We start from the raw sequence: 72,089 nt of genomic DNA, 5'->3' as shown, positions 1-72,089 counted from the left end.
AAGATTTAAAGGCGCTGGCAGAAAATCAGGTCTGTGAATACTCGCTGGCAACTCAATGCCGCTTGTATGAAGTTGGCAAGAAAGCCAGCAAACTGTAATGCTCGTGGGTCCTGGGGATACATGACGGATCGGGAACACTGCAAACCGCCAATACAGCCATCGCAGAGGCCTTCGCCTCTTATTACGAACGCCTATATGCCCTCATGACTGATCTACTGAAAGATATCTCACGGCAGGGGCTCACCAGGAGAGGAGAGGGAGACCCTGGAAGCAGATTTGATGGTGGAGGAGCTGGAGCATGCGATACAGGGACTCCAATCCGGGAAGTTGGCGGGCCCTAATGGCTTGCCAGTTGAGCTATATAAAGGAATGGGGGATGTTCTGGCCAGTCCCATGCTCGCACTGTTCCAAAAGGCATGCAGGGTAGGCTGCTTGCCTGAAGACCAAAGGATAGCAACCACTGTGGTGCTCCATAAGAAGGGCAGGCCGCCGGTGAAGTGTGTCTCCTATAGGCATATATCCTTATTGAATGTTGAGGCGAAAGTGGTGGTTAAAGTCCTGGTGACTCAGTTGCAGAGGGTCATCACCTTAGTTGTACACCCAGACCAATCGGGTTTTATGCCCAACTGTAGCACTTACCTCAGTCTCAGACGCCTCTATGAAGTCCTTCATCTGAAGGCATAGGGGATGGCATAGCTGGCAGCCCCAATGGCTTTCTATGCCAAGATGGCATTTAATTCCATTGAATGGACTTACTTATTTGTGGCCTTGGGGCACCTGGGTTTTGGGCTGCCATTCCGTGCTTGGATAAGTCTGCTTTATCAGTCCCCCAGGGCCAAAGTGAGGGTAAATGGAGTACTGTCCTGTAGCTTTGCTCTACAAAGAGGCACCCCTTTAGGACTGTCCTCTCTCCCCCATGATCTTTGCCCTGGCACTGGAGCTGCTGGTGGCGTGGATCCACCAAGACCCCTTGATATGAGGTGTTCATGCACCTAGAGGGTGGGAAGAGAAAACTTCGCTCAATAGGGACGATGCTCTCCTCTACATGACGCAACCCTCCTGTTCCATCAGTAGGATCTTCCAGGTATTTGGCATATTTCAAGACTTCTCTGGGTCTACAATAAATTGGGCCAAACCAGTAATGTATCCCCTTTCGGGCGGGACCCTCAGTCTTCCCCATCACCCTATTTCCTGGACTGCTTTGGGGCTGTGCAGTGCCTGTGGTCCTCGAGGGCATTCAGGCCCGTATTTATACTTTTTGACGCTAAACTGCGCTAACGCAGTTTAGCGTCAAAGATTTTTGCGCCGGCTAACGCCATTCTGAAGCGCCATGCGGGCGCCGTATTTATTGAATGGCGTTAGCCGGCGCAAGCAGACCGGCGCTGCCTGGTGTGCGTGGAAAAAAACCACGTACACCAGGCAGCGCCGGCGTTGGGAAAAATGGCGCTAGGGCGTCTTAAAAATGGTGCAAGTCAGGTTGACGCAAAAAATCGCCTCCACCCGATTAGCGCCATTTTTAACGACGCCCAGACGCCATTTACATGACTCCTGTCTTAGTAAAGACAGGAGTCATGCCCCCTTGCCCAATGGCCATGCCCAGGGGACTTATGTCCCCTGGGCATGGTCATTGGGCATTGAGGCATGTAGGGGGGCACAAATCAGGCCCCCCTATGCCAAAAAAAAATATTTAAAAAAAAAAAATTATACTTACCTGAACTTACCTGAATGTCCCTGGGGTGGGTCCCTCCAGCCTTGGGTGTCCTCCTGGGGTGGGCAAGGGTGGCAGGGGGGGTCCCTGGGGGCATGGGAGGGCAGCTGTGGGCTCATTTTGAGCCCACAGGTCCCTTAACGCCTGCCCTGACCCAGGCGCTAAAATCCGGCGCAAATGCGGGGTTTTTTGCCCCGCCCACTCCCGGGCGTCATTTTTGCCCGGGAGTATAAATACAACGCATTTGCGGCGCAGTCATTTTTTTAGACGGGAACGCCTACCTTGCATCTCATTAACGCAAGGAAGGCGTTCACGCAAAAAAATGACGCTCTTTCCTCATACTTTGGCGCTAGACGCGTCTAACGCCAAAGTATAAATATGGCGTTAGTTTTGCGCCAAATTTGCGTCGAAAAAAACGACGCAAATTCGGCGCAAACGGAGTATAAATATGCCCCTCAGTACTTGAGGATATAAGTCACAAAGGATCCCTGGGCATGTATGCAGAGACAAATACTCCCCTAGGTGGAGAGGCTGCAGGGGGAGGTGGCCACTCTACCATTAACCCTGGCAGGTAGAACGGCCCTCAATAAAATGATGAGCTTACCACAATTTTTATACATTATGCAAAATACACCCTTTGATTTCTACAGAAATATTCAAGAGGATAGAAGGGGAGGTCCGCAGGTTGTTGTGGCAGGATGTGGCCCGAGGAGTGCGCTGTCTAAATTGCACAGATGGGTATACGATGGGGGGCTCGCGATCCCAGATATTAGGTTATACTACTGGGCCTCGCAGCCCCTTGTGAATGAGTGGGTCTTCGCTGACAGGCAGAACCCAGCTTTCCAGGTCGACAGGGCGGCTATGTGGAGCGGTGAATATGAAGAGATATTATATGGGGCGAAGAAAGAGAAGCTACCAGACCACACATGGCTGGTAGTTCAGGTCTTGAGAGAGGCCATAAAGTATTTAGGATGGCAGGGAAGGCTTACTGCGAGACCCCACTCTGGCACAGTGCTTTGCTCATGGAGGTACGAAGATATGCTGGGTTTTCTAGGTGGGCATGAATAGGCATAGAATACTTGGGTTATGTCTGGAGGACCCAAGCTATTATCCGATTCAAACATCTTCACCAAGAATATGCAATGGCGGAGTTGGAGCACTTCCGCTATTTACAACTAGGGCATGCCCTGAGAGAGCTTATACGAGAGGGACACCAATTGCCTGAGTCCTCCCCCTTGGAAGACCGTGTTCTGAAAGAACAGTTAACTAAAAAAGGCATATCTACGATCTACAAAAATTTGTTAACAATTCTCCCAACCTCTTAGGGCCTTTGCGCTCAGCTTGTGAGGGAGACCTTGGCGACTTCGAGGATGGAGACTGGGAAGAGTCCGTACAGAGCCCACGCGAAATTGCTATATGAGTGCGATTTAGACTATATACTACTTAGGCAGGGTGGGCAAACCACTATGTAGACGGGGATGTATGATAGACTGCACATTCTGTGGGACTGTCCGCGAATACAAAGATATTGGCCCAAAAGAACAGAAGTTATGTCCCGAGTCACATCCCTGGAGGAACCCTTGGACGCCAATGGTTGATCCTGGGGATTTACAAAGGTCAAACATGGCCCAGATACCAGGAGATCTGGCTGAAATTAGCAGCAGGGGTCACAAAGTGTAATATAGCACGGAAGTGGGGGTAGCACAGGAACCGGAGGTGAAAGACTAGGAGTCAGACATGGACTGGTGTCAAAGGGCGGAGCGCTTGGTATAGCTGAGTAGAGGCTGTCCCAAGAAATGGGACAAAGTATGGGGAAACTGGTGGAAATATCAAGGATTTGATTAAAGGAGAAGGGGAGGGTGTATAGGATGGGTAGCGGGTTTGAGGAAGGACTCTATTTGAAAGCTATGCTGATGGGCCATGAAAGCACTAATTTAGTTACAAGGATGCACACCAGTTCTGTAGTGTAATGTATCACTGTACCATGGAAAAGTAGTGAATGTATGCATCTGTCCTTTTCAATAATACGGAATGGAGATTGTTGGTTTAATAAAAAGAATATAAAAAAAATAGAATGAGAAATGAGATTTTGCAGATGCAAAGTTGTGGTAAAGGAGCTGTGAATAATTCTGAAATAATGCAACTATTAATTTGCTGAAGATGAGCACTGTTTTTCTATTTCTGTGCCAAAAATGGGACCTGGAAGCACAAGTATAGGCAGAACCCAGATCCAATCCAAAATGACACTGTTCTCCAGATACAGCCAGACACAAATCAGATGCATACACAGTTGGCTGCCCCAGCTCAACCAGCTTCTGTGCAGAATGTACAAAATCAAGAACGGTTCCATACAAATATGTCTATATCTTGAGGGATGCAGCAAAACATGAGCAATGAGATGCCTTATAGTTTAGGATACCAGCAGAATCCATTGATTCTGAATAATGGTTTTCCTCAATTTTCATCAGAGACTAATTCACAATGACGGTACCTGTAGGTGAAAGTGAATTGTGTGCATGGTGCAGTTGTAGAGGTAGACCTGAGTGGCCCATATGTAGATAGTGACATGAAAGGCCACACTGGTGCTATCCGCTTTATGGTTCATTCTGTGGAGGTTCCCAACCTGCTCCTTTTGACAAAAGAAGTCCACGTTGTAGGCATTATCAATAAACAGATTGTTAATCCGGTTACGGCAAATGTTCCAGTTAAAATAGGTTGAATAGAGAACAATTATGAGTTCATTCCTGGTGATTCAAGTCCTGCCACGCCTTGTGGTGTCATACTTGCAATTGAAGATGAAGACTCAGAGTTTAAAGTTAAATCACAAGATTAAAAAGTTCAGCTGTTCCCAGTTTTTTCTAAACAGGGCCTACCTCTCGATTTAAGACAAGATTTCACAGGCAAAGAGAAGGGGCTGATAAAAGTGCAAAACCTGTCAAAGTTAATGTCAAACCCAATGCAGGTTTTCCTCGGATTAAGCAACACAGACTTTGAAAAGAAGCACAAGAAGGAATGAAGGCTATCACAGGAAAAAATATAGATCAAGGTATCCTTCAAGACGTGCTTGGTACTACTTGCAGCTCTCCAGTGGTGGGCACTAAAAAGAAAATGAGCAGTGAGTGAAGGCTAGTTCAAGATCTGAGATGAAAATAAATAAAATTGTGATTCCATTTGTCCGGTGGTGCCAAATACTGCAGTGAAATTGTTCAAGATTCCTGCAAAAGCAGAATGGTATTCAGTCACTGATTTAAACCAAGCATTCCTCTCCATTCATCAGCAGAAAAATAAATATCTTTTCTTATTTCAGTTCCAAAATAAAGTCCTCGTTTGGTGTTGAATTCCACACAGGTGTATTGAAGGATGATTTATCCTGGTCACAATATAAAAAAGGGAGCAAGGAAAGTCTCACAAAAACGCATTTCTGTAGTTCTGACAACGAATCCTGCAATAACCAAGAGGGAGCAAGGGATGTTCCTGGAAAAGGCTGGGTACTGTCACCAGTAGATTTCTGACTGCGAAGCCCTTTAATAAGGCTAACTTGCAGTGATATGAAGGATCTGGTGCCAACAGTCTCCCGGAAAATAAGTGAATTTATGTAATGCACCTGCCCTCGGAATTCCTATCATGACAATAAATTCTACCTTTTTTTGCAATTAGAAGAGGACTGCTTAATGTGCGACAACTGCCTCAATATATCTTGGCTCTCATATGTCAAAAAAGCTTTTGAGGATTTGCGACTGCCTCATCTTTTCCATAATCCATTTGGTATCAGTAGAACAGATTTAAGATTAAATGTATGTTCATGTATAAAAGGCGAATTCATACGGAACAGGGGACAGTAAAGAAACACTCGATTAGGGAATATGCTGACTGCAACCATCTCGTGGTCCAGAGATTTACTTGCTAAAACTATCTGGGCATTAGGAAGGGGCCCCGTTGACACACTTCAGACTAGGGATCATATGTTTCCAAATCTGTTTCCCATTGGGGGAATACGACTGGGCCAGCCTCTGTATTTGCTATGCGATGGTCTTTCCATACAATCACTATTGCACTTTTTTCTGTACATTTTATAGTATTTCTTCAAAGCACTTTTAATACGTTTGCTGAAACTGCTTAATCTAAGTCAGTGTGCACTGGCCGTATGCGTTTTTTTTAACAGATATGAAACATGGATGAAGTTTGCTTTGCTGTTGCATTTTTAAAAAATCTGTTATGTAATGTTTGTTATAAATGTTTTTAATATGATAAATCTGCTGTGTTATGATATACACTGCATGTATGTGTACATTTATGATTATATTCATAATCAAAAAGAATATTTTGAATTACATTTTTATTTTTGATCTCAATAGAAATGGCATACCGGACATGCGCTAAACCTGTTATCATTACCTTTAAGATAACTGTCTTAATATTATTAGTTGGCCTACTGTTGTGCCTTATTTCTCTGGTAAGATATACCTCCCCATAAGTTGAACTAACTACAGCACATAATATGGTTGAGCCTAATACACGAAGGCAAGCTCTAGCTAGTGGATATACTGATCATATGCATACATAAATGTAGGGTTACCATTCTGCAAATTATGAGGGTTAAGAACTGTACAGTGTGTGCATTTCTCCCCTCTTCTGCAGGTGACTTTGCAACATATTTATACCTATCTATCTTGTACGACTTGTCATGTCGTGTTTTAGAAGTATAATTAATAAGCTGGAATTCTTATTGTCATATCAGTTGGTCTTCTAGGTTTTGCTGGAGAATCTTGCTGGTTCTGGAGATGGTGGAAATAGGGTAAATTATGGTAAATATTTTAACACAGTCCCACAAACTAACTAACTATGACACAACACAGACTAAACAAAAGTATATGTGTAGTTTGAGTAAAGAATTGTGAAGGATTATAATGAGAGGAGAGTGAAAATTCAGAGATTAGAGGGATGATAAGAAAGAAAGGAAGAATTTAGATTTTCTAATTTGCATATAAGATTTAGAATGGAGCATGAGAGAACAAGTGAATTATGTATAGTTCATCATGAACCTATAGGAGTTAGGTTAACAGAATTTGTAGGTGAGCCTGAGAGACGTTATGCTAGTAGTAGTGATTTTCTGGTTACTGAAGAACCAATTTTGAGAGGAATTTACCATGTGTGGTACAACTGCTTATTTCAACCTGCCGCGAAGTTAGGTGGGTTCTTGCTATGTTTCTTTAGTATTTCCTAGAGTCTATGATATCAATGGGAAATATGCTCTTGGCTTGAGGATAGTGAAGAACAAGTTACCTTTGGTAACGTATTCTCTGGTGAGCAGTACCCCTGTGCACCGTCAGATGACTTTGTTTGGTTCTGTGGCCAGTATCATTAGTGTCGAAAGTGATGTTGCGGTCACCTATATAGGCGCCAGCCAGGCACGCGGATGTCAGGTTTGTTTTCATGACTATCCATGCCAGAAGTGCAGAGCCAGAGCCATGAAGTGAACTGATGAGTGGGTGTCCAAATTAGGGTTTGAAAGGGGAATAACCCTAACCCTAGAAATCTGTCCGCAAAGTGGGTAGGCTTGGGCGGGTCTGTAAGGAATCTGCAGCTAGATAATGTCTCTACCAGATAATGCGTTACCAAAGTAAATAACTTGTTCATCTGATAGACGTCTAGCTGCAGATTCCTTACCTTTGAATAGATGCCTAAGCCATACCAACCTAGAAGTGGGCTGTGCACAAATAGACTATAATAAGAAGCCATGCAGGACCAAACGGGTGAAATGCCCATGCCAGCGGACCGGACTGTCCAGGCAGCAGGGCTTGGCGAACGTGTGTAGGGATGCCCACATTGCTGCCTAGCAGAGGTCCAGGATTGGAATTCCACGAGCTAACACGGTGGTCACAGATTTACCTGTAGTGGAATGGGCCCTTAAGCCCTCAGGAGGCTGCTTTTTAACCTTGCTGCAGCAGATCTTGATACAGAGAACGACCTAGTGTGCAATGGATTTGTTTCCGTACTGCCTGACCTCTTTTAGCTCCTATATAGCCCACAAAGAGTTGGTCATCCACCTAGACCTCTTTTGTACAGTCAAGGTAGAATGGCAATGCTCTTTTTGGATCCAGATGCTGGAGTCACTCCACTTCTTTAGAGGGATGTGGAGGAGCATAAAAGGTGGGCAGGGAGGGACAAATGGTGTCCCTTCTTTCAGGAGGAGAGGCCCAGGTACAAAGTAACACCTCGTCAGGCAACACAGTAAGATAGGGAAGCTTGGATGATAAAGCCTGCAACTCACTCATTCTCCGGGCAGATATTACTGCCACCAAGAAGGCTGTCTTGATGGTAAGCAGTCAGAGGGTACAATTCTGTAGTGGCTCAAAGCGAGCAAACAAGAGGTAGGTGAGAACCAGGTTCAGGTCCCACTGAGGCATGATGAAGGGTGAAGGGGGAAACATATGTACAAGCCCTTTCATTAACCTATTTACAATAGCAGACTTAAAAAAAAGAGGGTTGGTCAGGCAGCCGCAGAAAGGCGGACAGAGCAGAGAGATGACCCTTAAGAATGTCCTGAGCAGAGCTCTGCTGGGCAAGGTTAAGAACGAGGAGATGAATATCAGAAAGAGAGGCAGAAAGAGCGTCGACAGACTTTTCTGTTCAATATTTTACACATTTTGCCAACTACATGTTGTAGGAGGCTAGCCTGATTTATAGTGGGTACCAATGGTACTTACACCTTGTGCCAGGTCCAGTTATCTCTTATTAGTAGATTAGTAGTGTTCTAGCAGCTTAGGGTGATAGAGGTAGATATAGCAGAGCAGCCAAGGCTGAACTAGGAGACATGCAAAGCTCCTACCATACCAGTTATATCATATAGGCACTATGGGGGTTATTACAACATTGGCGGTAAAAGCCGCTTACCGCCGTGCAGAAGACCGCCAATACACCGCCGCGGCATTCCGCCACAGCTATTATGACCCACAGTTCGGAATCCGCCGAAATTCAGACACCCACACAAGTCCGCCACACCAAAGGTCAGTGATAAACTGGCGAAAACAATTCCTCCACCGTCACGCCAACAGAAACACGCCCATGCTATCACGACCCACGAATCCACGCGGCGGTCTTTCAACCGCGGTATTCCATTGGCGGTACACACCGCCGCGCTCAAAATACACACACATCTCCAAAACACCGCCACATTGGACAATTCAAAATACACACACCTGATACACATACACACACCACTCCCACACAATCAATACTATATAAAACACACACCCACATCACCCACAAACCCCTACGACCAAAAACTATAGACGAAGGCGACAGACACAGAGCACAGCAATAGACAACCCAACCACACAGAGGCACACAACACCATCACCCATACAACATCCACGCACAAAACACCCCACACCACCACACATCACCACACTCATCAACACATACACCACTCCACACATCACCTACACCACCCCATGTCACGCCAAAGACACCCCAGGTTTTCCGAGGAGGAGCTCAGGGTCATGGTGGAGGAAATCGTACGGGTAGAGCCACAGCTATTTGGATCACAGGTGCAGCACACCTCCATAGCCAGGAAGATGGAGCTATGGCAAAGAATCATGGACAGGGTCAACGCTGTGGGACAGCATCCAAGAAATCGGGAGGACATCAGGAAGAGGCGGAACGACTTACGGGGGAAGGTGCGTTCAGTCTCCAGACACAACATCGCGATTCAGCGGACTGGCGGCGGACCCCCACCTCCTCCCCCACAACTAACAACATGGGAGGAGCAGGTTTTGACCATCATACATCCAGAGGGCCTCGGAAGAGTCGGTGGAGGAATGGACACTGGTAAGTCAAATCTTAACTATCATATCCCCCACCCTACCTGCATGCTATCACACACACCCCCACCCTCACCCCCTCCCCTATCACTCCAATTCCTCACTAATGTACTAATAACACAAACCACCCATCCCAACACTAAGCCCTGCATGACACAACTAAGCATGGTCACCCCTCACTAAAGCATGCTCACTGCACATACCCATAACAACCCCCCAACCATCATCACACAAGCCCCCACACAGGAATGCTTGCACTGGGGTACACGCACACCCACCCATTGCACACCATGACACACACACATGCAATAATCATGCTCTTATACCCCTGCAGGACCACTACCTAACGTCACCAGACAGGAGGGTCCAGACATCTCCACTCCACCCACAGAAAAGGCACACAGTGACGACAGCAGCTCTGGCCAACTGGATCCAGATGACCAGCCCGGACAATAGTGGGCCTCGGGACAGTCGGTTCCCCTTGCACAGGCACAGCCCAACACTGACCTTCCACCCTCTGGTAACACCAGCACATCACCCACCCAGTGGGCCCATACCTCCGTACCCAGGACACGTCAATCAGCTGTGTGTCCACCACTACAGGGAACCCAGGATAACCCACCACCCCAACAACAACAGGGACCTGGGGGCAGTGGTAGTGGGCACACGGTCCAGGGGACGAAGGCCCAAGAACACAGGGGAACTGGGAAGGCTGCTGTGCGACAGGGGGCGGACAGGCCAAGGGAACCCACTCTCCACGAGGCCCTCTCCTCCATCACGGGGGCATATCACCACTCCCAGGAGAAGATGGCTACGGTCCTAGCCAAGTTTCAGGAGACCCAGCGCCTGCAGGACGAACAGTATTTGGGGTTCAAGGAGGAGCTCAGAACCATCAGCTCCGCCCTGGGCACCATCGTAGGGGTGCTGAAGGACATACAAAAGACCAGGAGGGACACCGTGGCACTCCAAGGGGCCCCTGACACTAGCCTGGACAATGAACTGCCCACCACCTCCGCCGGCGCTAGTGGACAGGACGCCCCGCCACAGGACCTCCACACCAGCACCCCACCCCCTACAGACGGAGAACCACCCCGCAAGTGGTCCCTGAGATCCAGGAACAGGACAGAGCAAGATGGCAAGACACCCGCCAGAAAATGAGACCACCCTGATTGTCCTCCCACTGTCCCACTTTGTTACCCTGTCCAGATTGGTACTGCCCCAGCTCCACTTCCTATGCCCATATGGGCAAAGCACCTGTGAGACGAATAGACTGGACTCTGCCATGGACATTCCTCCACCATCACCCATGACCATTTTACAACCCCCCTCCATTATTGAGCACTTAAATAAACACCCTTGAACCACAAAACAGTCTGGAGTCAGTCTGTGATTTAGAAAATGTGTATTAACTATGACAATGACAAAATCCGTTCGAATTTTAATGTCAACATACCTATGTCACACATCACAAGTCCATGAAGGATGCAAGCAGATGACACACGTTGGTAATCACACCTGTGAAACCGTAATGGAAATGTACAACTCAGTTACCATACTGCTTCAAATTGACAGACAGGATAGAGGTAGAAGTGTGAAAGTGAATGTAATAGTAAAAAAATTGTTCTCACCTGTGTCTCACTGGAAATATTGCTGTATGACTGACTCCCTGTTGTCAATGTCTTCTTCCTCAGCTTCCTCCTCATCACTGTCCACAGGCTCCACAGCTGCCACAACACCGTCATCTGGACCATTCTCCTGCAGAAAAGGCACCTGGCGTCGCAAAGCAAGGTTGTGAAGCATCGAGCAGGCGATGATGATCTGGCACACCTTCCTTGGTGAGTAGAATAAGGAACCACCTGTCATATGGAGGCACCTGAATCTGGCCTTCAGGAGGCCGAAGGTGCGTTCGATCACCCTCCTAGTCCGCCCATGGGCCTCATTGTAGCGTTCCTCTGCCCTGGTCCTGGGATTCCTCACTGGGGTCAGTAGCCATGACAGGTTGGGGTAACCAGAGTCCCCTAATAGCCACACACAGTGCCTCTGGAGTTGACCCATCACATACGGGATGCTGCTATTCCGCAGGATGTAGGCGTCATGCACTGAGCCAGGGAACATAGCATTTACCTGGGAGATGTACTGGTCTGCCAAACATACCATCTGTACATTCATCGAATGATAACTCTTCTGGTTCCTGTATACCTGTTCACTCCTGCGGGGGGGACCAGAGCTACATGGGTGCCATCAATAGCACCCATGATGTTGGGGATATGTCCCAGGGCATAGAAGTCACCTTTAACTGTAGCCAAATCCTCCACCTGATGGAAAACGATGTAGCTCCTCACGTGTTTCAGCAGGGCAGACAACACTCTGGGCAACACGTTGGAAAACATAGGCTGGGACATCCCTGATGCCATGGCCACTGTTGTTTGAAATGACCCACTTGCAAGGAAATGGAGCATTGATAGCACCTGCACTTCAGGGGGTATTCCTGTGGGATGGCGGATTGGTGAGATCAGGTCTGGCTCCAACTGGGTACACAGTTCCTGGATTGTGGCACAGTCAAACCTGTAGGTGATGATCAAATGTCGCTCCTCCATTGTTAACAGGTCCACCAGCGGTCGGTACACCGGAGGATTCCGCCATCTCCTCCAATGTCCCAGCTGACGGTGCCTAAGAAGGACAACAGCAACCAGAGTCAACAAATTCTCAGGTATGTACCCACAGCTACACAGAACACGACACCAAATACAAACTCTTCCTGTATGTGTGTTGAGTGTAGGCCTAGGTATGTGTGACGCATTAGTAAATGAAGCCATGTGGGCCCCTGAAATGGCGGCTGCCTGACCTCTAAACTGGGACAATGGGATGTGAGGTAACTGCGCTGGCGTTGTACACCGTCGCGGTAGGCGGTCGTAGACCGCAGCGCAATGCTGCATTGGTTACCATTGGACCCTATGGGTCCCAGGAGCCAATGATGAAGTGCGGCGGTGGTGATGATACGCACCGCCGCGGACGTGACCGCCATTTTCTATCTGTTCAATCACTCGATACCTGATCTTCGACAGGAGAGGACCTACACTGCAAGTGCTACTGTGACCTCGGTCTGGAAGAGACAATGGCTGCTGCGTTTGGGGAAAGGGCCCCTGCCTTCACTGCTCAGGAGTTGGAGAAGCTCGTGGACGGGGTCCTCCCCCAGTACACGCTACTCTACGGTCCTCCAGACCAACAGGTAAGTACACAGGGAGCACATTGTACGGGCTATGCCTGGGTGGAGAGGGCTGGATGTCAGTAGGAAGGGGGCAGAGTTCTGCGAGCATGAAGGACTGTGAATGCATGTGCCACATGGCAAGGGTAGGGATGGGGGCCACTCACTTCGACGGTGCAGTTGGTAATGACTTCTCTTCTTCCCCTGTACATGTCATGTAGGTCAGCGCCCACCAGAAGAAGGACATTTGGCGTGCCATCGCCAAGGACGTCCGGACCCTGGGGGTCCACCAGAGACGGAGCACCCACTGCCGGAAAAGATGGGAGGACATTCGCCGCTGGAGCAAACAGACGGCGGAGGCTCAGCTGGGGATGGCCTCCCAACGTGGGAGGGGTGCCGTCGCACCATGACCCCCCTGATGTTCCGGATCCTGGCGGTGGCCTACCATGTGTTGGATGGGCGCTTGAGGGCATCACAGCAGACACAAGGGGGTGAGTACACTCTCATTCTGCGGACTTTGCGCGCAGTGGAGGGGTCTGGGTGGGGGAGGAGGGCTGTGGGTTTCCCTAGGCCAGGGCGAGTTACGTAGGCTGGCCCCTCCAGAATGCAGGCCATGTGCCACTCCACTCCACCGCTGTAGAGTGCCAAGTACAGGTAGACATGCCCCTGTGTCATCTATGTGGACAGATGACACTCATAGCCATGTAGGCCATATCCTAGGAATTGCATCTGTAGAGGCCAAGAGCACGGCGTAGTGCAGGGGGCTGCTGTGTCTGTATTGTCCGCCAACGGTAGAGGTAAGCCATGCACTCAACCTGTCTTTCTTCTGTCACCCCCCCACCTTTTTGTGCTCTCCCTGTTATTTTGTGCATCAGCATCATCAGGCGGAGGTACAGTGGCACCGGAGTACGAGGGAGCTGCATCCCACATGGCTATGGAGGGCCACACCTCGGACTCTGAATACACCAGTGGGACGGAGGGCGAGGGGAGCTTCACGTCGGTCACCGGATCAGCAAACAGCGACACGGACTCGTCCGCCGATGGGAGCTCCCTTGTGGTGGTGGCACCATCTGTGCCCCCCACTTCTACAGGTACAGCCGCCACCCCCCCAACCAGCACCGCCCTCCCAGCAGCCCCTCAGCCTTCGCTCCATGCCCGCTCACCCAGGAGGGTGGGCATCACCTTCGCCCCAGGCACCTCAGCCCCTGCCCCTGTCACCCCTGCTGCCCTCAGTGAGGAGGCCATTGACCTCCTCAGGTCACTCACTGTTGGGCAGTCTACCAATGTGAATGCCATCCAGGGTGTAGAAAGGGAGTTGCAACACACTAATGCATTCCTGGAGGGCATTCATTCTGGTCAGGCTGCCCATCATCGAACCCTGCAATCTCTGGCCTCAGCACTGATGGCAGCCATTGTCCCTGTGTCTAGCCTCCCCCTCCAACTTCCTCCACCCAGACCCAATCCCCTGTACCCCAGCCTATCCCAACCACACCATCAGACAAGCATGCACACACCTCAACACACAAAAGTAGCTCAGGCAAACATAGGCACCACACATCCCACCGGCACTCACACAAGCATCACCCACATACAGACACAGCAACATCCACTGCCTCCACTGTGTCCCCCTCCTCGTCGTCTCCCTCATCCCTCCCAGTGTCGTCTACACTCTCACCTGCATGCACTACATCTACAGCCACTAGGACTTGCACCAGAACACCCAGCACCACACCCCGCTCACCTGCACTCACCACCCCCACTACCATTTACACGTCCCCTGTGTCCACTCCCAGTGTGTCTGTGACGCCCCCTCCCAAAGTAAACAAACGCGGGCACCCACACACCCAACATCCATCCACCTCACAACAGCCTCCAGCCTCCTGCACCCAAATCACCTAAAGTTATACATCCTACAACCACCTCCTCTTCCTCCACTCCCAGACCCCCTCCAACTACCCATCCCAGTGTTCGTCAGAAACTTTTCCTGAGCAACGTTGACCTCTGGGTCACCACCCCCACCCTTCCAATTCATAGGTCCCGTAGTAGCACCTCAGCCAAAAAAAAGTCCAGTACCAGTGGTGCGTGTTAGAGATCTGTGGAGTGCACCGGCCACCAGGGCAGCCAGTGTGACATGGAGCCAAAGCACTGCCAGTCCACCCCCTGTAAAGCACCTTAAGTTGGAAAGTGCCCGACGGGAGAGGGTGAAGACTCCTGTCGGCAAAACAGCTCACAAGGGTCCCGGGGGAGTGCTGAGTCAGCTGTGACTCCTCCCAAGGTGGTGAAGGGGCAGAAGAAGTCTCCAAAGTCTGGTAAGAGCAGCACAGCGGAGAAGGCCGCCATCCTCCCCGCCGGCCGGGACGCTAACGCCAGCACTATCGTCACTGGTCCGGAGACCACCGCCAGAGTCAGTGCCCTGGAGGGCAGCACTATCGTCACTTGTCCGGAGACCACCGCCAGAGTCATTGCCCTGGAGGGCAGCACTATCGTCACTGATCTGGAGACCACTGCCAGAGTCAGTGCCCTGGAGGGCACCACTATCGTCACTGGTCCGGAGACCACCGCCAGCGTCAGTGCCCTGGAGGGCCCCGGCAGCCACAGCCCCGCTGGGCACTGAGGGACCGCCATGCCACACACCGCTGCACAGGTCAGAGACAGCAAAGTCAAGCACCGCTGAACAGGGCAAAGACCGCCATGGCAAAGACCGCTGAACAGGGCAAAGACCGCCATGGCAAAGCACCGCTGAACAGGTCAGAGACAGCAAAGTCAAGCACCGCTGAACAATGCAAAGACCGCCATGGCAAAGCACCGCTGAACAGGTCAGAGACAGCAAAGTCAAGCACCTCTGAACAGGGCAAAGACCGCCATGGCAAAGACCGCTGAACAGGGCAAAGACCGCCATGGCAAAGCACCGCTGAACAGGTCAGAGACAGCAAAGTCAAGCACCGCTGAACAGGGCAAAGACCATATAACTCAAGCATCGTTAGCCCATGTGCACCTGGGACAGTGACGGAACTGGGACCGTCACAGGGAGCGTGATGCACTCTGGGCACCATTCCCCCTCCAGAACCAGTGGAGAACAGCATCCACTCAGTCTGTCCTTCACAGGATGAAGCACTCTGGGCACCAGTCCCCCTCCAGAACCAGTGGAGAACAGCATCCACTACCTCTGTCCTTCACAGGATGAAGCACTCTGGGCACCAGTCCCCCTCCAGAACCAGTGGAGAACAGCATCCACTACCTCTGTCCTTCACAGGATGAAGCACTCTGGGCACCAGTCCCCCTCCAGAACCAGTGGAGACTTATCCACTTGAGAGACTGTGGCTTTGCACTCCCCAGGATGGTACAGTGGGCAAACCACCCACTTGTGAGACTTGAGACTGTGGCTTTGCACTCCCCAGGATAAAGCAGTGGGCAAACCACCCACTGGAGTGACTTGAGAGACTGTGGCTTTGCACTCCCCAGGATTGAACAGTGGGCAACCCACCCACTGTAGAGACTGGAGACTGTGGCTTTGCACTCCCCAGGATACATCAATGGGCATGGAGCCCCGTCGGGGATCTGGCGTGGTGCTGTAATCCGGCTGAGGTGCCCCTCTTTCCCTTCCCCCTGAGGTGCCTGTTGTATTTCTATCTGATGCCCCTGCAGTGTTCTCTCCGTTTGTGGACAGGTATCTAGTGTGGGCCTAGCCCATGCTTTGTGGGCCCAGTGGTCCACGGACATTGATATGTGCATACCTGCAGTACTAATCGTGATGTATAAATTTTAGAATGTTTATATATATCTGTATATATTTGGTTACTGTATTTTGATACATTACAATGGTTGAACTTATTTCCTTTTGTCTTTGCATTCTTCCGGGGGGGTTGTGGGTTGTTACTGTGATGTTTGGAAATGCATTGGTGTGTGTGTTGTAGTGTGCGAGGTTCGGGTTGGGGGTGTTGCGTGTGTGTCCTCCTGACTTTTGCCTCCCCTATGTCGTAGATGCAGTACTCACCGTTGTCTTCGGCGCCGCCGTTGCTGGTGTTCGTAGAGGAGCAGGAAGACAAGCGCAGGGAGTATTTGTAGTTCTGGCTCCATGGTGGCCTCCTTCCTCGTGGAGTGTGTTGAGGTGAGCGTTTTCCCATTGCAAGAGCTGTTTCTGCCGTGTTTTTATCCACGGTGAATCCGCCCCGGAAAAGGTGGCGGATTGGCGGGTTGTAATCGTGTGGTCGGTACATTGTCTTCCACCTGTCTGTTGGTGGTGACCGCCGCGCTGCTTGTCTGTACCACTGTGGCGGTCGAAGTGTTAAAGTGGCTGTCTATGTTGGCGGTTTCCGCCACGGTCATAATTCCCTTTTTTTTCCCGCCGGCCTGTTTGCGGTATTACCGCAGCTTTAACACCGTCCACCAGGGTTGTAATGACCCCCTACATCATAATAAAGACAATACTCAGAGGTAATAAAAATAAAGGTACTTTATTTTAGTGACAATGTGCCAAAAAATATCTCAGAGGATATACTCCCTTAGGAGGTAAGTAAAATACACAAAATATACACACAAACCAAAATCAGGTAACAGTCAGAAAAAAGTGTAAACACGGTATAATACAATAGGATGCAATAGGCCTAGGGGCAACACAAACCATATACTAAGAAAGTGGAATGGGAACCACGAATGGACCCCTAGGCTAGTGTAGTGTGTAGAGGGTCGCTGGGAGTGTAAGAAAACACTAAGGGTGTCTAAGATACCCCTCCCCAAGACCCTGGAAAGTAGGAGTAAAGTACTACTATTTTCCCACAAAACACACTAAAGTTGTGATAGAAGATTTAGCAAAGACCACAACAGACTGCAAAGCACTGAAAACGGATTCCTGGACCTGCAAAGGAAGGGGACCAAGTCCAAGAGTTGCGAACGTGTCCAGGGGGGCAGGAGCCCACTAAACCCCGGATTAAGGTGCAAAATGGCTGCGTCTGGATGGAAGAAGCTGAAGATTCTGCAACAACGAAAGGTGCTAGGAACTTCTCCTTCATGCAGAAGATGTCCCATAGAGTGCTGAAGGATGCAGAGTTGTTTCCTTGGCAAAATACCACAAACAAGCCTTGCTAGCTGCAGGAGTCGCATTTGAATAAAAAGGGTGCTGCCCGGTCCCAGGAAGGACTAGGATGTCGCCACTTGGGAGAGGAGTCAGAGGGGGCTCTCAGCAACCTAGAGAGCCCACGCACAAGAAGGTAGCACCCACAGAAGTCCTTGAACACAGGTTCAAGAAGTTTGAACATGGCGGTTGTCTCAACACTGCAAAAGAGGGTCCCACGACACCGGAGATCAACTCAGGGAGCTGAGCATCACAGGACAGAGTGCTGGGGACCTAGGCTTGGCTGTGCATGCAGGATTTCGTGGAAATGTGCAAAGAAGCCCTTGTAGCTGCAGTTCACAGGCTTAATGTCTGGAGAGGGGAGGCAAGGATGTACCTCCTCCAAATTTAGACAGTTGGACCACTGGACGGTCTGGGTCACTTGGGTCCACCATCTGTGTTCCAGGGGCCAGGCTCGTCAGGATGAGTCGGGTCCCAGAGTACCAGTGACACTGAAGTTTGGTGCCTGCTGAAGCAGGGGGAAGATTCCGTCGACCCACAGGAGATTTCTTCATGGCTTCCAGTGCAGGATGAAGGCAGGCAGCCCGCCCCCAAAGCATGCACCACCAGGAAACAGTCAAGAAAGCCGGCAGGATTAGGTGCTACAACGTCACTGGTAGTCTTCTTGCTACTTTGTTGCAGTTTTGCAGGCGTCCTGGAGCAGTCAGCGGTCGATCCTTGGCAGAAGTTGAAGAGAGAGGTGCAGAGGAACTCTGGTGAATTCTTGCAAGTCGTTATCTGAGGAAAAGCCCACTGGAGAGACTCTAAATAGCCCTCAGAGGAGGACTGGCCACCTAGTCAGGTAAGCACCTCTCAGGAGGGGTCTCTGACATCACCTGCTGGCACTGGCCACTCAGAGGCCTCCAGAGTGCCCTCACACCTCTGGATCCAAGATGGAAGCGGTCTGGGACACAATGGAGGAGCTCTGGGCATCACCCCTGTGGTGTTGATGGACAGGGGAGTGGGCACTCCCCTTTCCTTTGTCCAGTTTCGTGCCAGAGCAGGGACTGGGGGTTCCCTGAACCGGCATAGACTGGCTTATGCAAGGAGGACACCATCTGTGCCCTTCAAAGCATTTCCAGAGGCTGGTCGAGGCTACCCCTCCCCAGCCTTTAACACCTATTTCCAATGGGAGAGGGTGTAACACCCTCTCTCTGAGGAAATTCTTTGTTCTGCCTTCCTGGGACTGGGCTGTCCAGACCCCAGGAGGGCAGAACCCTGTCTGTGGGGTGGCAGAAGCGGTAGCTGCAGAGAAAACCCCAGAGAGCTGGTTTGGCAGTACCCGGGGTGCATAGTGGAGCCCCGGGGATGCATGGAATTGGCTCCCCAATACCAGATTTGGAATGGGGGGACAATTCCATGATTTAGACATGTTGCATGGCCATATTCTGAGTTACCATTGTGAAGCTACATATAGGTATTGACCTATATGTAGTGCATCAGTGTAATGGTGTCCCCGCACTCACAAAGTCTGGTGAAATGGCCCTGAACTATGTGGGGGCACCACTGCTAGTGCAAGGGTGCCCTCACAGTTAGAAACTTTGCACCTAACCTTCAGCAAGTGAAAGTTAGACATATAGGTGACTTATAAGTTACCTGGTGCAGTGAAAATGGCTTTGAAATAACGTGTGTGTTATTTCACTCAGGCTGCAGTGGCAGTCCTGTGTAAAGGTTTGTCTGAGCTCCCTATGAGTGGCAAAAGAAATGCTGCAGCCCATAGGGATCCCCTTGAACCCCAATACCCTGGGTACCATATACTAGGGAATTATAAGGGTGTTCCAGTGTGCCAATTGAAATTGATAAAAGTGGTCACACGCCTATAGTGACAAATTTAAAGGCAGTGGGAGCATAAGCACTGAGGTTCTGGTTAGCAGAGCCTCAGTGACACAGTTAGTCACCACACAGTTATGCACATTCAGGCCGCAAACTATGAGCACTGGGGTCCTGGCTAGCAGGATCCCAGTGAGACAGGCAAAAACAAACTTACATACATGTACAAATGGGGGTAACATGCCAGGCAAGATGGTACTTTCCTACACATGTATATACCCTTTTGGTAGAGGAACACTTGGAAGGTCAAAAGCTATCAACTGCTGGCGCTCAATCTCCATGCAAGGAGGCAGAGAGTTGATAGGTTTGGGGAGAACTATCTCCTGCTGCTGTGACAGAAGATCCTCCTGATGGGGCAGCCTGATCAGAGGATTGATGCTCATTCTCAGAAGCTCAGGATAGCAGACTCTCCGTGCCCAGTCTGTAGCCACATGAATGACTTGTCGTTCTTGATCTTCTTGAGAAGTCTGGGCAGAAGTGATATGGGCGGAAACAGCTGAGTTTGTATTGCCTGGGGTTCAGAGAACCCACCAAGTGTTGAACCACCAGGGTTATGCCCTGCTGTTCCAGCCATGTCTAGAGACACAGGTCCTCTTGACAAGAGTCCACGACCCCACCCTGCCCTGCTTGTTGCAGTACTACATGGAGGTGGTGTTGTCTGTGAACACCTGCACTATCTTCCCCTTGACAGAGGGAAGAAATGCCTTCAATGCTAACCGCATCACATGGAGCTCCAACAAGTTGGTTTGGGGTCTAGATTCCAACGAAGACCAGAGTCTCTCTACTACTTCCAGATGGCTGCCCCATCCCAGGAGTGACCCATCTTTCACTACTCTCAGATCTGGTTGGGGAAGTGAGAGGAGTCTGCCTTTGATCCAATTGTGATTTGTAAGCCACCACTGCAGGTCCGTTGTAGTTCCCTCTGATATCTGAACCATGTCTGTGAGATTCCCCTGATGCTGCGCCCAATGGTACTTCAGGTCCCACTGCAGAGCCTGCATATGCCATCTGGCATGATTCACCAACAGGATGCAGGAAGCCATGAGGCCCAGCAGCCTCAAAGTCATTCTCACAGAAGTCAAGGGATAGAGGCTAAAACATCGCTATCTTAATCTGAATATCATGGACTCGCTGCTCGGAAGGATAAGCCTGAAATTACAGTGTCCAGAGCAGCACCAATGAAAGGAAGCATCTGAGAGGGAGTCAGGTGTGACTTTGGCACATTTACAGTGAACACCAGTGAATACAGGGGGTCTGCTGTAGTCTGAAGGTGGGAGACAACAGTCTGGGGCGAAGCCGCCTTCAACAGCCAGTCATCCAGGTAGGGGAAGACTTAAAACCCTAACCTGTGCAGATAAGCTGCGAGCATCCATCATCACCTTGGTGAACACCCAAGGGACAATGGTTAGGCCAAAGGATAGCACTGTGAATTTAAGTTGTTCGTCCCTGCTGTGCCTACCGTGCACCGCAGGTAATGACTGTGGGCAGGCAGGATGGGGGATGTGAAAATACACATCCTGCAGGACCAATGCAACTAGCCAGTCTCCTTGGTCTAGGGCAGACAAGACCTGAGCCAAAGTGAGCATCTTAAATTTCTCATTTCTGAGGAAGAGATTGACTATTTGGAGATCTATAATAAGGCAAAGACCCTGGTTCCTTTTGGGTATCAGAAAGTAGCGGAAATAACAACCACTGCCTACTTCTGATATCGGAACCCTTTCTATAGCCCCCGTGGCCAGGAGAGTTGTAACTTCCTCTCTGAGTAAGGCCAGATGATCCTCTGGCAGCCGTTCTTGAGATGGCAGGAATAGGGGAAGAAAAGATTGGAAAGGGAGGGAGTCGCCCATCTGAATGATCTGCACGACCCATTTGTCCGACGCTATGGACTGCTAGTGGAGGAGATGATGTTTGATTCTCCCTCCAACTGAGCACCCAAGGCATATCACAACCAAACTAGGAGAGCTTAGATGCTGCAGCTAGCAGGAGGTTGGTGGCAGGTGACTTCTGGCTACCAGAACCACGGGATCAAAATGCACTGCATCCACGTCCTCAAACAGCTTGGGAAGCTTGTGCAGGACAGTGGGTGGCATAGGGTTTGCGCGGTGGCACACCTCTGACGTTGCCACAAAAGTTTAGTTTAGAAGATTTATAGAGCGCATGGCTACCCGGAGGCCTCCCAGCGCTAAAAGTAAGTGACCACCCGTAGCAGAAGACATAAGAAAGGACCTATGATGAAAATAGAAAGGTCTTTAATTTTTTCTGAAATGTTAAGGTGAGCAGCCTTGACTGAGAAGGAGTTGCCTCCCCATGAACATCTCTTAAATCGTGAGGGGTAGACTAGCTGGGCAGTGGAAGATTTCAGTGGAAGGAACATAGGGTGAGAAACAGCGTCTGAGAAATTTTGGGCATTTATTATGAAGGGCTTTGTGTGTCATACACAGAGCCTTAAAACAGATCCGATATTTTATGGGTAGCCAGTGCAAGGAGACAAAGGCTGATTTGGCTGATTGATGTCTGGGAATGTTCACAAGTAGTCTTGCAGCCACATTTGTACAATCTGCAGTTTCTGAATTACATAACCAGGAGAGCCCAGAAAGAGAGAATTACGTTAATCCAGTCGTGAGAGTATCAGAGCCTGAACGAGAATTCTTCTGGCTAAAGGAGGTAGGAGGTTAAAAGTTTTCCTTAAAACTCTTAATAGACGAAAACAGGATGAAGAGATTTTTTTAGATTGTTGCTCCATCGTGAGGCGACGGTCTAACCAAAAACCCAAGCTCTTTATGTGATCTTTGGGTGGGCGGGAGGCTATTAAGAACTTCTTGACATGCTGCAGGAAGGTTCATAGGAGCACTATTTCCTACAATCATTATTTCTGACTTTCCGTCATTGAATTTAAGTTTGGACTAGGTCATCCATTTGGCTACATCAGACAAGCAGAGGGAAAGATTCGTAAGGGAGGGGTCATTGGCATTAGAAAGAGAGACCACTAGTTGCTTATCGTTGGCATAAGTAACCACAGATAGGCCATGGGGCTTTACAACTTTGGCGAGGCCAGAAAGATAGATATTAAAAAGAGTGGGACTCAATGAAGAGCCCTGAGGAGCACCACAAGTAAGGGGAAATACTTTGGGAAAAAAAAGGGCGGGCGAGAACCTGAAAGGGTCTGCCTTTCAGAAATGAAGAAAACCAGACAAGTGCTGTACCTTCTATTCCTATGATAGATAGTCTTTGCAAAAGAATATTATGATCTGTAGTTTCGAAAGCGGCACGGAGATCAAGCAGGATGATAGCTGCATGCCCACCGCAATCTAGGAGTTGGGGAGTGCTTTCTGTGACTGCGAGTAAAGCGGATTCTGTACTATGTTGGGGTCTGAACCCCATTTGAGTGGGGTCTTGAAGTTCATAATCTTATCCAGAATAGGAAGGAGAGCGATGGGCCTGTAATTACTAAGCAAAGTAGGGTCAAGTTTGGGTTTTTTCAAAAGAAGTTTGACCACAGCATCTTTAAGAGATTGAGAAAGAGATCCTGAGGCTAAAAGAAGGTTAAGAGTGTTGGTCAAAGAGGGGGAAATTATATTAGCAGCCTGCGCAAGGATGGCGAGATCAAGGGGGGATCCCGATTTTATGTTGTGAAGGTAATTCGTGACCAGCGCCTCTGTCAAGGGTTGAAAGATTGCAAGTGAAGTTGGGGGGGCTGAGTTTTCACATACTCGTCAAAAGATGCAAATGGCAGACTCAGGGTGAGGTGTCACTGAGAGGTCCAAGGACTGGACTGTAGCCTGCAAGTCCTTGAAGGCACTCCAGCGCAGTCTGCCTTCTCTCCGACAAGATGAGTCTCGTTGAAGGGCACGTCTATGAGGTGTGCCTGGACATCCCCGAAAAGCCAGATGTTCTCTGCCAGGCGTGGTGCCGTAAGACCACGACTGACTAAACCACTCTGCCCAGTCAGTCTGTCGTATCCAGACCACACATAATGGTAAACTTTGCTGTGTCCCTCCCGTCTTTCACTGCTGGGGAGAAGATGGTCTGGGCCTCCTCCGGGACAAATTGTGTAGCTGTATTCCAAAGGGTACGGAAGTTACGGCCTAAAATGCATGCAGTGTTCACTGCCCACAATGACAGGCTGGTAGAAGAAAACATCTTCCCAAATGTGTCCATTCTCTTGGATTCCATGTCCGGGGGAGCAGCAGGGAACATGCCATGGAAAGTTGAGGCTTGGACAACCAAGCTCTTAGGGGTGAGGAAACTAGGATCACCCGGGGCAGGGCGATAACGTTGGGCAGCTGTCCTGTTCACAGGAGCTCCTGTGCTGGGTTTGGACCAGGTCCCAGAAGGACAATCTGTCAATGCTTCATTAAAGGGCTATAGGGTTTCAGATGCGAAAGCCCCATGCTGAAGCACTTTGGTCAAGAGGTTAGTCTTGTCCGCCACCGAGAGAAGTTCAAGGTCAAGGACCTCCACTGCCCTCTTCACCACCACTGCATAAGATACTCCGTCCTCCGTAGCCACGGTGGGTGGAGAGAGCAAGCCAGTATCTGGAGGTACCCAGTTCATTGGCATTCCCTAGCTCCTCATACCAGTCCAATGATGTTGGGGAGGTCTCTAAATAGTATTCAAAAGGGTCCAGTGACCCCTCCCACTCTTCCTCCATGCCTGCTTGCTCCACAAAATGCACAGGCATCTATTTAGGACCAATGGGCCTTACCGGCGCCGGAATTGGCATCGATTGACATCGTTCTGACTCTAAAGCGTCTGGGAGGAGAATGAGGCTGGCGCCTTGAGCATCAATATCGGCACGAGAGAAGGTCATGGTGCATGATTGGTGGCAATCCAATATTGGATCTGTGAGACCCCATTGAGCAGAGGCCTGAGCAGTTGCCGTGGAACCTGATGGAGCCTCCTCCTACACAGTGGGGCCCGAATGCACTAGGGAGGGGTCGGCCTGCTCCAATACTCGGTGCATGGCCTCGTAATACTCCTTTAATTGAGTGGGGTCACTCCGGGTTCTGGATACAGGGAGAAGCATGGAGGTGGACCTGGCAACGGCTCTGCTGAACCATGCCTGGAATGCCTATGTTCCTCACTCGTCTCATCAACTGATGGACAAGGTGAAGTTGAAGTCTTTTTAGACTTCTTCTTCTTCTTCTTCTTGTGTCTCTTCCCTGAGGTCCCAGAGTGAAACGAAGAGGAGTTGGGACTCCTGGAGTGATCCTGCAGCCTTAAACTCGATCGGGACCGAGAACTCCTAGGATTTGGGCTAGATGGCATCAGCAGTCTGAGCATGACTGAGTCGTGGGCATGCTTGAGACACCACAAGCACACAAAATGCAGACCGGTAACCGACATGCGCAGTGACAGGCGCCACCAAGGCTTGACCCTACCTTTCTGGAGGACATTCCTTGACACACAATACAAAATGCTGAAAACAGTCTGTCAAAAAAGAGACAGAGGGGTAGCTCTTCTCTGGATCAGCCCTAACTGGCATGGAAGGAAAAGAATTGACACCTGCGTGGCACCTACATAGGTGACCGCGGCAACGCTTCTGGCGCCAACAATGCATAGAACTGAATGAAGCCAACCAACAGCGCGCAGGGATACTGCTCACGCAAAAGTTTGCGGATCCAGTCAGACACATGGGAAATTCAAAGATAAGGAATCTGCAGTTAGAAGTCTCTATCAGATGAGTGGTTTTGAGCACACAGTATTAGATATATTAGGAGCCATGATTACCTTATAGGAGTGGCTATCAATGAAGTAAAAATTACAAGATCATCTATGCTTGTTGATCGGCTTGCTTCCAATACTGCCGGAGCAAAAACACATTAATATGGCATTAGTAGCTGTGTGCGCAATAGTTATGCAAAACGACCTAGTGCTAAAGATCCTTCTTAAGAAGAAAGGCTGTTTGCAGGGTTTTGAAGTTTAGTGAGTGCTGTACCTGCATCCCCGATATTAGTGGGGTTATTCATGTAAATGTGTTAAATATTAGTAACTTTTCTTATGAAGTCTATATGTTTCAGAAGAGTATGGCTTGTGGGAAGCAGCAGGTTTCTGGGTTGGTGAGATAAGAAAGGATACTAGTAAGGTTGGTGAATGGATCAATAGCTTGGGAGGGCATATGTTTAGGACAATACTAACCCCTGCAATTATTGTGCTAATTTGTGCACTTGTTTTGTTCCTCTTATTCAAACTTTCCGAGATGAGCTTTCTAAATTGCAGGTGGGAAAAGTATCATGTAGGTGAAAGTGGGATGAGGCTGAAATGGAGGATGTAAGAATTCAAGTGTATCAACTGAAGTTGTTGGAGGAATTGAATCACAAAAAGCAGAAAGGGATGCCGAATGTGTTTTAACTGTTAGACTAATTGTAGGCTTTAGTGATTACAGATTAATTGGAGGGCACGTTTACAAACTTGTTTTTGTGCATTTGTGCATGATTACCAATGTACAGAACATGGATTTACTTTTAACTGTACATGTATAGACGGACATGGTGCTATTGCATGTGAGCAAAATTTGCTATGACTTGTTATAGTGCCTTTTTCTGGCTTAAGCTAAATAGGCCTCAAAGTCATCTTGTTCAAAATGGATGTCTTCTTCTGTATATTCACTGTTCATTATTTCTGCAGCACACAGTTAAGCAGATTCATGTATATTTCTATTGAAGTTGTTCTTGCTGTTTTCAAAGAAAACTGTCCAACGTGGCCACAGTAATGTTGCAGGTTCCCTTTGCTAGCTCACTGTAGTGCATTCATTCACCGTAGCTTTCGGTTGTTTTTGTAACTGTTTTTTTCCTGCGATCTTCATATGGCATTAGCAGAGTGAGCAAAATCATTATTCTTGTAGTGAGATAGTGCTAAGATGGTAAGGCAATACTTTGTTTAATAGAATCGCGCTCTGACTTGTTAAAGGTCTATTTCTTCTGCTCACACCATGATGATGTAGCACTTTCAATGTTAGGTCATGATAAGATTTCCTATATAAAAACTCTCAAATATGGGATTGAGCCAGAAGACTTTTTTGGATTCTCTTGGGTGCAACTAGGGATGCTGCCTGGTTACTTATTGATTTTGCTCCTCATTTAGGGCTTGTATTGTTTCTGATTTTGCACCTTATCCCGTATTTCTCTATTTGCGGATAGCCTTTATTACAATGACTTTAGGCATTTGCACTTACAATTTCTGTACAGCACCCTTTTTTTTATGTTTGTAATAAATCTTTCTACACTTACATTTCTGATGTAGTACAGTTCTTGAGTTGGGGTGATGCTGCTGGTGTGGTGCTGCTTTTGGAGCTGCTGTTGATGCATTTGGCTATAACCTTCCTTCTGGTTTCCTAGGTTTGACAGTGGTAGCATCTCTGGGCACATTTGAATACTTCCTTCTGATCCTCCTTAGCTTGCTTTTACTCTGTTCCAGTTGCTTGCAGTGCTGTTTAATCATTCTGAGTTCATCCAAGTCACAACTGGACTCCGTTTGCGGTATTACTACTCACCTTTTCTTCCAGAAACTCCGGCCAGGCAGTGATTCAGTTGTTAAGTTGTTGATGGATAGGTGGCCTGTGTGCTCCTGATTGTTTTTGAAGAGGGCAGAAGCCTTATCCACCTGAGATACAATGTCCCAGTGTCGACCGTCAGGGCCTGTAGTGGTGGTCCTTCGGTGGTGGGGAATGATGATTGTGAAACTGACAATGCTGTGGTCAGTCCAGGTGATGGAAGTGGATGTATTCACAGTGATAGCCATTTAATGTGGTAGAAACTGGGTCCAGGATGTGCCCAGCAGAGTGGGTACAGCAATGAGATGTGCTAGGTGAGTCCGAGTTTTCTGAAGCTCTCTAGGACGGTGACTGAGTTGGGGGGGTAGTTTCGGACAAGTCTTCTAAGTGAAAGTTGAGGTCCCCTAGAAAAATGTAGGCACCTGAGTCGATGATTAGGAGGGTGACAAATTCCAGGAAGCTGATGGTGAAGTTGGCCTGGTGTCCTGTACAGTCGATAAAATAGGGGTGCACCCAGGTGGACGATGGCTGTGATTTGTAGTTTGACGTGGAGGTGTTCCATAAAGTCTGTTCCAGTTTCTGTGTTAGTGGTGCCGTTGGAAGAGTCCTTGAATACTACGGCAATTCCTCCTCCAGGTCAGTGTTTTCAGTTTTGCTTGATAATCCTGGGGATGGCAGTGGCAATGTCTGGAGATGATGCTGTGGTGAGCCACAATTCAGTGGAGAAAAGGATTTCCGGGGCGGCATCATTCAGCAGGTCACAGATCTCCAACACAAATTGACAAGTTATGACATTATATTTATATAAGCATGGGTTAATGATGACAGGCTGTCAATTCCCTTCAGCAAGTTGCTTCAGGCTGTAATACTAAATCAAGAAGCCAACATCAGAAATGTATATCAGCAGAGGAAAAGGACCTCAGACTATGATATACCTTGAACAAATTGAAAATCAAACTATGATATCACTCCAGGATACTGAGATCTCACACACACACACAAATTCTTGTGATTTAGGTGTTAGACATGATTTTTTGTTAACCACAAATGCTGTCATTTTAGGCTTCCCGTTAATGTGCAAATAAAATTATCCCAATTTCTGGACCTCCCTCTTAGTGTGTCTAAATGTTCCCATGTATGGGACATTAATTATCCTAGAATGAAGGCCAGAGCTTTGATGTAGTATATCAAAGCTGCACAAATTGAAATGTCTTTGGTGCATTTGAAAAACTATTATTAGAGTTTACATACCTCATTATAATGTTTTATAAAACGGAGACATAAGCTAGAATTTGAGTCGCTGGCATTCAGAGTGCACACAGATCCATAGAGTGAGCCAACTGAGCTATTAAGTGCTGAAACATGCATGAGTGTTGCTGCTACCGATACTACCTCAAGAAAGGTGGTTGTTGCTCGTCAGATCTGCCACTTGCTTACTGGCTGAAAGTATGACAATTATACAAATCTCATGATAATGCAGTAAAGATTGTTGGGTCGCATTGAGTGCTAAACATTATTATCTCTCTGGAAACCTCAGAGATTGAGTTTTCTTTGACATCATCGAACTATGCTAGAAGAGTCTCTTCCCCAAACAAAGTGCATAACTGAGAGATTCTTCCAAAGCTGAGGGAGGGATTTTGCAGTTGCTATTATATTTAATTCTGATTGTGGATCACACCCAAAACTATGGGTACTTGGTTCAGTGCACTTTTCATATTCAAATTAGTTCCTCAAATATTGCAGTCCAAGAGCTTCAGTGGAATTGGAAATGTACACCTACACAATCAACAGCATTAGGTGACAGAAAATGCTCCTCTGGGGTGAGTCGCGATCTGGTTGACAAAGTCTCAAGCCAATGGGTGAAAGAGGCTAGTCCAAAAAAGCCAATGGCTGAAATGGATGGACTCTGTCCACTGTGTGCATATTGTACTAAAGAGGTCTGTTAGACATCTTAATTGTCACCTGAACCCTAAAAAGCATTGGCAAAGACAATCAGTCTCGGCAATGCTTGAGCTATTGTCGTTGTCAATGTGGATGTGTTTTACCATTGAGAAACTAAAAAATTATTAACAAGGAATGTAGTGAATCCGATCTTGTTTTAATGGGAAACAGGAGTTAGCTTAGCCTTCTGGCTTGCGAACCTGTGCCCCAGTCACCTAGTGACTTTTACCCTTCCTAGCTTGCTTTGTTTTAGTGCAATTATTTAATTATATGTTTCCAAGATGGCTGCATTGTTTCTAGTTAGGCCAATGTTTTAGTTTCACGTTATCAGTGCCACTGCGCTAAGGCATCAATATCAAGCAACAAAAATAAATAACTGCAGGTATTCACATAAGGTACTTTCCCTCTTCACGCCTTTGAGGGAATTGTTTACATAAATTGCCATCCTAAGCCTGTCTCGTTATCTATTGTTTGGGAAGAGACCTACATCAGGGGTCCAAGCAGATCTGTATAAATGCACCTCACTTAGACAGTCAGAGGGATTTCCGACCATATGCAATCGCTATCTATGCTGCACTTCACCTTGACGCTGACCCAGTCTTTGTGTCCCTACGGAGTCTGAGCTAGAGATCTCATTCCAAGGTAACAAGGGTTGGGGAGCTCTCTCATGGACATTGCATTAGCAGTTTAGGTTTAACACAGCTAGCTCTCTTTTAGGTTAGAGATTAGGTACATCATATTAGGGTATTAGGACATATTTCACATCTTATGTTATTGCAAGATGACAGGGGTCTTCGTATTAATGACTCATGTTCACAATTCTGTTTCTTGCATTATTCATTATCCTAATCATTGCAGACCATGCAATTTATGGTAGATTGCAGTTTTGTTAAATAAAACCCATTGACAACTTTACTGCATCTCCTTTATTGCCTGTGTTTGATTGAGACATGTTAATGTGAGAAAGGGGTTATCTCCGTTTAACCATGACACTCCCTGAGATGTCACACTCGTGAGTCCATGCGTAAAGGCTGCCACAAATCACCTTTTACTGTTTGGACTTTTGGTGAGGTGCTGCTTGTGAGCCGGGAGGATTGGGACGACAGCTGCGACTTGTTGTAGGACTGGCATAGTCACCTACAAACACAAGTACTGTCATCCTTAAACCAGCAGTCTTGCCTGCAGCAAGAATCAAACTATGACAGGAACAACCTAAACATTTCAGGCAGAGCGAAAATAAGGAAACACACATATATATATATATATAGATGCAAAAGAAACAAATGCATGCACAGTTTTACCTGAAAACATTTAGGTGGATTTACCAAAGTCCGTGTGAAATAGGGTATTAAAACAATATGCATAAATTCATTGTGCTTTCAGTAGCAGACTGCAACCTCGCAGCACTATAGTACAGAAGTCTCTATTCTCCAGTATGTAAAACACTTTCCCAGGGTGTAGGCTACGCTGTATAATTCTTTATGTAAATCAAAAAACTGATGCTGTGCTTCATTGAGCACGGTCTTTTTATTTGAAACTGAAACCCAGAAGATTTGACTTTGTAAATATTTATATCTGCTGCACTAATGATGACTAGTGTGAAGGAAGCCAAGATAAGAGACTGATGTGCCGAGCGCTCAGGCCGAACAATGATTTCAAGCAGTTAATCACCTTTTTGCCCCTTGGGAGTAAACATTTTATCTAGGTGGGAGACAGCTCTGCAGCAGCCAGGTGCGTCCAAATTCTTGTCCACATGCTCATTAAATGATTGTAAAATTGTCAAGCCTCGAATATCAGCTGGCTGCTGGACACGCCGCAACGCAGCACTAGAAAAATCGAACGTGACAAGAATTAGATTTTTTTTTTTTTAAACTACGCAAATTACGTTAAAATGTAAATATTAGATTTTAAAGCTAAAAATATTACGTTAAATATAAGGTAAAAGGCAAAACTGGCATTCCCAAGCTCCACAGCCAGAGCTTAAAAAATAAACACAAACAAATTAGGGAAGGCTTATAACACATTTTTTGCCTTTGAAATGTAGAGTGTATGCTTAAAGTTGCGTGCGAGAAGGGGTTATCTCGGACCTTTTATTTCTCTTGTGAGCACGACTTCCTCCGATCATCGGTCAGCAGCAAATTAAAAACAGAACTACCTCCCACTTTAACAGTGTCTGGCAGATGCCGGTGCCAACCCGACATTGTAATTACAGTGGGCCCGGACCCTTGCCGTAAAATAACAGGCAAGGTGCCGACCCCAGATTGTATTCATGACCACGGGCTACGCTGATAGAAAGAGACCATGTGGTCCACATACTCAGAGCTGAATGGGGCAGCGAAGCTTAACAGAACAGCCTAGTGAAAATTAATTTCCCGGCTCGTGGCGCATCCCCCAACTGAGAGCTGATGGCCAGCTAGTCAATAGCAGTTCATTGTAGTAGTTATGTTTACATTTATTTTTTTCTGTAATTTAATAAAAAGTTTTTTTTTTTTTTTTTAGTTTCTGCTTTCACTCACTGACTCGTTAAAGACAGCACCCTCACAAGGGAGAGAAGTAGCTACCCAACAAGCAACTAGTCCGCTCTCTGTGTAGACATTAGGGCTCTACTCAAGAGAGTTGTCAGTTGGGGGTGTGCCTGAGCACTGAGACATGTCTGTGGATGCTGCAAACTAGGCATTGGGTGGGGCACTAACGAGAGAGAGAGCAGGAGCGGACACCGGAAGGTGCGGTCACTTTGCACTTCCAAGTGTCGGTTCAGGAGGTTCAAGCGGGGCACGAACCAGCAGCCTTCGGAAAAACATGAATGTACTCCGGGACAAGAAGAAACTGAGCTAGCGGGGCCGGCAACAGCTTTTGAGCAGTGACCCATCCAAGTGACTGAGCTGCCCGCAAAGCAGCTGCCCGCAAAGCCGCAAGCATGCCAGCTATCTTTGCGGTAGAAAATGTGGAAGGATTCACGTGCAAATCTGTACGCAAGGCGCAGCGCCAGAAATGCGCCCAAGGCTCATCGCAGTTCTGCAGTCAAAGCAGTCTGGTGGAGCTCTCACTACTACGGCACCTCTGAGGTGGTGGGGAGGGGGGGGGGCATGTGCGGGTACTTGGAACAAGTCAGGCCTTGAAAAATCATTAAAATGTTACTAGACCTGCAGGTCGAGTAGCTTGAATAATCTACTGAACTTAACTAACGTACTTGACCCGGAAACAGGTCTCAAATTGTGTGATCCTAGGTAAATAATGTAGTTTACAGTTGCCTTTTTCTTTATTCTCACATATGAGTGCACCTTCAAATATGCGAGTTTAGCATTTTTGCTTTAAAAAAATCCTCTTTTGTTTGATTAAATACACTAAACGTTTGATCCATGTAGTTTACTAATAGCTTTTCCATCAGGGCAGGAGTGTTTCTCAGTTTATGTTTAAACATTCACGTTTAATAAATATATTACTAAAGCACAATGTGGTAGCACGCTGTCATTTACAGACCGTAAATTTCCAAGGAATGTCCAAAAACCTTCCCACTAACTTGCAGCTTTACTGATAAAACTATATAGTGTATTAACAATCTCTGAAAATTGGGTTTCAGAAAACATTTATCATCATTTGCACATTACCAAGTAAAGTGTTCTGACTTTTTCATTCTATTAAAAAAAAAAAATAATCACACAGGAGGTAGAAAAAAATGGTCTTTCACAGCTATTGAAATATATTTTGAAATGTTTGTAAAGCTGACTTAGTTATACAAATGTGTGTTAGGAAAAACCCGATATCAAAAGCTTTTCATTTCACATAGGTCAGACAGTTCCTGGAAAATCCTGGAACTCTGAAGTCATAAGGAAACTTATTTGCAGTTCAAAAAGACACACTGACTTTTGACCTCTGTCTCTGAACACAGAGCAAATGTGACAATAAGATTTAAAGGCATGTTAATTGCTAATTCAGTTTCTGAACAGAACACCTGTTCTCTTCCCACTCACCAGAAGGGTCGAGTGGAATCTAAAAATAGCTCGACCTCATAAAATAAAACTCACCATAGCGAGTGGTTGAGTAGATTTTTTGAGCCCTGTGAGTGAAACCAGACCAAATAATGACAGGGGAAAGCTGGACCACAGGAGGCACAGAGGACGAGGAAAGAACAAAAAAAAAAAAAAAAAAACTCAGTCTTTGAATGCAGAGCAAACGTGACTTCGTAAGAACAAGATTTACAGCCCTGTTTACAGTGGAGCTCAGTAAACCATGAGCACTCCTCTGAAGTGCTCCACTTTAAAGAAAAAAGTAGTTCCTGAACAGATGCTAAAATGGTGACCAGTGCATTTATATATTACTTAGTCCCTGCTCTTGGGAAGGGCTAAACAAAGAAAGAGGCGTGATAAATGCATGCCATGAACAAATGGGTAGAAAGAATAGGAGCACAACAATAGAGCCAGCAAATAGCAAGATTATGGGCGGCCTGAAGCCCACAAAGTATATACAACATGCCTCAAAGAGGCAGCACAATCGCGGTCTAGTCAACATTTAAACATTTCACTCCAGATAAAGTAGCCATCAAAAGAAAAAATGCATCATCCATAAAGTCGCAATTGCCAAAGAAGCACAGCGTGTGGAATTATGGGCACTGGTAAAATGAAACTGATGGTGAAGAACACAGATGAGATACAATATTGGACTACCTTATGCAAATATGTTACAGCAATTTTTGGAGAAGCTTTACAGTTCTGCCTCTGGTGCAGGCAATGCCCAACCAGCTGGGAAAGAGGGAGATCAAGACAACATAGTAAGAACCCACTGTTGCTGTTTGCCTGTTATGAAGATTGAGATAATAGCTAATTTTTTCAGCAAAGGTTGAGGCTGGTAAGGAAATCTATACCGGGATTCATATACGTAAACAAGAGACACATTTTAAGTAAAATTTAAACTTTAATAGATTTCATGATATAAAATATTGTTTGATATTCAGACAGAACCCAGTCTGTATTTGATTCCTATCATTAGGTGTTGTTCATAAAATATATATATTGAAATACCAAAGTAGATTTATCTGCTAACCAATTTGAAAAACAAAAATATTAACCATTCTATTTTTAGGGGTGCATTCCATCTTTTGCTCTACTAACCTAATTTTTTTATGAGCACATCTTGTGGAAAACATCTGTACTTATGGATCAGGTATAATTTGATTGACGCTTTAATAGAAAACTAAATATGGCTTATCTCTCCCCATTAATACCCTCTACTAGAAAATGGTACTATAAACTCTCCAATAAACATATAAAATAAGTACCAATTCTCACAGCAAACTTTTTACTGTCCATGTTCCCATTATGTTTGTTAAAACAGAATCTCCAGCACGAGTTTCAGAATCCCTATTAGTATAGTCCACAGGATAGACTCTTCCTCCTGAGCGGCATCCTGAGATGCATGACGTTTATTTTGATTGGTTTGTCTCTCTTCTGGATCATAGGATTCTTCCGAAAATGGATCTTCTTGAACTGTCCGATCATGGTATACTTTTATTTCAAATTCACTCTCCATGTGAGATGGATGACCATATATTCCAATCCCCACTGGCCGCTGGAAATAGGATGGCACGACAATGACATCCCTGCCACATGTCGTAGACTGTAATTCATACTCGTCAAAGCTGGGGTGGAGGGTAGCATCTGACACATACAAGTCTGCATCCCCTTTTGGGCTTTCCATTTCAAGAATTATCTTTCCTTCATGATTCAGTCTTAGGTAGCTGTAGTTTCCAGCACCAATCTGGCCTCCAACTATATGCAATAGCATCCATTCCTCTGGAACTTCATACGAATCAAAGCAATGCACGACAAAAAGGTTATGAGAAACTAGAAACAGCAGCAAGGCTTTCCTCCAAAGTGCACACATGGCGCCTGATGTCGCATTCACCAAACTTGTGTTTTTCCAGAATAGATTATGGACCATTATCCTGTTGATATAAAAAAAGTCACAATGTTTAAAAAGCACTCAAAATGTTTATTCATTATACAATAAAGGATTCAGATCTTATTATCCCATGTTGTGCTTGTCTCGAACACAAAAGGCAAAATTGTAGATAAACTCAAGGTAGCTTTTCAAGAGGACAAAAGTGCAGTCATGATGCCAAATCAGTTTTGGATTTCCTTTATTCTGTTGACTACATTTTACTCTGCCATATTAACGTATACTCCAAAACACAAAAGGCTATGTCTAATACACAGTACAGCATACTAAAATTCATGAACATAATGTGTTAAAGGTCATGTCAAATTTAACCATAGCATGAATAGGGTGCTCTCAACATAGGGAATTATGAAAAAGCAAGACACCGAGGAATTGCATTTTTTGTGAGAAAAGTGTGTGATGTGACAATGTGTTACAAGGAATAAAATACCCTCTGCTGTATCTTAAAAGGACATGGCAAGCCAACTCAGACTTCCAAGACCTTAAAATGAACTTGGCCTTTGGCCTCGTTCCTCTATATGGAAAAGGACCTCCTTCATGATTTGCAATATCCTTAAAAGATATGGCAGGGAGTAGTTTACCACAGTTATTGCACAGGCAGTGATATCAACTGCTTAGCTATGATTAGGGCTGACTTTCTACAGAAGAGACAGTTTCTATCTTATTAACAGTCATGTGGTGTTCTGATCTGGGTTCAGCATGGTAGGTTTTGTGCGAACGTGTCGGGGTTGGGGATGAGGTTGTTGGTTGAGAAATTAGCCTTACAGTGCATTTTGAAGGCCTCAAGCAGAGTCAATCAAGTTATAGATATTTAGATCATTATTCAAAGAATATGGGTTTGTAGACCCAAGTTTAAAAAAATTCTCAAAACCGATTGGACAATGGAGATTTTTTCTCCCATGCCGGACCCAAACATATCTAAATGGCTGGCTGCAAGAGCCATAAGATCTTAGTCGTAGCTAAATGAGAAGACCTAAGAAGGCTGAAGCTGGTCTGCAGTTGCTTGTGTTCTTTTATGGAGGGGGCCTTGCAGGGCAGTTTGAGATAGACTGTTTATGTAAGGACAGGGTCAGTTCCCATTTCCCTAAGACTGGTCTCTGCCTGGAGTGGCAAAGTGGGCGAAAGTGATCAGCTGGAATGCTACCCAGAGGATAAAATCTAACCTAAAGAAACTGGTTCTAAATGTTTTGTCTAACTAATGCCGACATTTCTTTCTTTTTTTTTTTTTTTAAATCAACATTGGATTCGACCATGTTGACTAAACCAACGTGGTGAAACCCATTCTTGATCTTAAAAAAAAAAAAAAAAAAAAAAGGCTGTTTTTATCCTCTTTAAGGGTAGTTTCCCTTTTAACCCCCATTTTTTCCTTCGCAATCCATTCACCCTCCTCTCCCCGCCTTAGCCAATCCCCATTGCCAAGAGACTTATTTTCGCCACTATTCACCAACGATTCTTCCATCAGCCTTTTCTTCATGCTTACGCCCCACCTCCCCCACCTTCTGTTTGTTGATAAAAAGGTAAGTGTTTCCATATTGTGGGAATGTGTTCAACTCTAAATAGCCTGCGTTATTTTTCTCAGGCATAGATGTCACACAACACCTCTTTCTTCCTCAGTTTGTTTTTATATGTTACATTTATTTTCTCCACAAAAATATTATATTTTTATGACACGGACACCGAGTCATTCTGACCTTTTTATAAAATGTTTAGTCAATCAATGTTGCTTTATTCGGCTATTAAAAGCCAAAGAAGTACACATGAAGGGTAAAAACATTTTTTAAAATTAGTACAATATATCACAGCAATTTAAAATACACTCACTTAAAAAAATAGAGAAATGATCTGCCAAGAACAACATAACATTTTCTAAAGAGTAAGATACATTTAGTTCAGAAAATACCTAGGTCTGGAACTAATTGAACAGTGCACTGTTATAAATATCAGTGATTAAAATGTAATCTTGCAGAAGAACAAAGATTAAAATTCATTTGCCAACCATATATCTTAAACCAAACTCAGCCGATATATACTTATGAACCATTAAAATAATCAATTTATTTTTCAAGAGTTGTAAATGCAATAGCTTGGGTCTTCATTTTCAAATAGTAAGAATCTTCAATAAAGGTAATACGAACATTATCCTTGGCAATGTGTATAGTCTGCAAAAGAACAAAAAATGAAGCATCAACTGTGAGGTTACACAATCACAAGAACAATGTATCAACTCTGAGTCTCTATGCCCCGCTTTGGGACAAGAGACTACAAAATGAGTTATGTTAAAATGGAATCTCACCAAATAAAATCAATAGCAATGGGTGGGGGACATAACAGAGAGGGTTCTATATGGTCTGTAGTTGCAAGTAATTGGTAAGCTGCCACTTTCTGCTTAGTACACTCCGCCACCTCCCTATTCCTTTTTAACGAGGCAAGATAGCTGCATTTCACAGACAATTTACTAGAAGAGTTGATGTTCATTGGGTTCTCCAAAAATTACAATTTCCCAATTAATGCAAGTTGATTTTTAATGTGCATCAATATAGGAGTGTTGTCAACTTTTTCATGTCTCAAACAATCTGAAATTACAGATTAGTTGAGCAGAGTTTCTGATTTGGAACATCTAGAAAGCCAAAGCAACAAGTGGCTCAATTTCGTGTGATCCTCTAGCTATGTCAACCCCATCTCTTAATGGGGTAGATAGGATGGCATGCCCAGGAGTGGGGCAGATAATTCCTCCATTCATTTTTTTCCAGTTATCGGTAGGTCTGAACTATCTCATATACCCCAGATGCCCATACCGAAAGTGGCTACTGTAAAAGACTTGGCCGTATAAATGTTGGTTATCACATCAATGGGACTGGAGCCCAGCTTAGCAGAAAACGTAAACATTGCTGCTATAGGCTGTTCCAGCTGTGCTATCATTGGGTAGCAAGTGCCTTAATCATAAAAATCTTAACTGTAGTCAATCAGGGAGATATGGGGGTAACATTTGGATTTGGCTGTGTCCCCCTTTGTGAAAATTGGTTTGATGGTTAAATGCGCCCATGACTTTGGAGGCCTAGTCACCAAAGCGCTCCTAAATACATTTACTAAGATAGGAGCCCAGAGCTCGATATAGTCCTTGAACAGATCAATAGGTAGTCCATCCAGACCTGCAGCTTTGCATCTCAGACTTTGGTTGATTGCACTAAATACTTCAGTTAGGCTGATGAAAGGAGAATCAGGACAGTTTGGACCTATATCTTGTAGAACACTATTTCCTCTAGCTTCTAGCATTTTTCATATAGCTTTGAAAAGTCTTATACCCATTGAAGTGAGGGTATAACAGTGTCCACAATGGTGTTATGACCTTCACTAAAATATGGGATGTAATAGTGTCCCAAAAAAGGGATGTACTCTTCCTCCTGCTGGCCTCACTTACTTGCCTCCAGGCATCCTGACTGATCTTTTCCTTTCTCCATTTGCTTGCCTGTTTGTACCACCTAGCTGTGCAAAGTTTACTTCAATTGCCACAAAAGGAGTATTCTTGAGAGCCTATATTAAATCACGATGGAAAAGTGAGCATTCATCATCGACCCATTTTTAATCAGGAGTACTGCGATTACCAGAAAGTTAAAAAAAGTATTTAATGTGCCACAGGTGATGTCATAAGTGTGCAAAAGCTAGACTGAGTCAGGGTCATGCTCTAGACAAAGTAGGAGATAATACCAGTTTTTTGTGACCAGCTTGTATAGCAAAGATTTTGGGTAGTATCTGGGTATGTTTTAGTAACCTCACTCAGTGATAGTTTAAGGGTCAGGGGATTATGATCACTTAGGGCACTATGCAGAATGGTAAAAGCTTTAACTAAGTGTACTAAAGGTTTTAAAATAATAATGAAATCTATCAAGCTTCTCCTTCTCTGTGACGGTGACCTGATAACTGGAAACAGGTTCAGGGTTAAGTCCAAGGTCAAAGTTTGCCAGGATCTTGTTAAAATTTCACCACAAAAGATGAATATAGCCAGAGTGTCACAAGATAGGGCAAAGTCCAGTATTAAAATCCCCCATCCAGATTATTGCCCCCCCTTGAGGTTATAAAGTATGTTACTGAGAGCAATGTCTAAAACCTTAAAAATGTAATCATTCTGTTGATTATAATTGTTGTGACAAATATTAACTACTACAGCTAACTACCTTGTGGAAATGTTAATAACTAAAATCTGAAAGTGAAGAGATTTCCACTTAATTTTAATAATCTTGTATACTACAGTGACCAAAATCAACATTAACAGTCCCCCCACCCTTAGGTCTACCTCTAACAAAAGGAATGTCAGGTGTGGCAAAAGAGACAAACCCATTTCTATGGGAAGTTTCGAAGGCCCAGGTCTCCTGGGGACATACAAATTTGCAATTGTGTATCAGGTTGAGCCATGAGGAATCGGGGAGTTTATTATTAAGGCCAGCCACATCCCAGAATATTAACTTAGGATCCTGTTTAGTGCCGGAGTCTTTTTTGTTTTTAGAGTATCACCTTGTAAGCTAAAATTCAGTTGATCAAAAATCAAGGGTTCTCGCTGCCTTCAGTAGAAGAACCAACATGTATAATCTCCTTGTAAATTGGAACACCAGAAAAAGGAAGGTTCAGGGACAACAGTGAGTGTACTATCTGCACAACATGAGGTTGGGTCAAACAAGCTGTTCAAGCCATTCAAGAGTTGTGAGTTTAAATCTGAATGGTCCCTGCGTTTTGGATGGAGAGAGGTGCAGGTCATATGTGTTAAAAAAAAAAAAAGCCTAGCGGGGATCCTGTTATAGAGCCAGTACAGATCAGCCTGTACAGTAAGAAACCTACCACTTGTGCAATCCCCATTCTCCCTTTTTGGTCTATTTCCCACTCAAGAGACTCTTCTCACAGCAATTGCACAGTCTCCCACTGTGGCTGTTTCCCAAAGCTATTCCAAGCTAGTGGGTGACTTTGTTTTACATTTTTGTCACCTTCTAACCGACTTGTCTGCAAAGGGGGGACAGTTTTAAGTACAATCATCACCAAATGTGCAGCTTCTGGGGTAAATGCAGCATTTTTGGGACTACCCAATGTGAAGGAATAGAGTGGAGCCGAGGTATGTGGACATTAAAAAAAAGGCAGAGGATAACTCAGATGAGTCCTGCTTAGAGCACTAATAGGGATCAGGAAGGACGTGTCTGCAGAGATATCTGGCACCGGATGACTGGCAGATATCCAGCTGACCCGTCCATGCCTCAACCCTGGTCTAGAGAGACTATTATCAGGCACCTTCTTTTGGTGTGCACTAAGAAACGCTTTCTGCAGAACTTGGCTTGTCACTTCAACAAGGGAGGTTTCAAAGGCCTTGAGTGAGAGTGGTATGGGTTTACATTAGACATTAAGCACCCCCTCAAAGGACCCGGTAACATTATTTACTAACTAGTCAATGTTAGATACTTTTACTGTAGAAAGACCCTCACACCCTTCCACAATCTAGGATAAGATCTTCACAGTGGCCTTTGTAATTTTTCTGCGAGTGATTGTACTCCGTAGTAGGCTTCTTTTCTTTATAGGGGGTGAACCCTACGAGTCAAGACCACTGGATAAAGTGCCAGATAAGGTAGATTCAGCAGTAATGAGTACTTCTCCATTGATAGAGCAAGAATTGGGTATTTCACTTGCTACACACTGTAATGTAGGTTTGGTGAAGCTGTGCCCAGAGGATGTATCAATTCTTTTTGGACAGCCGCCAGTCTTTCCTACACACATTCTATTTCAGAGGTCATTGTATCAACCAGCATTTCTCCAAACGATGATTAGTAAAGTAGAGAAAGGATCCTTACTTGGCTTGGAGGAGGCCACCACCTTTGTCTTCCCCACTGGTTTTAAAACTCAGAAGCCCTTGTATGGCAACTACAAAATCAAGGACCTAAAGAAGAGGCGCCAAGAGGCATGGCCCGGCCCAGCCCAGCCAGATCGGCCGTGCACAGACAGGCCCGCTTTTGGCCTGGGCGTGTTCCACATGTGGGCTGAGGCACTATATAGTGCTACCCTGCGGCCCCTCCTCACTGGGGGATAGGAGTTAGAGGTTGTGGGAGATTATGTCCAGTGAAGCAGGCAGAGTCCAAAAGTGTCCTCCTTGTAGGAGGCCAGCATGCGCTAAACAGCCCTCCCCCACAGCCCCTGCTTCTCACTGGGCAGGACATTGTGGGAAATGAAGTGTCCGGTCAGGCCAGCAGAGACCAAAAGTGTCATCCTGTTTCTTCAGGCTGATTTTCTTCATTTTAGATTTTCATCAAAATGAAAGAGTACCACCCTTCGTGATTGCCAGTGGTTTGGACCATCATAAAGCATTCCTCTCGTCACTCTTTATTTAAAAAGGCATTATATGGTCTGTCTGTAACATTGTCCTCTGTGGAGGGATCTGCAGACAAACTGGCATTTGCTTAGCTTGTTCAGCTAAGGTCAGGATTGCCAATTTCTAGTCAGGGAAAATATGCTAAACAGAGTGGGGGGGACTGGGTGAAAAGGGAAGTACTTTCCTATTTTATCTCTTAGATGAAATTCTGCTTGTACCTACAGAAAAAAAAAAAAAAAGAAAAAAAAAGCTGTACCAATTGACGACAACCTTAGCATGAAAGTAGAAATTCACTCAAAAAGTGTTCATTCCTTGGTTTGGTGTAACCCAGTACACAGGTTCTGGAGATATAAAAACAGTTGCCAGCACGAACTGCGCCATAGCGTTTTAAAAAGTTCACTTTAAGCTATTTTGCACAGCAGCCCGTGCTGATGTGCAACATGTTTAAAAAACATGAACAAAGCCAAACAGCTTCGCAAAGCTTAATCTAAAAAGCGCCGTTTACTTTTTTGGAGGAGAACAATTGGTTGGATTATTTGTTTAAAAAAAGGCTAAAACTCACTGATGGGGTGGCTTGGGAAGAGAGACAACGAAGCATAATGGAATCTCTTGAGACAAAAGGGTACTTAAATTACCGAAATGTGTGTCTAGATACAATTATATTGCTAAAATGTAGTAATGTAGTATTCATTGTGGATATTAAATGATTTCTGGTGATTTACCATCATCCCAAAGAAATTATTTTAAGGTACATCCAAAAAGCTGTGAAATTCAAATATGTGACAAGGCACTTTAACCTTAATGACGATGTTGTGTTAAATTATTCAGTGAGGGCACTTTTTCTTTTTTTTTAAAAAATGAGTGTGGTTAGAAATGGGGTCTCTAGTTGGCAATGGTTTGCGTCTTGTCCAAGTAGGGACCCTCACCCTAGTCAGGGTAAGGGAGTCACACAGGTAAAATAACCACTGCTCACCGCCTTGGTAGCTTGGCACGTTTGTGTTTTTACCTATATCTATATATAGTGTAAACACCACAAATCAAATCAAATCAAATCATTAGCATTTATAAAGCGTGCTACTCACCCGTGCGGGTCTCAAGGCGCTAGGGACAAAGGGGGTGGTTATCGGTGCTCGAACAGCCAGGTCTTTAGGAGTCTCCGGAAAGCGGAGTGGTCCTGGGTGGTCCTGAGGCTGGTGGGGAGGGAGTTCCAGGTCTTGGCCGCCAGGAAGGAGAAAGATCTCCCACCCGCCGTGGAGCGTCGGATGCGAGGGACGGCGGCGAGTGCGAGGCCAGAGGAGCGGAGGGGGTGGGTGGGGACGTAGAAGTTGAGCCGTCTGTTGAGGTATTCCGGTCCCTTGTCGTGGAGGGCTTTGTGTGCGTGGGTGAGAAGTCGGAAGGTGATCCTTTTGCTGACTGGGAGCCAATGCAGGTGTCTCAGGTGTGCGGAGATGTGGCTGTTGCGGGGTACGTCGAGAATGAGGCGGGCTGATGATCTCAGTGGGTTCTGAGCGAAACGGAGGGAGGTAGACTCTTTGGGAGCGGTTTACGAGGAAGGAGGCGATCCAGTCCAGGGCCTGGTCTTGGATCCCGGTGGAGCGGAGGCGGGTGATTAGGGTGCGGTGACAGACGGCGTCAAAGGCAGCCGAGAGGTCGAGAAGAATGAGGGCGACTGTTTCACCGTTGTCCATCAGGGTTCTGATGTCGTCTGTGACTGAGATGAGGGCAGTTTCAGTGCTGTGGTTGGTTCGGAATCCGGTCTGTGAGGGGTCGAGCAGGTTGTTGTCTTCCAGGAAGGTGGTCAGCTGTTTGTTGACGGTCTTCTCTATTACTTTGGCTGGGAAAGGCAGAAGGGAGATGGGGTGGAAGTTTTTCAGGTCGCTCGGGTCAGCCGTAGGTTTCTTTAGTAGGGCGTTGACTTCGGCGTGTTTCCAGCATTCGGGGAAGTTAGCAGAAGAAAAAGAAGAGTTGATGACGGTCTGGAGGTGCGGGGCGATGATGTTGTCGGCTTTGTTAAAGATGAAGTGCGGGCAGGGGTCCGAAGGGGCGCCGGAGTGGATAGAGTTCATGATGGATTTGGTTTCTTCCGTGCTGATGTGGGTCCAGTTGTTGAGGGTGATGGTCGGGGATGTGGGTTCGGTGGTGTTAGGTTGGGTCTGGTGTCCGAAGCTGTCGTGGAGGTCGCTGATCTTGCGATGGAAGAAAGTGGAGAGGGATTCGCATAGATCCTGTGAGGGCGTGACGGCGTTGGCGTTGGGGTTGGAGAACTCCTTGACGATGCTGAAGAGTTCTCTGCTGTTGTGGCTGTTTTTGTCCAGTCTGTCGGTGAAAAAATTCCTTTTGGCAGTGCGGATCAGGTGGTGGTGTTTGCGGGTAGCGTTCTTGAGGGCGGCCATGTTGTCAGCGGTGCGGTCCTTGCGCCAGGCTCTCTCAAGTGCGCGACAAGTTTTCTTTGATTCTTTGAGGGTGTCAGAGAACCAGAGGGGTTTCTTGGTGTTGTTCTGTCGCTGCGAGCGTTTGAGGGGAGCAAGGTTGTCTGCGCAGTTGGAGATCCAGTTTGTGAGGTTGAGGACTGCGACGTTGGGGTCGGTGGTGAGGGTGGGTTGGTTGGCGGCGAGTGCGGCGAAGAGTTGCTCTTCAGGGATCTTGTTCCACTGTCAGCGAGGGATGGGTTGAGTGCAGAGGTGGCGGGTCTCGAGTCGGAATGTGAAGTGGACGCAGCTGTGGTCGGTCCAATGAAGGGCGGAGGCGTGGCTGAAGAAGACGTGTTTGCTGGCGGAGAAGATAGGGTTGAGTGTGTGTCCGGCGATGTGGGTGGCAGTGTTCACCAGTTGTTTGAGGCCGAGGTTGGCGAGGTTGTCGAGCAGGGTGGTGGTGTTGGGGTCGTTGTTTTGTTCCAGATGGAAGTTGAGGTCGCCTAGGAGGATGTAGTCCGGTGAGGCGAGGGTGTGCGGGGAGATGAAGTCGGCGATGGTGTTGCTGAAAGGGGCGCGAGGTCCGGGAGGACGGTAGACGAGGGATCCTCTGAGGGTGGTCCTGGGGTCGGTGCGAATCTGAAAATGCAGGTGTTCAGCGGCAAGAGGGAGTCTTCAGTGGAGGTGGTGATGCTGATGGAGTCTTTGAAGACGATGGCGATGCCTCCTCCTACTTGGTTGGTGCGGTCTTTCCTGGAGATCTTGTAGCCTTCGGGGATGGCGGGTGGCGATGTCTGGAGCAGAGGAGGCGTTCATCCAGGTCTCCGTGATGAAGGCGACGTCCGGTGCTGTGGAGTCTAGGAGGTCCCAGAGTTCAACGGCGTGTTTGTGAACGGAGCGAGCGTTGACTAGGATGCACTTGAGGTGGTTGATGGCGCGTGGGCTTGTGGTCGTAGTTGTTGCGTGGTGGAAGATGCGTTTGCAGGAGTTGCAGGCGAAGGGTCCATGGGTGCGTTTGGGGTGAGCTTGGAAGCAGGTGTTGGAGCGTCCTGGGTTGAGGGCATGGAGGGTGGTGGGGTCATAGCGGATCATCGGGGCTTGGGAGCGCTGGGGACCAGGGGTCATGGCGCTGGGCGCGGGCCAGGCGCAGACGGGCTTGCCTCTGGCGCGCCAGAGGCGCACCCGCTGCGCGCGCCCGCTGCGCAGTCGCGCAGCGGCCGCCATATGAGGTAGGAGGGGGGGAGGGGTCAGCTGGGGGCGAATGGGAGCTGGGGGGCGTGCAGGAGGTCGCAGCGGGAAAGCGCGAGGGAGGGGGGGGACAGGTAGAGTGAGAAGAGCTGGGGGAGGGGGGCTTAAGGGTGGAGGGGGGAGAGTGTTAGGAGGTTTAGGAGATTAGGGAGAAAGATAGGTGTAGGGTTGTGAAGATAGGGGAGGGGGGGTTGTAGAGGTGGGTGAGAGGTAGAGTGAGGGGATAGGAAGATAGGTAATAGAGGGGGTGGCGGGAGGGGGGAGAGATAGAGAAATAGGTAGAGAGAAAAGGTAGATAGAGAAATCGATAGATAGGGAAAAAGATAGAGAGATAGGAAGATAGGAGGAGGTGGAGAGTGAGGGAGTTGGATAGTGGGATAGAGAGATGGAGAGATAGGTAGATAGGAGGAGTGAGGGAGGTAGAAAGTGAACGGGTTAGATAGGGGAGATAGAGGGGGGGATGCGAGTGGGGGGGGGGGATGAGGCAGGAGCAGGGGGGCAGGCGCGGGGAGAAGAGGACGGAGGAGGCAGAAGAGCCGAAGGCAGAAGACAAGAAGACAAGAAGACCGGAAGAGCAGAAGACCGGAAGAGCAGAAGACCGGAAGAGCAGAAGACCGGAAGAGCAGAAGACCGGAAGAGCAGAAGACACACAGAAGAACACAGAAGAACAGAGAAGAATACAGAAGAACACAGAGGAAGACAGAAGAAGACAGAGGAAGACAGAAGAACAGAGAAAAATACAGAAGAACACAGAGGGAGACAGAAGAACACCGAGGAAGACAGAAAAACACAGAGGAAGACAGAGGAACACAGAAGAAGACAGAAGAAGACAGAGGAACACAGAAGAAGACAGAGGAACACAGAAGAACACAGAAGAACACGGAGGGAGATACAAAAAACGAAGAAACAGGGTGCAGAATACCACAGCAGAAGATGAGGAAGAAGAGAGGAGGAGAGAAGACGGGGAGAAGAGGAGTACAGAAGAAGAATACAGACGAGGAGCGAGGAGGAAGAACAGAGAAGAAGGAAAGAGGAAAAGAAGCAGGAGCAGGAGAGAGGGTGAGTAGCGCGGGGCAGAACGAGGGGCTGGGAGGTGGGGGGTACTTACTGTGGGGTGGGTCTCAGGAACTCAGGAACCTGGAGGAGCTGCAGCGGCAGGGGGAGCGACCTACCCTTGGGTCAAGGGTCGCTACCACTGTCGCGCAGCGGCCGCCATATGAGGTAGGAGGGGGCGGGGGAGGGGTCAGCTGGGGGCGAATGGGAGCTGGGGAGCGGGGGCGTGCAGGAGGTCGTGGCGGGAAAGCGCGAGGGAGGGGGGGACAGGTAGAGTGAAAAGAGCTGGGGGAGGGGGGTTTAAGGGTGGAGGGGGGAGAGTGTTAGGAGGTTTAGGAGAAAGATAGGTGTAGGGTTGTGAAGATAGGGGAGGGGGGGTTGTAGAGGTGGGTGAGGGTGAGAGGTAGAGTGAGGGGATAGGAAGATAGGTAATAGAGGGGGTGGCGGGAGGGGGGGAGAGATAGAGAAATAGGTAGAGAGAAAAGGTAGATAGAGAAATCGATAGATAGGGAAAAAGATAGAGAGATAGGAAGATAGGAGGAGGTGGAGAGTGAGGGAGTTGGATAGTGGGATAGAGAGATGGAGAGATAGGAGGAGTGAGGGAGGTAGAAAGTGAACGGGTTAGATAGGGGAGATAGAGGGGGGGATGCGAGTGGGGGAGGGGGATGAGGCAGGAGCAGGAGGGCAGGCGCGGGGAGAAGAGGACGGAGGAGGCAGAAGACAAGAAGAAAAGAAGAACACAAGAGCAGAAGAACACAAGAGCAGAAGAACACAAGAGCAGAAGAACACAAGAGCAGAAGAACACAAGAGCAGAAGAACACAAGAGCAGAAGAACACAAGAGCAGAAGAACACAAGAGCAGAAGACCGGAAGGACTGAAGACCGGAAGGACTGAAGACCGGAAGGACTGAAGACCGGAAGGACTGAAGACCGGAAGGACTGAAGACCGGAAGGACTGAAGACCGGAAGAGCAGAAGACACACAGAAGAACAGAGAAGAACAGAGAAGAACAGAGAAGAACAGAGAGGAACAGAGAGGAACAGAGAGGAACAGAGAGGAACAGAGAGGAAGACAGAGGAAGACAGAGGAAGACAGAGGAAGACAGAGGAAGACAGAGGAAGACAGAGGAAGACAGAGGAAGACAGAAGAACAGAGAAGAATACAAAAGAACACAGAGGGAGACAGAGGAAGACAGAGGAAGACAGAGGAAGACAGAAGAAGACAGAAGAAGACAGAAGAAGACAGAAGAAGACAGAAGAAGACAGAAGAAGACAGAAGAAGACAGAAGAAGACAGAAGAAGACAGAAGAAGACAGAGGGAGATACAAAAAACGAAGAAACAGGGTGCAGAATACCACAGCAGAAGATGAGGAAGAAGAGAAGAGGAGAGAAGACGGGGAGAAGAGGAGTACAGAAGAAGAATACAGATGAGGAGGGAGGAGGAAGAACAGAGAAGAAGGAAAGAGGAAAAGAAGCAGGAGAGAGGGTGAGTAGCGCGGGGCAGAACGAGGGGCTGGGAGGTGGGGGGTACTTACTGTGGGGTGGGTCTCAGGAACTCAGGAACCTGGAGGAGCTGCAGCGGCAGGGGGAGCGACCTACCCTTGGGTCAAGGGTCGCTACCACTGTCGCGCAGCGGCCGCCATATGAGGTAGGAGGGGGGGGAGGGGTCAGCTGGGGGCGAATGGGAGCTGGGGGGCGGGGGCGTGCAGGAGGTCGCGGCGGGAAAGCGCGAGGGGGGGGGACAGGTAGAGTGAGAAGAGCTGGGGGAGGGGGGTTTAAGGGTGGAGGGGGGAGAGTGTTAGGAGGTTTAGGAGATTAGGGAGAAAGATAGGTGTAGGGTTGTGAAGATACGGGAGGGGGGTTGTAGAGGTGGGTGAGGGTGAGAGGTAGAGTGAGGGGATAGGAAGATAGGTAATAGAGGGGGTGGCGGGAGGGGGGGAGAGATAGAGAAATAGGTAGAGAGAAAAGGTAGATAGAGAAATAGATAGATAGGGAAAAAGATAGAGAGATAGGAAGATAGGAGGAGGTGGAGAGTGAGGGAGTTGGAGAGTGGGATAGAGAGATAGGTAGATAGGAGGAGTGAGGGAGGTAGAAAGTGAACGGGTTAGATAGGGGAGATAGAGGGGGGGATGCGAGTGGGGGAGGGGGATGAGGCAGGAGCAGGAGGGCAGGCGCGGGGAGAAGAGGACGGAGGAGGCAGAAGACAAGAAGACAAGAAGAAAAGAAGACCGGAAGAGCAGAAGACCGGAAGAGCAGAAGACCGGAAGAGCAGAAGACCGGAAGAGCAGAAGACCGGAAGAGCAGAAGACCGGAAGAGCAGAAGACACACAGAAGAACAGAGAGGAGTACAGAAGAACACAGAGGAAGACAGAGGAAGACAGAAGAAGACAGAAGAAGACAGAAGAAGACAGAAGAAGACAGAAGAAGACAGAAGAAGACAGAAGAAGACAGAAGAAGACAGAAGAAGACAGAAGAAGACAGAAGAAGACAGAAGAAGACAGAAGAAGACAGAAGAAGACAGAAGAAGACAGAAGAAGACAGAAGAAGACAGAAGAAGACAGAGGGAGACAGAAGAAGACAGAGGGAGACAGAAGAAGACAGAGGGAGACAGAAGAAGACAGAGGGAGACAGAAAAACACAGAGGGAGACAGAAAAACACAGAGGGAGACAGAAAAACACAGAGGGAGACAGAAAAACACAGAGGGAGACAGAAAAACACAGAGGGAGACAGAAAAACACAGAGGGAGACAGAAAAACACAGAGGGAGACAGAAAAACACAGAGGAAGACAGAGGAAGACAGAGGAAGACAGAGGAAGACAGAGGAAGACAGAGGAAGACAGAGGAAGACAGAGGAAGACAGAGGAAGACAGAAGAACACGGAGGGAGATACAAAAAACGAAGAAACAGGGTGCAGAATACCACAGCAGAAGATGAGGAAGAAGAGAAGAGGAGAGAAGATGGGGAGAAGAGGAGTACAGAAGAAGAATACAGACGAGGAGCGAGGAGGAAGAACAGAGAAGAAGGAAAGAGGAAAAGAAGCAGGAGCAGGAGAGAGGGTGAGTAGCGCGGGGCAGAACGAGGGGCTGGGAGGTGGGGGGTACTTACTGTGGGGTGGGTCTCAGGAACTCAGGAACCTGGAGGAGCTGCAGCGGCAGGGGGAGCGACCTACCCCTAAACACCAGTTTAGAAACATAGCCAATATTTATCTGAATTAAACAAGACCAAAACAACAAGAATCCAACATACACATGCAAAGATACACATTTTTAAAGATTAAATCTCAGTAAAGCCATAATACACACAATTGCTTCAACTAGGGCTATCACGACACTATGACGAAGTCGTTCCTAACAGTCAGACACCACTCGTGCGGGAGTGCTGGCCAGTCTTGGAGTCGACAGAACCTAGGCACAGTAACTTTGAAAACAACAAGGAAACAAAAAGGTGCTGTACAGAGTCGGTGAGGTGCTGCTTGAGCCTGTGAGGCATCGGTTCCCTATTGCTATCAGCTAGGTGAAGCATTGGTTCCTTACTGCGAGGTAGGGAAGTTGAGGTGTTGGTTCCTTAAGGTTGCAGGGGAGGTGATTGGGCGTGGGAGGCAGGCGTCAGTACTTTATGATCCGGCGGGGGTTGATGAATCCAGCAAGTCAAGATGCGAGGCATCAAATTGGTGGTGTCACAATCACACCATGGGGCCACATGTGCTGCAGCGGAGTTGGGTGCCATGTACGTTGGTGACACGGCACTCAGGACACATACTGTGGTGGGATATAGGAGGTGCTGTAGTGGTATTGGGCCTGCGGCGTCGGTTGTGGTTGTTGCAATCAGCAAGGATGATAACTCTGGGGCACGTATCGGCGCTGGTTCCAAACTCGCTCTGGAGCACAGCAAAGCAGCAGGCAGAGTGGCAGTCACTTCTACAGCATCTAGCTCTTCTTCTTGGCACAATGTCCTCCGCCCTAAAGGATACTAAAGTTTGGTCTCAGAAGTCCAGTACTTATACTAATACTAATTTTTGCCTTTGAAGTAAGCACATTTCAAAGGAAAATCTTTTTGGTACAGAAGACCCTGCCTTTCCCGCTCTGGCCCCAGACCATCTCCAGGGGTTGGAGACTGCTTTGTGTAAGGACAGGCATAGCCCTATTCAGGTGCAAGTGTCAGCTCTTCACATCAATCTAGGCCAGGAAGACTCATCAGGATATGCAGGGCGCACCACAGCTCCCTTAGTGTGTCTGTCTTGAGTGAAATTCACAAATTGTCATCCTGACCACAGCCAGAGAGAGGCACAGAATGGCTAAGCAAGTAAAGGTTCACTTTTTAAAAGTGGCATTTTCAAACTTAACGCCAACTTTACCAAAAGCTGTATTTTTAAATTGTGAGTTCAGAGACCCTAGGCTCTATATCTCTACCTGCTACCAAGGGGAATTTACACTTAAAAGATATTTCAAGGCAATCCCCATGTTAACCTCTGGGAGGGATAGGCCTTGCAATAGTGAAAAACAAATTTATCAGTTTTTTACTATCAGGACATGTAGAACACACCAGCACATGTCCTCCCTTTACAATACAGTGCACACTGCCCATGGGGCTGCCTTGGGCCTAATGTGGGGGTGATTTACGTGTAATAAAAGGGAAGCTTTGGATCTGGCAAGGGGTGCATTTGCCAGATCGAACTGGCAGTTAAAGCTGCACACACAGACACTGCAGTGCCAGTTCTAAGATGTTTACAGGGCTACTCATGTGAGTGGCACAATCAGAGCTGCAGGCCTGCCAGCAGCATTTGATTTACAGGCCTTGGGCACACAGTGCACATTACTAGGGGCTTACTAGTAAATCAAATATGCCAATTATGGATAAACCAATCACCAATACCATTTAGACAGAAAGCACTTGTACTTTGGCAGTGGTCAGCAGTGGTTAAGTGCACATAGTCCTAAAGCCAGCAAAAACTAAATGGTTAAAAGTCAAAAGACAGGGGAAACCCTGCAGAAAGGGCCATTTCCAACAAGAGTCTAGCATGAAGCTGAAAATGTTGAGAAATAATTTTATCTGTTCAACACTCAAATGAAATACTTGTCTGTTTTCACTAATTTTCTAGCGATAAACATTAAATGATCAATTGCAGCAGGGAATAATTACTTAAAATGATTGGGCAATTAGGATGATCTCATCTTAATGATTACGTGCAATGCAGGGAAATCACAAACATCAAGGGTACAATTTGGTTTATAATATACTCGCACTACTGATAGGATGATGACAAACGTCTTTATGTCTAAAGGAATAATTTACTTAAAATTTCAGCTAAATACATAAAGTCATGCAAGGAGCTCTGTTGCCAAAGCGGAATACAAATCTAAACTCCAGGTGCAAGCAACAATGGGGAAAGACTGCAGGAGAGGCGGGAAGACCATCCAAAGACATGTGCACTTCTATTGAGTGCTAGACCCCAATAAAAAAACAAGAAAAATTAAAAAAAAGAGGAGTACCTCAAGAAGCATGCTGTACTTGGTTGATGCTACAGGGAACAGACTAATGACAGGAAGAAAAAGTGAACACATGGAAGAGGACATTAACCTGATGCTGCTGATTAATGAGAAGCAAGAAATTGAGGATAACCTCAAAGCTAACCAATAGTTAGTAATAGACGGCACCTTTTTAAAAAAAACAATATATATATTTACTAAAGATTTCACAAGCAAAGGGCAGGTGCTGTGCAGGCAAAAACTAGCAAACATTTGCAATGAAATGGTCTAACATTTGCATGAGATAGAGCTATTGGTGTTGTAAATTTATAACTGGACTTTTATTGCCATATAAATTGGTCACCCCTGCCTCATAGTTTGGTCTTTTCCTGCCACATAATTCCAGTGACCTTTGATATAACTAAAGCACTTCAATTTACCTTCTTCCTCTATCTGCAGCCAAAAATGAAAATTCTGTCATTTAGCATCCTAATTTAAATCTGCCTTGATAATTCCAATAGAATACCACGTTCCACTAACCACCACCAGAGTTGCTGGCTGGCTAACATAATGCCCAAAACAAGATAGCTACGGAGGAGTAACGAGAGAAATAAACTAGAAGGGTCACACAAACATATCAAGAGTGTTCAAACAGTCACAGTGTAATAAGGATGTTAAACTTGCCTGAATCATGGTCATGATTTCAATAAGGAGAGATTAAGAAAATATATACAATTATGATATAAACCCAATAAAAACCTTTATCAGAAATAAACATTTGGCGTTAGACTGCAATGTTCAGAACAGCCCCTAAAGGGCACCACAATGAAAACAGCATTTGTAAGAAACATGGGCATGTTACCATATGGTTGGCCCCTAGAGGGCATAACCACATGAAAAGAAAACAACTGAAAGTATTGCAGTGTAGCCATATATTTAGCCCCTAGAGGACATAGTTCACTACACATTTTGAGCGATAGCAGGCTTACTACAATGACATTACAAAACAGACCCTTGAAACCCCAATGACTAAGCTGTAAAACAAACGTTCCAGCCATGAGAGGGATTAAAAAGACACTGAATTGAGGGGGGTGTTATTATTTTGCGGTCCCCCGCTAACCTAATTTGGCGACCCAGAGATTATGTAGACAGGAAGAGTAGGTTGTGATGAATGTTTTGAGGGTGGTCCCATTGTCCCAGGACCACCACAGGCTTAGTTACGAGCAAAAACGTTTTGTAAAAGAATGACCTGCAAAGCATTAAGGGATGACCAAGTGTAGCAAATATTGTATTATGTTGACTAATGCTCAGAACAGCCCCTAGAGGACACCACAATAAAAACATAATTTGTAAGAAACATGGTCAAATAACCATAGCCCCTAGATAGTAATTACATGAAAACAGTATGGCACAAAGTAATATAGTATAACCATATATTTAGCCCCTAGCGGGTGTAGTGTCTTACACATTTTCGGGCCAAGCGGGCCCTTATAACACAAACTACTACAAGCTATAAAGCTAAAGTTCCATACATAAGAGGGCTTAAAAAGGGACTGAATGGTGGGGCAGGTTATTCTCACATACAGCTAGGCGAGATCATACTATATAAACATTACACACCATTTAATTTTACTAGCAAGTGTCGCCTCGTGGGAAAAACGTTATTCACACAGCTTGAACATGGGCACGGGATGTTCCCAATTTCATACCATGCAAAAAAAAAAAAAAAAAAAAAATTGATGGACGGAATGCAGAACAAATCAAACATTCACTCCCCAGTCACAGATCTGGGTTTAATCCATCAGTGTTTTTGCTCACCATGCCATTCCAGTTTCATATCATGCCTCCCCCTTCCAACTTTGAATAAAGTATCTATAAGTACCTGAAAGGACATCCAGGATAAGTCACCTTCTCACTCTTTTCCATTCCCCTTTGCCATTCAAGAGGGATTCAACGTGGCTTCCTGTAACATCTGTGCAATTAATGGTCCCTGAGAGATACCTCTTGCACTGGACAAGCTCCCCTGTTCTGGGGGTAAGAAGCTGCATTGTCTCAAGAGTTTAATATTGGCTTGCTTCAAAGCCCAGGCAAAAACTCCATGCCCGATTTCAACTCTTCAGATCATGACGAGACAAACACACAAGAACGTGGAACAAACAGATGTTTGATCTAATAAAGATGAAGCAATGCCAGGCACGACAGAGCGCAGCCCCTGCTGTCTTCGGAACAGAGAACGCCACTCCCACCCTTCCCTCCTCGTGGCGCTGATCTCTGCCTTTGTCAGAGCTCAGCGGATATAATTAGATTTAGCGGTGCAGTAGTAAGAATTGTTTTTCAGTAGACCACACATTTTTTGTCAAATTGGGCAACAATTATTTTCAGTTCAGTATAGCACCGGTCTGCAACAAGGCTGCATGTAACAAGTTAATTGTCATCCTTTGACAACAGCGCCCATGAACAAAAACAAAACTTTGTGATTCTGTTGGGCATGTTTTGCCAGTCATAAGCCTTCTGTTTGCATGGCACTGGAAGTTAGAACAAAATAGTACCTCAATCATGTCACGAGCAGGAGACGGACACTAATTAAGTTTAAATAAATTAGTGCTTGATCCCTGCTCGACACAGAGGAACACAAATTATGCCAGATGTCTTGAAGAATTACAAGGCTGTAAATTAGAGTGCCACGTCAACCAACAAATGGTGAGTGACAGGCGGGCTCCAAACCCTTTACTAAACACAACAGTGTCTTGCATGCGAGATACATGCGCTAGCGCATGCCCTCGCATGCACAACCCTAAAAAGGGGATGCAAACTGCATCAGCATCTAACTGGGCAGCCAAAGTGCAGGCAAAATAAATAGCAAGTATTTACAGTTAATATAAAGAAAAACGGGGCGTGGCCAAGCAACATGGCCGACTGGACGCACTCCTAGTGAACTCCCGCTTCCCGGCTGAATCCTTTGGTTATCCTGGGGTGCCTGAGGCAAACGGTGGCCCCCTCTGCTGTAGGACAGCGTGCTGAGTGGTCCGGTGCGGCGCAGCCTACCTTTTGGAGGTCGCAGAGGTGGGTGTTGAGGCCGTGTCTGCGGGCCTCTCCTGGCCCGCGAGTGAGGTGGCTTCTGGGCCCCGAGGGCTTGTGTGGTGGCAGTATGCAGGCCGCGCTGCCGATCTGGTGGGTCTGCTGGTGGCATGGCCTCGACACACGGTGGAGGTCTCCGGGGCCTTGAAACGGGCAGCAGCGTTCTGAGTGGTGCCGGTGGTATCGGCTGGGCTCTGGAGAGCCATGCTAAGGCCTGACTGGGTGAGGCTGCTGGTCGGCGCACACTGGAGGGGATGCGCGCATGGTGGCCCCCTGGGCCCAGTTTTTACTTTCTGAGCCTCTTGACTTTGGATTCGTCGAGAGTGGTCCTCTCTTATTGGGAGTACCTCAGACCTCTGCTTTGACAACACTACAGTGGTGCCATACAGCGGGAGGAGCAGCGTATACGGTCCTTGCGGTACCTTGTGCTCCGGATAGTTTTGCCATCTTGCTGAAACAGGGACATAGTTTTGATCCGGGAACGCAGTGACATGGAGCAGCACAGGCAGACAGATGCATCACAGGGTAACACCATGGAGCAGTATACCACTCCGTTGCCCTTGCCTCGACGTCAGGCCAGATTGGAGGGGAGCGGAGACAGTTTGAGAGCGCCAGTGAATCCTGAGGAGCCTTCGCGTGCAGAGCTTCTTGCAGCCATCCAGGGCTCTAGGGTGGCCCTGGAGGGCAAGATAGAAACCGTGGCAGTAGAAGTCAAACTACTCAGGGCGGACCTTAGGAAGGTGTCTGACAAGGTCAACGTGCGGAGGGCTCTATTTTGGAGCTGCGAACGGAGGTGGGGGTCCTGCGGAAACAAATGGTGCAGGCCAATACCGCGGTCGGACGGCTGAAGGTAAGGGTAGAGGACACAGAGGGGAGGCCCCAGCGGAATAATGTCAGACTGCTGGGTTTCCTGGAGGGCAGAACTGGATCAGAGATGTACTGCAGCCGACTGGGCCCTCCAGGGTATTTGTAGTGGAGCGTGCCCATAGAGCCCTTGTTGCACCTCCCCGGCCTGGCGTGCCACCAAAAGCTATCATTGCCCGTCTTCTGAACTATAAAGACCGAGACTGTGTGTTGCAGGCTGCCCACGAGACAGACAGGGCAAGATCTGAGAACTGAAAAATATCCATCTATCCTGATTACACAAACAAGGTGCAGAATTCTCGAAAGGGATTCATGGATGTCAAGGCGAAGCGTTGTGCCATAAACATCAGATATATGTATCCTGCATGCTTGAAGGTTCTTTCAGTTGGGAGGTCACACTTCTTCGAATGCCCGGAGGAGGTATAGAGATGGCTGGAAATGTGGGATAAGGTGGCCCCGGGGAGACGGAAAGGGTTGGAGGGGTCTCTCCTCAGGCCTCCGGAGTGGATGGTCCGGACTGGAGGTCTAGTGACCATGGTCAGCTGAAGGGTACTGGGGCTTGCGGGTCGGCGACAGATTCTACTCATAGAGTTGAGATACAACAGGATGGGACAATGGCGGTGGTGCCTTCTGGATTGGCTGGGGGTCTGAATGTGGAGCTGGAGCAGGGAGCTGAGAGGGTCTCCGCACAAGTCTGATGATGTACTTAATGAACCAGGATGGCTGGTGTGCCCTTGCTTGTGGCACTTGTGTCAAAGTGGGAGTACCTCTCTGGAAGACAGATACGACTAGAATATGGATAAGGTCCTGATATGGCCTCACCTAAGCGTTGTAAGATTTTGGCCACTCGGCTCTGCGGGGTGATTCAGAGTTTGGTGCACGAAGATCAATGTGGGCTTATTCCTGGTCGCAGCACGTCCTACAAACTTGCGTCGTTTGGCACATGTTATGCATGAGACTGAAGGTGAGGAAACTGAATTGGCACTAGTGTCTTTGGATTTGGAAAAAGCCTTTAACACGGTTGAGTGGGGCTATCTTTTAGAGTTTTTGCAGGGCATGGGTGTGGTTACTGTATATTGCCCCCACTGCACAAGTACGGGTAGGGGGGAGAGCTATCGGACTCCTGGAAGATTGGTAGGGGCGCGAGACAGAAATGCCTGCTTTCGCCTCTCCTTTTTCCACTGGCAGTGGAGCCACTAGCGATCTGGCTTCGAGAGGAGATGGGACCGTGGGGTATCCAGGTGGGGCAGACCAAACATGTGGTTTCCCTGTATGCAGATGATGCATTGGTTTATCTTCAGGAACCTCGTGTCTCGGTGTCGATGCTGCTACAGAGGTTGGATGTTTTTGGGGTCGTCTCTGGTCGCAAGGTAAATAGGAAAAAAAAAAAAAATTAAATAAATAAATCGCTCCTGTTCCCCTTTGGTTTCCATTAGCGGTGTTCCACAGGTTGATTTACCTAGGGCAGGACCCAGGTGGAAGTTGAGTTTCCAGTATCTGGGCCTATGGGTTACTCATTCTTTGGCTACGCATGATAAGCATAATGTCGAGCAAGTAGTTGCCAGCTTGGAACATTCGGTATCGTTCTGGAATAGATTGCCTCTTTCTGTAATGGGCAGGTCCGCTGTGGCAAAGATGGTGTTCTTGCCGTGGTGTCTATACCTGGTCCAGAACTCCCTATATCCGTTGGCTGTTCGGCTTTTCCGTCATCTGGATAGTCTGCTGATCTCTTTGGTGTGGGCCAGGCGGCGAAGCAGGGTGGCTCTGCCGGTGTTGCAGAGGGATCTGGAGGGGGAGGGCTGGCGATTCCTAATATTAGACAATATTATTATGCAGCACATTTGCAATATGCTGCCAAGTGGATGACTGATACCAATAACTGGGAGAAGAGATTGTTTGCAGGAATGTTGGATGGACGGACATCGGAGCATACAATGATGTGGGTGGGTCGATCTGACTCCTCCGCTCCCTACTTGATCAAGACCACTGCTGGGATCTGGGAGCAGGCAGTTAAACATGTACTCTGACGAGCCCCTTTCGACAGAGAGCTGAGAATATGGGATTTGGCACCCTTTCGGGCCATGGAAAAGTTGATGTCTGTGGAGGCTTGGAGATTGGGTGAATGTGAGGTGGCTGGGGATCTCTACCCCAGTGGAGAGTTCATTTCTTTTACTGAAGCTAAGGATTTGTTTGGTCTGGGCCCTGGTCAATTCTTGCAATACGCAAAAATGGAAAGTGTGGGACGTGAAATTTGTAGTGGTTTTCCAGTAGCCCCTAGAGCCTCTGCAGTGCTGAACGACTTGATTAACTGGGGTGAGGGGACGCCTTTTGATTACCCGGTTTTATAAAACCCTTCAGGAGGATCAACCAAGTGTGATAAGTGTGGGGCGCAGGGCGTGGGAGTATGACCTGGGGGAACCCATAGCAGATACTGACTGGGATTTGGCTTTGTCTCTGGTGCCTATGATGTCATGTAATAATATGTTTAAATTATTACACTTTAACTTTGTACACAGAACACATCTCACATCCAGTCGACTAAACAAGATTGACCCGAGATGAAGAGCAGGATGTCCTAGGTGTGATACACTTGGTGCTTCCTTCCTGCATTTGGCTTTGACTTGCAGGACGGTATTTGACTTCTGGAAGGAAGTGGCAGCGAAAGTTGAGGAGGTTACGGTACTGGGGTTGGAAGCACTACCGTTGACCTATCTCTTGGGAGTGGTGCAGAAACTACGTGGCCGGAGTATTCTCTATAAACTGGCACAGCTAGCGCTGGTGTTGGCTAGGCGCAGGGTAGCAATTGGTTGAATGATCGCCCGGAATCTGTTGATTTCCAGTTGGATCCGGGACTTAATGGAATGGCGTGCAGCCGAGGAATAGCATATGCACCTGACACGAAGGGATGAGAGGGCACTCAATGATGTGGCAGCTTGGGGAACCTTCCTAGAACGGTTTACTGGTGTGGAGGACTTAAGCTCTGTAGGTAGTACGGAGGATGTGGGGGTGAGGATACACATTGAACCTACTGAGCATTTGGCGGCCAACTATGGTCTCAACATGTTTCTGTTTTCCACAAGCTATATATTGTCGGGTCTCATGTGGATTTGGGCTGGGATGGCGGGCGGGCGGGAAATTTTATTGCAGTCGTAGCGACTGTCTCTTGGCTTGGACTTAGTTCCATAATACCGTTCGGTACTGTGATATACTGATACTGTCATGTCTTGCAATAACATGCACTGCATTGTATGTTTATTGTTGATTATAATTTTAAAACTCAGTTTTAAAGGGAATAAAATATATATATAAAAACATATTGACCCAGATATGTCACACAAAAGGACAAACTATTTAATTGTGAATATGAACAATGGGCATGGGCGTTGGGCAGTTATTCCATGTGAAGGGAGCCATAGGTAAACAGGGCTGACCCACTAACCCATGCTGTGGTGGGCTGAAGCAAAATGTGAATGGCAATTTAACAGGCAACTAAGTGGATGAAGCCCACTGACCAAAAGCTTCCATATGCCTGCATATTGTGTATGAATTTGTTGGATTTTTTTTTTGTTTTAAAGTCTGGCTAAACAGCTTAAGCCATTTTAAAAGCCAGATCTAAATGAAAAGAAAACTGTTAAAAACCATGGTGTGTGTGTGTGTGTGTGTGTGTGTGTGTGTGTGTGTGTGTGTGTGTGTGTGTGTGTGTGTGTGTGTGTGTGTGTGTGTGTGTGTGTGTGTGTGTGTGTGTGTGTGTGTGTGTGTGTGTGTGTGTGTGTGTGTGTGTGTGTGTGTGTGTGTGTGTGTGTGTGTGTGTGTGTGTGTGTGTGTGTGTGTGTATCTCCACACTTTCATCCAGAAATACAGCACTCCACAAGCAAAGGAAATACAAAAACAAATGTATTGACACCAGGAATGCCCTATTTTCTTCACCACTGCTATGGAGCCCCACACCATTCACCGCCGAAGGGGAGCAATCGGGGATCCTACTTGATGAGATAACCCATGCAATGTCACCGTACGCTGATGACGTGCTACTATACCTCTGTGACTCTAATGTTGGCACTGAACCAATAGATGCCACTCTTTGAACATTTGAGGAAGTGGTTGGTCTACGGGTGAACTGGACAAAGTCATGTGCCTTCCCCCCCTTCACCACAACACACCACTGAGTGTACTGAGGCTGGGCGGTACCCAACTAAACTGGAATGGGGAAACGGTTTGCTATCTAGAAATCCACATATATCATATTGTTCCCAGAACAATTTATTTGAGGGGAGCTTAAAAATAGGTGTTCACAGCCCTTAAATCTCAGACCAAATTCTAGAAGTGTTTATCTCTGGTCCTGTTATAATATTTTGTCAATGTACCAGTATACCCCTCACAAGTCTTTATCCGTTTACTGGATTAATTATTGGGGGGACTATTCTGGGATGACAAGCGACGCTACATCACTCTCAGAAACTCCAACTACTGGTGGGGAAAGGCGGACTGGGCGACCCATTTTTGAGTCATACTATCTTGCAGCCCATCTTCGGTTAATGTCTCACTGGATGGCTGGGATCAACATGTAAGAGACAGACCGAAGTCCGGCCTTTACCACCTGATGTCCTCTACCATTTCCTCCAACCTTCTGTCAAGCTGAAGCAATCATAGTTCATTCACGTTTCGGTAGCCCGCAGATGCCTTGGACAAATGTTTCCAATTAACACGCCGTGTCCTACCTTATGTATCAGATATTGCCTTCCTAGGTCTGCCACGGATCCCTGGAATTTTCATAGCTTGGGACTTGACTGCTTGGCACGAGAGGTCCATCGACACAGTGGGAAATGTATTCCTAGACCAGCACTTACTAATGTTCGACCAACTGCAGGAAGACCCGATTATTCCCCAGGCCAATTCCTGGTCCATGGCAATTTAAAGGCCACACTCCGACACCTCTGGCACACGATAGACGAGAAGCCCCGCTCCCCACACACGTTGTTATACACACTTTATTCACCATGGGAGCTGGGTGGCACTTAATAACAAGGCTAAATAAGACCATTCAGAACTTACAGGTATCCCCCTATCGTTCCTACAACAGAAATGAGAAGGCTTTGGATGCCCCCTTCATAAAGCCAATTGGGTACTGGCACTTGAATCCCCACAGAGTAGATCTCAAAACACACAATTCAAAAACATACAATATGAACAAGTTACTTACCTTCGGTTACGCCTTATCTGGTAGAGATATAGACTAGCCGCAGATTCCTTACCTTAGAATTCTCACCAGCAGCCAGACTGGATCCGTAAAAAAAAACAAAAAAAAAACACTTTACAGCAGTACCTCTGCACATCAGTGAAGGGCGCTGGGCGAATTCTTATCGACGTTGACGGAGTCCATGTAATCCCTCCTCCGATGCGGTGACGTCAGTTTCTTCTGTGACTAGAATCCGCACAACAGTGCGGAGTCACCAAAGAAACTGACAATAGAACAGTGTGCCAACAAGAGAGATAGATGTAGATTTGAATAGCAACTACTAAATTGAAATGCAAGGTAAGATAGTACCAAGAATGAGATACTGAAGTAAGATAAATAGTTTGCAGAATGGGGAGGAAGGGTGGGTTGGTAAGGAAACTGCGGGTAGACTATGTCTCTACCAGATAAGGAGTTTCTGCAGGTAAGTAACTTGTTCACCTGATAGAGACAACAAGCCGCAGATTCCTTACCTTAGAATTAGATGCCAAAGCAACATCAACCCAGGAGGTGGGTCTGTGAAGATATCCCACCAAAGTCTTGCGTATAAGCAACCAGTCTAACTGAAGGCGGAGTAGACTAGTCACAAGAAAGACAAAGGTGAGAAAGAACATTTGTCTCACCAGAAGAGCAGTGGAAAGGCCTGGAACATGTCAAGATGACGTAGAACGCCATTGGGAGCGGAGCTCATTGCAATGAAAAATGAATCTGTCAGTAGACAATGAGCAATAGGAAAATAAACATGTATAGCCTTAAGGTAGGAGCTGTACCGATAAAAAGCTGAGGAGTAAGCTGCAAGACCACTGTAACAGTTATTGAGATAATTGGAATGGAACACCTAAAAGGGGATCCACAGAGGACATGAAAAGAGCGAGGCATGCATGCTGCCTCAATCAGGATGCGTATACAAAACCAGCAACAAACAGAAAGCTAAACGCTAGTAGGGAGAGAAACTCGAAAGACAGAGTACACACCTCCAGGAACACCAAAAGAAAACCTGTAGAGAGGTGGAACAGAACTGAAATACAGATAAAAATGGAAATCTGATTAGACATATACCGAGACACCCACACAAACACATATAGATGTAATAACATGGATGTGTTTGTGCCTGCTCATAGGAAGCAACAGAAACCTTGTGGTATATGAAACAAGATTAACACCAGGCAGAAAATCGCCACAGTAGAAGATGCCAACCATGGAAAGGCCAAGACAGTGGCAATAAGTCCAGCCAACAGAAAAAGGGACCAAAGTAAAAATTGCAGAGTCCTGGAGGACAAAACCTCCGTAAAAGAAAGCGGTCCTATGTGGACAGAATAATCATTGTGGAAAAACGGAAGCAGCAAGGAAGATATAGATTGTGTATATATATAATAAAAAAAGCAAAAAGCAAACTGCATCCAGGATCGGTCAGAAGGAGGACTGCGACGTCCATGAAGAAAAAGACGACTGTGGCACACGGCCAGACAAAAAGCATGTGGGCCAGTGCACGAAGAGGATATAGCAGTTCATGAGAAAAACATAATAATGGATAGAAACCAGTGCACTATAAGGGCGACAGAATGTGCCCCCAGCATGTAAGAAAACGAGTAAGGTCATACATAATGAAGACAGAAAAAAGGACACTTTGAATAGAAGATGTATCTAAAACACAGTGGGGATCTAAAATATGGATTTGAAGCAGAAACACTGCTTCCCAATGGACCAGTGGGAAAGAACATCCCTAAAAACATAGGTTATTTATACAAGGAGCTATATAGTAACTACTCCCAAAATGAGCACTGAACAAGTTCCTGGTAGGGAATAGTTAAAAATATAGAAGTACGATTAAAAGCCTACACCCATTTCTACGAAAAGCTGGGACTGAAAATGACCTTCACATGAGGAAGAACCCCGTAGGGAGCACAATCTCTTAGCTCCCTTTAAGAGGTATCAGATCCAAACAGGGTTGCAAAGAAAAAATAGAACATGTCCACAACGGTGGAAAAGAAACCCAACACCTGCATTGCAGGAACACGACCTTGGGTGCTAGGCAGTGTGTACACCTGGTGTCACTCTGGACAAAAAGAAGCACTCTACTCCTAGAGACAGAGAGAAAAGTGACAAGGGAATAAAAACGGTCCCTGAAAAACGGAAGGAAACCACTACGGAGTGAGACCCTGTATCACCATGAGGCATTAAGACTATGTACCACCATGAGCATCTCTAAATCGGTGTAAAGCCGAGTCGGCATGCGCAACAAAAAGTGAATGGGCAAACAATGAAATGGTCTACTTGGGGGCACCCTACGTGATGAGACATGCCCAAAGTGTCCCATGATCTACTAAATCAAAGGTGTGGCTTAAGTCAATAAAGCAGATATACATAGATCCATCCGTGGCTTGAGTGTACGTTGCCATTACTAGGTTCAAGTTGAGCGACTCCTCAACTGTCCCCGAACCCTCTCTGAACCCATGCTAGGCTCTAGAACGAATTTCATTCTCTTCTGCCCAGTGTTCAAATCGCTCTAACAAGACTCCCTCCAGTAATTTGGCAGAAGAGTCAAGTGAAGAGAATGTTCAGTAACACTTCGGATCATCTCTAGTACCCTTCTTATAGATCGGTATGATGAGGGATGTCGATTAATTAGGAGTTATAAAGCCTGCTCCTGCTGCATTGAATACCTTAGTTAAAAGGGGGTCCTTAAGATTAGGTTCTGCGTCATGTACATCCATTGGGCCTTCCACTTTGGGCTATTGTTAATGGCCTTCACCACCTGGTCTAAAATATAAGGCAGACCTATAGGTTGTACGGCTGTCCAAAGACCTACCTCATCTGACTTATACTGGAAAACAAATTGAGCCAAAATGATCCACCCATTGGGCAGAAGTGATCCCCCAATCCAGATCAGGGACTGTCCCTTAGTAAAAAGGGGGATGTTTGCAGTTCTCCAAAACAGGGCACCCTCTTTGGTTTTGGCAGCCCGTATCAAGTTAGCCAATGCTTCCCCTTGCAAGGTTTTTATTTTTTGTGCTAATAGCCCTTTTATAATTTGCTCTTGCTACCTGGACTGCGTAGTTGACATCACAAGTATACTGTGATATGATCGAGCATCACTCTGGATACAAGAGCAAGAAACACAAGAGAAGAACGTGTAGAAAAGATGACCACAACACATTGCAAGGAAATACATAAATGGAGATTACAAATTTGAGGGAAAAAGTGTTCATGAGATTGAAGTAAGAAAATATGATCTTTACACATGACTCAGCAACGGAACATCACCCTCACTAACAAATTAACTGCACAAACAAGGACCCAGAATCACCAACACCACCAGAACAAACCAGAAAAAAAACAAAGTACAACCAATTTTCAATGACACAATTTATACTATTTTCTCCCACCAAGATATATATCAAATAATAGAGGGCAATAACAATAAACATTACGGCAGATCCTCTCCCAAACTGACAAAGTACTATATACTCCCTCTCCCCAATCAATGCCAGGAAATGCCTGCAAACGATTGCTCCTGCCAGTTACACATGGCTAATAATATTTATTGAATGCATGAAAAATGTAGCACTGAACCGGGACCCAAAAAGAAACTAAAGGCCCAGACCCAAAAGGTGGCAGAGAACAGCATGGATTTTAACAAAACTACCTCTAGGAAATACCCAAGATGGAGGAGAGGCCCCAGCAAGTATGCATTAGCCTGCCAGATTTCAATGAGGTAAAGAGAAAGAAGAAATAGCCAAACAAGCAATGGCAACCTGCAATGAGAACAGGACCAAGAGGAACGCTATAGAGAAATCTCTTACAAGAAGCCTGGAGAAAAACAACGCCAGAATGCAATTAAAAGCACAGAATCACGCGAGTGCTGAAACAGACCTGATGAACTCCAACTGTAAGGAGATTAATGAGAAGTCATTCGATTATAAAATCATAAAAACAGAAATAATCAACAAATATAAGTACAGTAGGAAAACAAGCACACATGCCAACTGAATGTGGAGACATGATAAGATTGGTTAAAAAGGGAACAAAAAGAAACTACAATTAAAACTACGAAAAAGGCACTTAAAATGCTAGAATATGCAATATTATTATGAATAAGCTTCATGTGAAACGACTTCAGTTGAGCTCCAAAGAAGTTTCCATTTGTTTCCCCTCAAATACTCATACTTGAACTGCATGGAAATGAATTGTGTGGTAAATCTAGAATTATGGTTTTAGTTGGCAGTCAGAAACTCTATCCCTATACTTGTTATTTTGGTACAACACACGCTGGCTGAATGCACTTATTCAGAATGAATTCAGAGTGGCTGAATTCGCTTATCTTAGAGAGGTCCTAAACCAAACTTTAAATTGAATTAACCAATAATAATATAAAAGGTCTTGGGCAAAAGTGTGTGGAAATGGCCTAAATGTTTGCTTTCTGATTACAGGGAAGAGACTGGTGCAACTATTGAAACAGGTCTAGGAAGTCTGAAGTTCTGGACAACACACACATCCAAACAAATGAGATTACTTAAAGGAGTACTTTAACAAAAAAAATCTTTCTATCAAAAACAGTGCACCAGCACTATTGATTAGATTAGATCTGAGCCTAGTAGAGAATATAAAGGAAGAAAATCTGGCTGCAATAAGAAGGTGCTATGGATTGTCCCGAACATCCTAAGCTGCCACCAAATCTAGACTTTTCACAGCCCTCAATTAGCAGTTTTAGAACCAGCAAATTCAGTACTGTGTATAATATAGCATCAAAAGCTCTTTCCACGAATGAAGATGCAATATTAAAAATTCCAAGCAGGAGTGCTCTGAAATAAGTTTCAAAAGTAGAATCAAAAATAGTTGTTTTAGAGATGGCATTGCATGTTATCGAAAAACATGTTTAATGCAGCAAATAAAATATCAGAATTTAAACGCAGTTTTATCTAAAGAAATTAATCAACCTGGAAATGATACCCTTTTCTGATTCAATTTCGGGGGGATTACACTACATGACAGACCACTGCACGAAAATATCAAAGATAAATTGGAAATGCAGTTTATGTGGCGACGATATAAAATATGTGATTTTAATTTGTGTTAACATACTGACAGAGATGTTGTTACAAGTAAAATGTATTTGAACTCTGGCTTTAAAATAGCTACAGAGGCATTAAGTTTAATATCTCTTCTAAAAAAAAATAAGCCAATGTTTTACTATTTTTAGTTTAAACATAAAAAAATATAAGTTTTATGAAATTCTTGAAACTAGTGATTTATTTAAGCTTATATCACTGTCAATGAACGGTATGTTTTTCTAATTTTATTTAAAGCGGATGTCAAAATTAATAAAAACAGAATTGAAGTGCACTGAGAGTTGATAGTGCAAGCCGCTGGAAAAATATACAGGATTAATTTCCGTTGGTTCCTTTGTTAAATATTGAAATAAAGTTCAATGATTTATTACATTAATGTTGCAAGCAATGTTCCCCATTTAGCCTATCTAGAGTACACAATGGTCTTACTCCAAGTCATATACAAATACTCACATACATTTCGGTTGCAAAAACTTTACAAAATATGCCCCTGAGAAGCTATCAGAAAAGGCAAATGGTGATAATCTGGTATGCAAACTACACTACGTCTTATGCCTCCTTATGAAATGTGGAACTCAGAACAGTGCATTAACATTGACCCCTGTAAGTACCACGCCCCTTTTGGTTTGCCACTACAGTATTAGAACCCAGACAACTTGAAAATTGCAATGATCCAGAGAGAGGTATTAGGACAAAAGAGCAATGTCATTAAATCTGAGGATATGCATTTTATCCATTTTATATCGTGGTAAATGTATTCTCTCTTTTCTGTATTTATTTACTGCACCGAGATACTCTGCTCTTCCTCCAATTCTTCTTATTCACAATGTTAAATCATTACCGCATAACGCTTTCCAGAGGCATGTATACCTTTCATATTATTAACTTTAATTCCCAATGGTATAGATTATTTTTTAGATAGCTGAATTTACAAGTATAATGTGTTCAAGCAAATTACAGATATGGGTGAGGATATGTTTTCTTTAAAAGTTTTAGGAGAGGGTTACATGCACATAATGTGGCAAATGAACAAAGCCATTTATGATTATGAGAAGCAGTACTTCAAGAGTACTCTTTTACATGCATTTGTGAATTGATCAAAACAGCCACGTCCCTTTCTATTAGTATCATTTTTATACGGCTATTCCCATTCTACTCCCATGTTAGATGTTTTGGCGACAATTCAAATGACATGCAAGAGTATGTAAAAGGGTACTACATTACATACTTTAAAAAGTCTTTGCGAAGAGGTTCCAGTGTGTCTAAACCTTAAAGAACTGCCATGGCCGGAAACCCATGATCTAAGCCCAGGCCTGAATTGGATATTTAAAAAGGCCTTCATTTGGTTTTAACCCATACAAGAAGTCTGAGTACATACGCCGGGTATTAGGAGGTTTTAATGCCAAGAGTTTTAAAACTGTAACTGCAGTGCTTAATTACTTCGAGTCTACCGACTAATTACCTGGTTAAGAGCTGGTCCTCAAGGAAAGTTTCTTAATTAGGTGTATGAATATGAGTCACACAATTAAATCTCCCACCCCTACTCACTGCATAAAAACCTTAATACAGATGATGCAAAGAGCGTACACAGGGGACAACCATTCAATAGTGGGGAGAAGAGACTCCCCTTTGAATAAATTTGGAAAGGGGCTTCTTCTCAAGGACACACCAACTTAAACTGTACTATACGGGGGCTTTTCTTGAATTCTGCTATGTTCAGCTATCTATATAGCGAAGGCAGAAGCCCCAGCGTTAGCAGGCCTCATTTCATGACACGAAGTGTAACTGAACTGTGAAATCAAACTGGTTTTAAACTGAACTGTGAAATCAAACTGGTTTTAGACCTTATAGGGTTTACAAGACTGTGCCCTCACCAGTAAGAAGAAAAGTACTCTTTCCAGAACTCGGTGTCCTTGGGTAAAGACCTCTCATTTCCCTTTCACTGATTGGCTGGCACAAAGCTGCGTCTGTTTAAGGAGATTCTCAGTGTCACGCCTTTTCCTTTTAGAGCGTATCAAGCTGGGGTACCACGGTTAGGGTGACCACCTGTCCGCTACTTACAGGGACCGTCCATGAACGCAGCCTAAAGCCTGTTGTCCGTTGTTGATTTTTTTTTTTAACGGAGGGAATTTGGCCGTAGTTTTAGCACTTCCGGGACACGTAACAACCAATACCAAGGTTGCACAAAACGCGAGCGTCGACTGTAAATGGGAGGTACTATTAATGTGTAAGGAGACCTATGATTGGAGCACTGGGGAGCCTCAGCCAATGCTAGTGCGCTAAGTGCGGATTGGAGTGATATCCCGACGTGCTGAGCTCGAGCCGCCTTCAAATGGTGGATGCCCCATATTTCTTACGGAGTTTTGGATTTAAATAGTACGCGGTGTGTTTGGAAATGATGGAGGAGGATGTTGAGATAAACGGAGGAGTAGCGACCAGTATGGCCCAGGGTGGTGGTGAAAGAGGTGTGGTTGTACCCGGTAGCCGTCGTCAACTGATAGCCCAACTGTGCCCTTCTGTCGCTTCGTACATTATTGGCCTCAGTCTAGGGGTATTATTTCTTATGCAGGTCTCTATCGGCTTGTTAGGGTAAGGTGTCGCGGTTCTGTAAAACACTTTAAGCATTTCTTGCATTGACTACTGGCACTGTGTATATCGTTTGTAATGCGAATTAGATGTGGGTATTCAGAAATACGTGTGCACTGGTAAAAGGCATGCTTTTTAGTCACCCCATTTTAAGTCGAGCATAGCATACGCGCTGCTTTTCTGACGTGTTGGTAGGTATCTGGGCTTTTAACAACGCCCATCAGTCCCATTCGTTCGTTTCTTGCCCTTCAAAAATCCTTTGATGACATTGGCTTTACGTTTCTCCCTCCTTGGGGGAGTTTTGTTACCGCCTCGGCTGTCGCCCCTGTTACATGGCTAATTGTACTTTTGCCGATAAGTCTTGCTGCAAGTGAACTTCTTTTTTCGTCTGTGTGTCTCTTCACGCTGATGCTCATGGGGGGCCGTGACGATGTGAATGGGCTCGCTTATGTGAAACTGTTTTACTTTTCATTTTCAATTCATGTGGCAAGAAAAGTCTGGTTAGGAGTTTACAACGCTAATATCTCTAACTGGAGCAAATGTGAGACCTATTGCATTGGAAATGCTTGTTTTCTTTACTATTCCTTTACCAAAAGGCAGTTTTCTTTGCATCAAAGAAAGTAAGTACAGAGCCCTTCTGTCCTACTTCTTTCCTTGCACTGCAATTCATTTTATAATTAAAACAAAACATGATGATCAGGGTTGACCCCACGTTCTCCATCTGTGGGCTCAAAGGGGCAGAGGTATCTTTTAAAATAGCCTGCTTTACAAGAGGATGATTTGGAATGAAGCCCCAAAAACGTGATATGCTGCTTATAGTCCCCCTGCTTGCCTACACACACATTCTGATCTCTCGGCATGCACACTATTTCTACTTGGGCACAAAGTGCCCCGTGAAGTGGTAATGTAAAGTTGACCACTCTTCTTGGGCTTCGCAACAGTAGACCATGAATGCAAAAGGGTCCATGGCACTATTGCCATGCTTTTTGCCTGCCTTCCATGGGTCTTGTAGCCATGTTACAGTGCTTAAAGGCCCAAATGAGGCCCTCCCGTGCCTTGCAGCCATGGTTAGCTGCTCAGAGGACTGGCCACTGCCTATGGCTTTGCAGTGCTGGATCATGGTAGTGAGGCCCATTGAATATGTGTGTTGCTCTGGGCAGGTGCAGTAGAGCCAGGGCTCTGGTATGTTAGTGACCCAATCCACCCAAGTTACGGCTATGTTTTACTATCCAGCTTTGTTTGCTTGCATCAAGGCCAATGGCGAGGTTACTCTGCAACCGACCCTTTCTCCCTGGCACTCTGCATCTACGATCCAGAGCTGAGAGGCCAGAATAGACTGTTGATCCTCTGTGCTTTGCATCCTTGGTTCAGTGCTGAGAAGCCCAAGGAAGCCTTCTCCTCGGGCCTAAAAGCAGTGGAAAATGACTGCGAGGCCCAGTAGAAGAGGCACCTCTGGCCATAGCTATCAATTGTCTATCAAGTCCAGTTGCACCATGGCCCTCTAGGCTTATGGGCCCAATGCATCCAGATTATGGCTATTTGTTTAGTGTCCGGTCAGTGGCCCGAGGTTGAGTAATTTACCTTGTTTGCACCAGGACCCATTGCCCCATTAGTATGCCACTGGCCTTCTTCCCCTGGGCCTCTCAGGCATGGTTCAATGCTTTGAGCCATAAGAAGGGACCTATTTCCTGGGCCTTGACAATCAGAACCATGGCTGCAAGGCACAGGATATGAGGCCCTCTGGTTTGCATATCTATTGTTAGTGCACCAGTTGCAATGGCACAAGAGCCCAGAGGTGTTACGAGCCCAGTTTACCCAAGTTATGGATGTATTTTACATCCAGTCAGTGGATTGAGGGGACGAGAAAGTGGCCCATTTACCTTGTTTTCATGAAGGCCCAAAGCACCATTTCTACACCACTGGTCCCTCTCTCCTGGGCCTCATAGGTATGATTCAGCTGCTTAGAGTTCTAGATAGGAACAGTGTAGCCGTGTCAGGTTAGCTCCCCCCACCCTCTCCTAACGGAAAAGCAAGCAACCCCAGACTAGCCTCAGCCTTATTAGGCCTCCTCATTGAAGTGCAGATTGTGTTCTACAGCAGAGTAAGCAACAGAGCGCACATCTGGACATTGCCATTGCCCCTAGGGATTTGCATTGAGAAGTAGAAAAAAGTGAAGGGCAGAGTGCTTAAAATTAATTTTAGCCCTGGTTATTGCTGTAGGAAACAGTCCCCGCTAGCTATCATTGTTTTGCTTAGTGTGCTACAGTTGAGGACAGTAATGAGCAAATCCGCCCCAGACCTATAGGAAAATACCAACTTTGTTCATTTATGACATTTGTTTTCTGTTTTAGGCATGAAAATACTGGCCATGCTGGTACAATACTGACCAGGTGAAACCCTAGAGGCCGAGTATGCTTCCTGAGGGCCTTTCCAACCACGATCCAGTAATGTGGAGCCCAAGAAAAGGGCTGGTTAGTGAGCAGGGCTTACAGCATCATTTAAATGATTTTGTACATTCACTTCCATGGGAAGCATTATTGTATGCAGGTGAAAAGAGATGCATTTCAAAACTTTGAATATGTATCTTGCTAATTTACAAATGGAAATGCTCTCTGTAATCACAGTGTATAATAATCAGAAATGTCTTTTTTTTTTTTTTTTTTTTTTTTTTTTTTTTTTTTTAAGGCTACAGAGAGAGTGAAAAGCAGTGTGTTGTAGTCATGGCCCTCACAAAGTTTGCTTATGGCGCCTAGGATCGGATCACAAGTCTAGGACCTGTGATGACTGCGTTCAGATGAAACTGACGGCCATATGGGACCGTGATGTAAAGTTATATGTTGCCAAACGTTGAAAGACTCCACACTGTTACTGGAAGGCCCCATCACAGTTGAAGTCTTTGGGTAAGTCCATAAAGAAGCATAATAAGTTAAAGCCAGAATTAGTCCCTTCCTGCCACTCTTGAACTGGAGAGAAGGCGCAAGGGTGTCAGTGAACCTCCCGGTCTCACTCTCATTCTCCATTGGAGCCGATTCCTAGTCTAGTTCTGGGGCACACTGACTTTCTAGGACTGTCTTCAACATTGCAGCATGTGAAGTTCTTTGGGGGAGGCCATGCTGTGCCTTTTCAACACTTAATTGGCTCCCTGTGGCATACCTTCAGGCCCAAGGTATTCCCTTGGGGACTGGGCTTGGTTTCTGCCAGAGGATCGGCCTTCAGCACCTTCTGTGTGCCTTGAAGTGTATACCCTGAATATTGACCTCCGAACACAATACTGAGTACAAAATAGCAAAAATAAATATCAATAGTAAAGTAAGCCTACATTTTCTATACCTGACTTCACATATTGACACCTACGTGGTACATATATCTTCAAGGTACGTAGATGTGGAGTTAGGATTGGTAAATTCAAACTTCCCTATAAGCACTTGCCTTTTGATATTTGTCCTTGATATTCTTGTATCACGATATTCTTGGCGTCACTGTTCAGTATGACAATCCTCCCTTAAACCTGCATCTGGTTCCGCAGTGGCTGTGGTGCCAATTTTCTGGCACTTCCTGATGTGCTGGTACCATACTCATTGACACCGAAACTGAAGGAGGATTTACAGTCTGTGGTGCTTTCTGACTCCAAGCAGAATTCACCTCGACTGAGGCCACACCTGGTTCCTGTTGGAGAGTA

At 46.3% G+C, this 72,089-nt stretch overlaps 1 protein-coding gene across 2 annotated transcripts; it reads right to left on the bottom strand.

The window, feature by feature from the left end:
* Nucleotides 1–34,000: 34,000 nt before the first annotated feature.
* On the bottom strand, nt 34,001–67,967 carry C5H6orf120 (chromosome 5 C6orf120 homolog). Of its 2 annotated transcripts, none has more exons than XM_069234980.1 (2): nt 67,886–67,967; nt 34,001–35,050 (listed from the first exon to the last, which is right to left on the bottom strand). In XM_069234980.1, exon 2 carries the CDS (start codon nt 35,044–35,046, stop codon nt 34,432–34,434), a length of 615 nt encoding a protein of 204 aa, XP_069091081.1. In that variant the 5' UTR covers nt 35,047–35,050; nt 67,886–67,967; the 3' UTR covers nt 34,001–34,431. The 2 variants fall into 2 exon arrangements, with proteins under 2 accessions (XP_069091081.1, XP_069091080.1); XM_069234979.1 differs by having other exon boundaries at nt 67,699–67,966.
* Between the last annotated feature and the right edge of the window lie 4,122 nt (nt 67,968–72,089).

This window comes from Pleurodeles waltl, chromosome 5 (genome assembly GCF_031143425.1).
Source record: "Pleurodeles waltl isolate 20211129_DDA chromosome 5, aPleWal1.hap1.20221129, whole genome shotgun sequence".
In the NCBI taxonomy this organism is placed as follows: Eukaryota; Metazoa; Chordata; class Amphibia; order Caudata; family Salamandridae; genus Pleurodeles; species Pleurodeles waltl.
This window is presented reverse-complemented; position numbering and strand designations above follow the sequence as displayed.

What these genes read in the sequence shown, in the direction of transcription:
- C5H6orf120 (XM_069234980.1), bottom strand. Translation starts at nt 35,046, where the DNA reads ATGGTCCATAATCTATTCTGGAAAAACACAAGTTTGGTGAATGCGACA.